This window comes from Rattus norvegicus, chromosome 5 (assembly GCF_021556685.1).
Source record: "Rattus norvegicus strain SHRSP/BbbUtx chromosome 5, alternate assembly SHRSP_T2T, whole genome shotgun sequence".
Taxonomy (NCBI): domain Eukaryota; kingdom Metazoa; phylum Chordata; class Mammalia; order Rodentia; family Muridae; genus Rattus; species Rattus norvegicus.
The window spans coordinates 126,439,889-126,511,977 of NC_141538.1; the positions used below are offsets into that span (position 1 = coordinate 126,439,889).

Genomic DNA, 72,089 nt, shown 5'->3' on the forward strand with positions numbered 1-72,089 from the left:
AAAATAGACACAGTGTGAATATTACTGAGGGAGCAGTGGAAAACCTACTTGTCCTCAATCAACGAGAAGTAGTCTACAAACCACAACGACAAAGGAGGCCAGGAATACCTCAGTCACGGCATAGACCCATCCTAGAAAAGGTTTGTCCTTGGGGAAGGGAGGTCTCTGCAGCTGACATGATGCCTGAGAAAATTCCTTGCTGATTCCAGTCTCCTGGAAACATCTTTGACAGCGGTGACAACACTTTTCCTGATGAGGAATCTGGGCAACTCCCTGTTGTGTGGAGTGGAAGTTTACAGCCAGAGGAGTCACAATTGTATAGACTTAATACTGAACACCACCGCCTATATTTTCTAAAAGTTGGAGCTAAAAAAAAAATCTGCAAATTTGATTGCCTTTAAGGTAGCACTTTTATTAGGGTCTATTGTTACCTGTCAGTAAGGTGACACCATGCCAAGAATTGAGCACAGTACCCAAGGCTTTATGTAACCATTTGTAAACCAATGTTCAACAGTTAAAGCAATGCACTAACCATGACTCATATTGGCCACATTACTTCTTCTCTTACTTTTTCTTCTCATTTCTTTCTGAACAATGTTTCCAAGTCCCTGTGTGGCTTTATTTTGATGGATGGTTGGCCCTGAGGAGAAAGGTAAGACTGGCGGAGGATTAGGAAGGGAAAATTCTTTGCTGTGTTTGCTCACTGTGCCAGTAGCCCTGGCAACAAACTACAGGCTGGCTCCGTGGACATCCCAGTCCCACCTAGATTTATGCTGCCCGGGTTCCAGACCTGTATCAGAATGGATTCTCCAGGTGTCTTCTGATCCCAACACTCTTCTGGGACACCTTAATCTTCTGATCAAAGAAAGACTTCCACTTACAGTAGACAGAGAGCATGATTTGACCAAGTCTAATTTTCCATGGATATGGGTGTGTTTTTATTTCCCCCTTCATAAAGGAGAAAAAGAAAAAGAAAAAAAGAGAAAGAAAACGGGAGGAAGGAGCATGTGCCTTTTTTTTTTTTTTTTTTTTTTTTGCTGCCATCTGAAACAGCCAAATGGAGAGTCAATTTATTCAGCTTAATTCGTTCCAGATTTCCCAAGGAATAAACAGTATTCTCAAGAGTTCTCAGATGTGTGGCCAATAGAGATCCAGTTGCCAGAGAGAGCTAATATCAAACATTCAGGTAGCCTTCAGTTAGAGCACAGGGCACTAGAGATGGAGACCAGACCCCAATATGCTTTCTGGGAAGCCCTGGAGGATCGGGAGTTGTGAGATGTGACAATGGCTTTGCATGCTCTAAGCACAACCAAATAGGTTCTGGAAGCAATATTGTGTTTCATCACTCCAAATTAAAATCAACTCTGCAGAAAGAGAGAAAGGGTTCCTTTCTCAGAATAAGAAGAGCAAAGGGAAGTTTATTGGAACCCTTCTGAGGCCTACACAGACTTCAAGAACCTGCAAGACCCTAGCATTTCTGTAAAGTCATCTAAAATGATTCTAGTTTATACTAATAATGGACATCATGTCCCATTTCTCGTGTGAGGAAATAGAGATTCCTCATTTGCTGGACACAGAACTCACTGACTTTTTTATAATGGTTGGCATGCACAGAAGACAGATCATGCCTTGGAGGCAAGTTGTTGTTGTAAAACTATAAAAATTAAAAAAAAAAAGTAGGGTTGTCTTTTATCCCCACTAGGTTCGGCACTGCAGTGCCCCAAGATGCCTGCTGGATATCTTGCCAGAAGCACACATTCCAATTCTGTGGCAGCCCAGACCAGCCGCCCCACACTCCATTACACTTAAATCTACATATGAAAGAACACACAACACAATAACAGTTGACCCAATTGATAAGGTATACTTTCCTACCTAAACATACAAAGCCCAGTACCATCCATCCCTTAAGAACATTAATAACAACCTGTAAATACACAAAGCGGAATCTCAATGTCAGCCTCCACTGTTGTCCCTCGGCCCCTCCATCTCCCCCTCCTGTCTCTTCTCCTCTTCGGTCAAGTCTCCTCCTCTTCCTCCAAACTTCTCTCCCACCCATCCTTCCTTCTCCTCCAATAACAGGCCTCTTCCTATCCTGTACCTGCCTCTCACCTGTATTTTACAAATTTAATGGAGTGAAGGTTCTGGTGAAGTCACCTGAGTCCCAGTACGTGACTGTCCTTGGGGCAGTGGAATTAGCATCAAAATGCAGATAACTCCAGGGCAAACCACAATAGCAAGTGGCTGGGGTTCCAGTTCGAACTCACCTTTACTTGCTATGTGAATTTGAACAAACTGGGCCTCAGATACTGTTTGTTCATTGAGAAATCCAACTATGAAAGAATGCAACATGCAGGCCCATGCAAGAAGCATTTCTATAAGAGCTCACAGACTTCATGGTACTGAGGACAGGTATTTCTCTTTATACAGTGATGTTTCCTAATGGACAGCTGATGCTCTGTAAACAAATGTTCAAAATGCTCCAGCTGTTCATGGCAAACCTCTTGAAGAAATGGAGAAACAGCATCTTCGACTTACGTTTAAAATATCGGCATTAAAATCTGGCATTAATTTTCCTTGCTCATGCTCTAGAAGATAAATGTTAGATAGTTTACCAAAAAAGAATTATTATCTATTGGGCTCATTTCGTTTGAGGGCACTAAAGACAACAAGGTTGCAAATGACTTGTTCAAAGTCCGGTCCTGGTCTGGACCTAAGCAGATCATTTGATTGCAAAGTGAACAGTGTTCCAATTTCACTGTCCTGTGTTCCCTATCTAACGTCTGGAGCAGAGAGAACATCTGGAAACTATCACGTATTTAGCCATAATGACAGCATTAACAAGTTGGAAATATCCTTCTTGAACTGGATACTCACAGCCCCAGGGAGCTCACAGGGGTATCCTGGGGCTACTTGAAGCCAAAGAATAAGCCCCCTGGATCCTCCTGAGCAGGCAATTTGCTTGAAGACTTGAGTGACCATGTAAGTGCTTTAAATAAAAGATCAGTTCCTGTTAAAGCTAGCATGAATATATTATGAGCAAGAATGCAATCCTCACGATCTTTATTGTAAAGTATATAAAAGACGTAAAATAATTTCTGGCTTCATTGTTTAAACTTTAACAAATGCCTACACTTGGGATGGGGTGTGTGTCCTCAGTCCCACTACAGAGGTATTTGGTAAGACCTTATGCTATATATTTTAAGTACTAGGCCATTTTTAAAAACTCAAAGTAACACATGCACATAATTAGCAAATAAAATAGCATGGAGATTATAATGGAGTCCAACATTTCCCTATCCTTTCCTACCCATCCCCAGCTCCAGTCTCTTTACTCAAAATAGTGGTTCACTGGCTGCCCCTGTGTTTTACAATCATTAAATACTATTTGTGTTATTATGTCTTGGTGAATCAACTTTTAATATTAGCCATTAATTTCGACCTACAATAATAAAGATTTACCTTTCTTTGACATTGCTGAAACTATCACTTACCCTATATGGACCTGGTTTTTCATCCTCTTAATGGTGGTTTGAGACAGATTTTTGAGACTATTTTTTTACACATAGTCAAACATACTCTCCTTAAAGATTATGAAATGTTCGACTATATAATCTTTCAGTTGCTACATGGTTTTTCATTTAGACCCTTAGTATGCCTGAAACTGTGTTTTTAGTTGTAAGTATAAGAAATAAGATTACATTTTATAGGATTAAAAAATACGTATTTACAAAAATATTCATATTCAACATATAACCAACAAAGGGTTTATTTCATAACATATGAAGAATATCTTCCAATTTGTTTTTTTTTAAAGCTTGAATGTCCATACAGGCATGTATTTTATGTTAAAACGAAGATTCTAGAAAGGCTGTTCTAATAACTCACAAATATCTGAAAAAAATTTAATTTTCAGAAATGCAAACTAAAACAATAGTGAGAAATCATGTTATATCTTTGAATGACAAAATATTAAAACTTTGACCGTAACAAATGTTGACAAAATTGTCGAGCAATTGGGTGACTTTTGAGTACTCATGAGAACATAATTTGTTAAACCAGCTCGGAAAACGTTGTGGTTTGAGTCTAGAGTCACCTTGTAGTGTCATGCTTTAAACGCTTGGTCCCCAACTTGTGGCACACTTTCAAGCTGTTCTGAAAACTTTGGGAGATGGGACCTAGATGGATAAAATTTGTCACTAGGGGAAGATCCCTGGAGCTCTATGATCCTTGACTCCTTCCCACTGTGCATTCTGATCTTCTACACTGTGAACATTATCTGCACATGCTCCCACGACCACTGTCTGAGCTCAACTACCATGCCTTCCCTGTCAGGATGACCAAAATCCTCTGAATGCTTGAGCCAAAACATTCTTGTGGGTTCTTTCTGTTGAGTATCTTGGTCATAGAAATTCACAATAATAAATATAGGAAAGTGGTACCAGAGAAGGGGGGGGGGGTCATTCCCATGACTAAATCTAGTCGTGTGGCTCTCAAGCCTTTGGAACTAGTTTGTATCAGGAATTTGAAAACATATGGAGATGAAGACTTAGGAAACCCTAGGATACTGTAATCAGGGCTCGGTGGGCCATTCTGGTAGGACTTGAGATAACCAGAGTGTCTATAGGCAAACATACAGTTTTAGATGAAAATAAGGATGCTATTTGGAACTGGGTTATTTTCCATTCATGTTGCATTCTGACAATAAATTTATCTGCACTTGCTCACGTCTTGGAAAAGTGAGTGAGGCTGAATTAAAATGCCGTAATTGGCAGAGGAAACCATGTTTTCAGGCTGTGGGATGGTTATTACTCACTACTTTCAGCTAGGTTTATGGGAAGAATCAGCAGCAAAAGAATCAAGTGCAAAGATTTGAAAGACACATAGTTTGTCCAGAAAAGGAGTTTGTGGAAAGCTGTTGACAAAGAGGTCATCATTGTCAGACAGACTGGACTCATTAAAGGAAAACCATCTGTTTTGCAGGTGGACATGGGGATGGTGCTGGAGGACATTTCACAAACTGACTAGCCCTTGCTTAAGGAAGTCTCTGGAATATAGACTGTAACCCATTTGAAAAGCCTTTCTTTGCAAAGAACTGCTGGAATGTTCTATTTTCAAAAGGCCACCTATTTTTCCAAGTTCAGCTATCAAGGCATTTAAGGGCCACTATGGCTGAGGTCCAAGAGTGCCTAGCGACATCTCCAACTGGACACAGCCAAGTGACATTATCTGAGCAATGATGATTTGTCAAGAATGCTAAATACAAGAGTTATGAGACCATAGACACTTCCACCAAGATGTTGAAGAAAGACTAAGAAGCTGGGTAATGTGGACCAGAATCCTGCAGAAAGCCTGACAGGATAAGACATGAAGCTGTTATGGTGAAACCTAAACTACAATAGAGGCTCAAAGATGTTGAGCCATTAGGTACATGTGATATTTGCCATAACAAAGCTCCAGGTACCAAGGGAAACATCCCCTGGGAGAGGCTCTGTGGCCTGCATATGTGCAAGGCCTAAGGGTAGAACCAGCCAAGTCCACTGGAGAGCACTTCATGCCATGATGCGCCCCAGACGCTGGACCTTGAATCTACAGAATTTGATATCTGTACTGCTGAACGTCATTTCTGCTTTGGTCTCATCTATCCTTTTTATCTTCCTCCTTCCCTTTTGTGATGGGGATGCTTGCTCTATGCATTCTTTGTATGTTGGAAGCATATAACTTTCTTTTTTATTTTACAGAGGCTCACAACTAAATGATTGTCTGGAGCCTCGATACAGTCTTTAGACTTAGGCTTCTGAACAATCTTGAAACTATAGCAACCTTTAAAGGGGATTTAACATATTTGTATTATGTAGTGGCTATGAGCCTTTTGTAGCCAGAGGTAGAATGTCCCCCACAGGGTCAGGTTTTGAACTCTTGGCTTCCACCTAGGAGCACTACTTTATGAGATTTTGGAAACTTTGGGAGGCATGGTATAGATGAAGGAAGCAGGTTACAAAGGCTAAGCCCTCGAGGTTATATCATCTCTGACTCCTTCCTTTTATCCTCTTTCTCAGTCTACTATGATTTGACCAACCTCTGCCACACATTGCCACCATGTGATCTGAGCTGTCCCACAATGTCTTCTCCATTCTGATGGTCTAAAAGCCTCAGAAGCTATGTCCCAAAACAAAACTGCTCTCCCTTAACTTGTTTCTGTGAGGTATTTTTGCCAAAGTGATGCAACTTAATTAATGCAGAAAATTATTGAACATAACTGCTAAAGCTTAATAAACATTCTTTATAATCCTACAGGTCTACTCTTTCATACCAACAAAATATGTACATAAACACAAAGATGTTTATGATAATTTAATGCATATTATTCATAATAAATCCAGAATGAAAACAATCCAGAAGTCTAAAAAAACAGACTAATGCACTGTAAAATATTATTATATAAAAGAGTGATGATCCATAAATATAATACAGACAAACTGATACACACACATGCACAGACACAAATGAGCACACACATGCACACATACATATGCATACACATATATGAACACACGCACAATCACACACACATACAGACATACATACATTACATAATTCATTTGAGGACTGGAAACCAAGCTGACAGCTTGGAAGAAAGCAGATTAGTAGTAGGAAGCTAGTAGATAGAGAGGAACTCACCATATTGAGTGTATTATGTTGTTATGATTGCCCATAGCATGGTGCCCCACAATCTGTGGCCCAAATGACATAATGCGATTGTCTCTCAATTCCCAATCTATAATTTTTGGTGAGACCTAAAGAGCTTGACAGTGTTGAGAGTTGAATTCTTTGTGGGCCACTCTCCTTATCTTGTAGATGGCTATCTCCTTCCTATGCCTTCACAGGCTCTTTTGTCTCTGTGTGTCTGTTTCCTAAAAGAATGTCAATTAAATTGGACAAAGGCTCGCCTTAATGATCTCATTTTAAATTAGTGGAACTTTTAAAGACCTTCTGCCCACACATAGCCACATCTTGAGTTGATAAAATATGGAGACTTTGATGGGACACAATGCAGCTCTTGAGATATGATTTGAATGAGAATGGCCCCCATAGGCTCATACATGTGAATACTTGGTCTCCAGTTGGAGGAACGGTTTCAGAAGGATTAGGGAGCATCGCCTTGCTAGAAGATGCATGTCATAGGTTTGAGCTTTCAAAGATCCATGCCATTCCAAGTGTTTCTCTCTGCCTTGTGGTCATGTCTCAAAAAATGCAAGCTCTCAGCTACTGCTGCACTGCCATGCCTGCCTGCCTGCTGCCACTCTCCATGGCATAGCTGTCATGTTCTCTTTCCCTTTGCTACCCTGGGAACCAAATAAACACCTTCTTTATCAGTTGCCTTGGTTGTGGAGTCTTATCACAACAATCAAAAAGTAACTCAGACAGCAATGGGAAAAGGGCCCAGTGCCATTACTGAAGGTGGAAACATTTTAGTTCCTGACCTGCCACATGGTATTTGGAATTGTCACATGGGATCTAACTGAGAGATAATCCATGGTAGAGAACATTTATGTCCTTTTTTGGATGTGTATTACGTTTCATTATTTGCAAGATAAACAGATATGATTAATAACATGATCTAGTCATCTCTAAAGTAACAAACAACTAAATTCTCAGGGGTTTATAACAGTAAATATTTATTTCCAATTCTCATTCCTTCTTGATGGTTATGAAGTGGGTCTGTTGAATCTAGGGGAAAGGCAAAGCCATTACTGGAACACGACATTCTTATGCCAAAGAGAGAAGAAGAACAAGAGAATTGTTAGAAACTCATGATGCCCCTTAAAGCACAAACTAAATGTGTAATATACTGCCACCCTTTAAAGCCACTAGTAATTAATGGCCAAGCATGCACCATAGACAAGAAATATTGAGCCCTTCCTCTTTGTGAGACAATGCAGGTCATACAAGCAAAATTGCAAAATTGAAAAAAAAAACTTTTAGAAATTGTGACAACAAATAACATAGTTAGAAAGTTCAATGGAAAATGATTGGGCTTTGGAGCTGGGCTGGCCACACCACTTGGCGGGAAAGTACCTGCTTAGCCTGCAGAAGGCTGTGGGTTCAGGTCTCACTTAAGGAAGGAAGGAAGAAGGGAGGATGAAAAGGCAAGAGGAGAGAGGAAAGGCTGGGTAGAGGAGAGAAAGGTATAGAGCTGAGGAAGATTTGAGCTGCTGCTTGGGAGAAACATTTCTGCGTTTCTGACATAACTTAGAATAGGAAAACATTCTACTATACTTTTAGAACTCCAAGGCAGCTAAAGTCCAATTTTAACATAAAAATTTGAAGCTACATTTAATAATAAAAAGTTAAGAAACTTTGAATTCAAAGTGCACAATGTAAATGAAAACCTATGCTTATTTGAAACTCAAAATACAAGCAAAGGGCATTTTTCAGAGAATATGGTATGCTTCACTGAGTTAATAAGAAAAGGTCTGAAAACTAGACATGAAAACATACCCACATACCCTAGAGCCAGGACACCATGAGAAGAAATAGAAATAGTTTACACACGAGAAAATGATAGTAGCGTTTCAGTTAAATCCAAATTAAATGCATTGTGCACTCTTAGTTAATAAGACGGGCAAAAGTTGTAAACATAGATCGTTAACCATGTGGGCTAGCCTGCAACCTTATCTATTTCTGGGGAACTTAGATAAAACCATGTGGGATAACCTGTAACTTTATCTATTTCTGGGGGTGGTGTAAACTATTTTCTCAATAGCCATGAAGAACAATTTGACTGTGTCTCCAAATAGTGTATCCATGTACATAACTTTTGAACAAATGATTTAATCCTTAAACCTACCTATCCACAACCACACATGCACAGAAAATAAAAGCATGTAAGATATTTGTTACAGTATTGTTTGTAAAAAGAAAAATGACCCAATGGAAAATGAGTATTCTCCCATAAAGTACTGAAAACATAAATGTTTTCATGAATGTGAAGCCAGGACACAGAGGAGACACCCCTTTGAGTCCCCAGTTAGAAGGTCTGGCATACAGTAAGTGCAAGAAAGGAAATTCAGAAAAAGATTAAACTAGAAGTCTACCCGTGTGGAAAGGAAAGATGGACAGACTGAAAACTACTGGCTGATTTGCTATGGTGGAGCGACTGAGGCAGGCAGCAATGGGAGATAAGGCTTTACCTTCCTTTAGCTCCTACTGTACCATTATTCCCCTGATTTGTCTGATTGAAAACACCCAGTCCAGCAACAGGCAAAGTAATGTATGGGCACAGACAATGGTCCAAAAACCCTCACAGAAGCAGTATAATACGCTGCAGGATTTGTTTTTTCAATCTCTCTCTCTCTCTCTCTCTCTCTCTCTCTCTCTCTCTCTCTCTCTCTCTCTCTTTGTGTGTGTGTGTGTGTGTGTGTGTGTGTGTGTGTGTGCATTCATGTGTGTGAATATAGGTGCACACTTGCCGTTGTGTGCATACAGAAGTCAGAGCACAACATCAGATGCAAGTCCTCACCTTACACCTTGTTTGAGACAAGGTCTCTGTCATCATCTCTGCCTTCCATTTTCCCCATCGTAGTGCTGGGATCCCACACATTTCTGCTCTGAGTCTGGCTTTTCCATGGGTTCTGGGGCTTCAAACTCAGGTCCTCTTTCCTTGTACTGGTATTCTCTGAGCCAATTCCTCAGCCCCAGGTCCAGGATTTATAACCAAATGAATCTGAGTTCAAATCCTAAGGTCTATCTGTGGCATCCCCATTTCTCTAAGTTCCATAAAATTTAAGTCAGTGAAATAAAAACCACAGGACTGAGCTAGTGGCACTGTCAGTTGAAAGAGGCAGGAACACGAAGTTCTTGACTCAGAGGACAACAGCCACTATTGTGTCACTCTTCTGGTCACTTCACATTTGGGGAAATCCATGCCCATGGAGAATATGGAATGCATTGTAAATCATCACACATGTGTGTTCGCCTAATAAAGAGTTCTTCCTCTGTGGCAGCCTCGGTCTCGGCAGCACTGGCTAAGCTTCACTGAGATGAGGGTAGTGGTCTTGAGGGCAGGGCAGCGCTTCTGTTTGATGGCTCAGTTTCAGGTGCTGTAGACTAGCGGCATCATCCTTCCCAGGCCATCTTATCTCATGGATGCACAGTTGCTTCCTTGTTTCCTTATACACTGTTGGGTCAGCAGCAGACACAGTGGGAAACCTGCTATGTTAGCTGCTTCCAAACTCCAAGAAGGCCCAGTACTTTCTTCCATTTTGAGGTTGATTTTATCTTAGTTTATGTGAATGAGTCTTTTGCCTATATGCATGTCTGTGCATGGTGTGCATGCCTGGGGCCCGCTGGGGCCAGAAAAAGGCATTGGATCTTATGGGAAGAGAGTTACAGGTTGCTGTGAGTCACTACATAGGTGCTGGCAAACTAAAATTGATGACCTTAACTATTGAACCATCTCTCTACGTCCAAGGCCCATTTCTGGTGCATGCTCCCCGAGTCCTTCTCCGGAACAACCTGTGCTTCCTGACGGAGCTGTCATGGCAACTGACAATTTAATCTCTGCAATCACAAGGAAGGTGAAGTCACCTTCTTTTAGAACAAGTGGCCACTGAAGCGTTGCCCTTGCCGCCATCTTGAAAGAACACTGAAGCATGACCATGCTCGGGAAGGCTGCTTTTAACTGCATGGATCTGTATGCTACAGTTCTCCTCCCTCCATTGGGATGCTTCAAGGGTAACTCATGGTTAACACTGGCATAGAGTTAGGCACCTCTCTCTGGAGCACCATTTTCCTGTGGCATAAGATATTCCAAATATGAAGCAAGTGAAGTTCACAGAATATTAGGAACCATTACACATCGGGAGCTCAACTATGTAGGCTGAAATCTTTGCCAGACAAAATGCCAGGTTCCTGTTAGTGCTCACTAGAACCCATTGGCCTCCTTTTTTTTTTTTTCTTTTTTTTCGGGTCTGGGGATCGAACCCAGGACCTTGCGCTTCCTAGGCAAGCGCTTTACCACTGAGCCAAATCCCCAACCCCCATTGGCCGCCATCATAGCCAGCTTCCGGCAGATCGGATGGGAGCAGAAGAAGGTTCCCTTGGCCGATGCTTCCTGGTGCAGAAAGGAAAATAGCTGGGCACTCTGGAGACAAGCCAGATGATATTTCTCAGTTTTACAGATAAAGATGCTCATAAATGAACCTGACATGACAACATCCAGGTATGCTAAAGTCAGGTATGATGGTATCTACTCGTGATCCTAGCCCGCGGAAGGCCCAGGCAGGAGGATTGTGAGTTCCAGATCAGTCTGGTATACAGATGGACTGTATCTTAAAACAAACAAATTAACCAATAAATAAATAAATAAATAAATAAATAAATAAATAAATAAATACTAAACAACCAAAAACCTCGTATCGCGTAGCATGATCAAGTGATCAGCCATGTTTAATTTATATATTATGAGTTCAGCACAAATGGTGAGCCCTGAACAGCAAGTCAGTCATCAACATTGAATAAGCACTCGGTGCTGGGTGGCTCTCTCTGAACTCTCCACTTATGAGAGTGGCATCCATATGGAGCACGTACTTTTCAATTTACCGATCATCCTCAACTCCACTGCCCTAAGTGTTTCAGTTCTGAAAGCTTAGGAATGTTATAATAAGGCAATGGTCGCTCTTTCCAGTCAACAGCTCCCTCTCAGATCAAAGGACTTCTCCTTGGAACTTGTGCCACACTCACTTTCTGGTCATCTCTTCAGTGGGAGGGCTACGAAGTGACTTCATCTTGAGCTGACTCCAGGCAGGTGCTCTGCCTAATTGAAATATTTCAAGGCCTTCAGGCTCAGGCCTTCAGCTTGCTCAAGGATGTCTCTTAAAGTGCCCGAAGAGCAGTAGTTTATGAATCTGCCAACGAACAGAATTTAGGGGGATAAACCTTCCGAATGTCTTGATGTCTGGTGTCAGAAAGTTCTTAGGGATATTGACTTTTGCTTTTCTAATTCTGCCTTCCCTCTTTTTGTACGCTCAGGTTTCCACAGAGATGTGGCCATGTGCTCTTCCAGTCCAGTGATTTATTTCTGCCAGGCAAAGTTAGGACGAGCAGCTGGTAAAAGCATTTGAGAAAGACTGAATGGATTCTCGGGACATGAGGTGTCGTAAGACTTATAAGAAGTTTATGGACCTCCATGGAAATCTGACTCATTTTTCTTATCACCCATATAAAGGTTTTAAGGCAAACAGATGAATCATACAGAGGTGCTTATTTGACGAATAGGGGACATCTGGGCTAGAGTCACAGTAGGTAAATATTAGCTGGTGAGGGTTGGGGGAGGGGAGGCCTCAACGCATCTGGGAAGATTTCGAAAGACAAATGTTGAGGTTAACTTATCTTTTCAGTCGGTTCATAGTGGCTAAATATTCAAGCTTTACTCTTTGATGAGAGATTCCCCAAAATTTTAATCTAGAATAATGATATACACTTTTAATTCTTGACTGGATTGAAGATCAAATCCAGGACCTTATACTTGCTAGGCAGGCAAGCACTCTATCACCGAGCCATACACAGCTCCCCGCCCCCAGTCCAGCTGAACATTTTTACACACCCAGTCTTGATATTCTCCAGAGTTTTTCCTGTAATAAGCATGTCAAGTCCCTTGTCAAGGACAAAGGAGTCCATGACCTTTATGTTCCATGTGTTGACTCTTGAAAGAATCTGAGAAAAAGGTTTTGCTTCAATATGTTTTCAGGGAAGCAAGCTTCCATTGATCCTGGAGCCTGGGTAAAAATTACCCCATGCCAATCAGCAGGGGTGTAGAAGAAATGAGGTGTGGGAATGAGGCTGGGGTGTGCGGAGCAATCTTGCAGCCAAGTTTAAAAATCCATGCTTAAAGAGAGCCTTTGCCTCCTGGTAGGGAGGTGCTTTTATCTCTGATTTTCCAGCCTTGAGTCCCCTTCATTTCCACTGCAGTTCTTTCTAGCCTCAGCGATCGCCAGGATGCCCTGAGTATGCCAGAAGCCCTAAGTGGCAAATCCTGAGCCTCAGGTCAAGCTGTTACCCCTGTTTGCAAAGCTTTCTCTGTCCCTGGCATCTGCTGGGCACTTGACTTTTAGTTAATACTTATTCAGACTTCCTGTGGTCCCTGGGATACTCCAAGATCAATGGAAGCTTGCTTCTCTGAAAGCATATTGAAGCAGAACCTTTTTTCATTATTTTATATAGTCAAGGATCTAATAAGCCCAAGCTGGGAAGAAGGTCTTAGCAAATAGCCAAGCCTTATCAGCAAAGCTAGGTTCTTTCTGTGGGGCGAACAAATGACCAAATGACACTTTGAGGACTGAACTTTTTAGGAATTCCAGAAAAACCAGAGGATGTGAGAGATGATAGAAGATAGGTAGGTAGGTAGGTAGGTAGATAGATAGATAGAAAGATAGATAGATAGATAGATAGATAGATAGATAGATAGATAGATAGTTGGATAGATAGATAGATAGATAGATAGATAGATAGATAGATAGATAGATAGATAGATAGATGATGGATAGATAGATGACAGATGGATGAATAGATGGATAGATAGATTAATAGACAAGCTAACTGATAGCTTGTTGAGTATAAATGATAGATAGATGGTAGATCACATATTATAGAAATAGAAAACTAAGATGTGTAATTGACAACTGGGATACAGGAAAACTGCCAATAGGCTTCAAAACTCTGAGAACCAAGAACTGAAAGTTCAGTGTCTAGTTCAAGAGCAATAAATAGACTTAAGGCCTAACATGAGTCCGGGTCTAAATGGATGAGACAGATTTCCAGCTCAAGCACTAAGGAGTTTGCCAAACTCTAAAGAGGGGAGTCTACATTTTCCTCTCCTCAAGTAATTGGATGAGGCCTGTCACCTGGGAGAGGGCATTCTGGGACACTATCTGCCAACTTAATAAATGTTAATGTTAGGCAAAGCACCATCTAAGACACAACCAAAATTATTTGACCACCTCTGGATACTCTGTGGCCAAGACAAGTTAATGCGTAAGATTAACTTTGATATTAGTTATTTTGAATGTCTATAAAGCAACTCTTCATGTCTTCCGTCACTATTACAACTGACAGTTCCTGTCAATGAGATGGGAAGTCAGATGAGAAGGAAATTCCTTGCCTTTTTTCTGTGGCAACTTTGTATTAGTGAGCCCTCAACTTCAGTTATCTATTCATTTTAGTTGTTTTGATATCAAACATGAATCATTTCAGGGCTGGCAATGTACTCAATGAGTAGAGTGCTTGCCTTGCAAACATGAGGCTCTGGGTTCAATGATTAACATTCCACAAATAGCATGGTGACAGATCCTTGCAATCCCACTATCCAGGGAGCAAAGACAGAAGAATCAGGCATTCAAGAACCTTGGCTATGTAGTGAATCTGAGACTAATAGGCTCCAGGGGAACTTCATTTCTAAATGAATAAATAAAGTGTGTAGCAGAGTACAAGATGCCTAATATTTAAAAGTAGATCCTAGAGTTTGTGTGTGGGACATTGATGGCTGCAAGGGGGGCACACAGGCTCTGAAGGCACAAAGCAGATCTTAAGGACAGTGTGGTAGTCACAGGTAAATTGCCAGTGATAGGGTTAGGTGTACATTGACTTCTCACCCTGCCCAGGCCACACAAAGGAAAAAAACTCTCAAATAGCAGGCCCTATACTTGGTCATGTCTGCTTCTGCTCACCCATCAAAGATGCTCTACTGAGCTAACTCTGCAAATCCACCCAAGAACCCCCTTTCTCTTGCTCAGTTGCCACAGTCAAGTAACAGGTTCATTGAGATTTTGAGGATCCACTCTTGTTTTCCAGTTGTCCTAGCCATAACGATGGCAATATCATAGCACCAATGCTCAGCCCTAAGGTCCCCACAGAAGGGGACTTCCCAGAAGGAAACTCAGTCCTCTTGCATTGGCTCAGCAGATACCAAATATTGTAAGACCACTCAATCCCAGGAAAATGTGGAGTCTAAGCTCTCCTCCTCACCTCCCTTCTCCCCTTCGCCAGAAGCTGTCAGATCATTTTCTCTGCCTCAGATGTTCTCAGAAGAATTTCTCTACTGGTACTTAAGCACAAGTTGCCTAAATGAAATCAAGAGGATGGTGCCAATAGTCAAACACCAAGTGCATCTGATCAAGGCTATTCTCTTGTCCAAGGCCATCCAGCCATCTCTTCCCTTTGAGAAACTATAATTACAGCCAATGCTACTAGACTGACTTTTGTCCCCATTCTTAGAATTTATAGTGCCTTGGGGGTATGAAGGAAGTTGGTTTGTTTTTGTTGTTTCCTAACCAAAATGGTTAGCTTATTTTCAGAAGGTAGATCATCCCAGAGCAGGAGTTCAAGGTGAGTTGAAGTCAGTCTGATTCCAAGGACAGAGAACGGCATGTACCAACCCATCTCAGTGGAAGATTAGTTCTGAAAAATTAGCCTGTCCATGCCAAGCCTTGACTGTTTTTGAGTAAGTTGTCCTTTCTAATGAATGGAAACATGGTCTAAAAGGCTGATCAGGTGAGGGATTCTGATTTGGGATCCAACATGCAAGGTGTATAGAACTGGCACCTCCTATCCACACAAGTAAGAACAATCGGAGTAAACTGGCAGCCCCGCCTCTCCGTCAGATCTATCAGAGACCCAGGGTTACATGACAGACACCTCCCCAACCAGAAAGACATAGAAGCAGTTACAGAGAGCAACAGTTTAGCAGGATAGTAACCTGTTAGCAGGACTTACTGAGCAGAAGACTCAGGTAGAAAGCTGCTATACCGTGACTACACACTGTTGGCGACTTACCGTGGTGTTCTGGGGAAGATGTGGCTATGCTTTGGAGAGTTTTACCTCTGGGGGTATTAACAGATTCTCAGAGTGAAGATGGGAGAAAAGATCGTTGGGCTCCTGGAGGAGGTGAAGAGATGGAGAAGCCATTGTGAAACAGGACACAAAGTTCTGCTCAATTTAAGTATCCCACACAGAGGGGCTGGTAGTCAAAGCCTCCAGCACACCACCAGGGCAGAGGGCAAAGAACTTGAAAAGCAAAGGAGTGGCTCAGCTCACACACAGTGTGTCTCACACACAGTGTGTCGTCTTCCTGTCTCAGCTTAGCAGAAGGAGAAAGTCCAACAGTGTGAAGCCCATGGCGGGGGCCAAAGGCTAAGCAAGAACTAAGTGTCATAGAGGAGGAAGGACAGACTTTCCTTCAGAAATGGTGCAAGCAAGAAGAGATCAAGGAATTTCAGATATTGAGATGCAATGAACAAGCAAACCTACCAGCCCAGAATACTGTGCCCCAGATCTATCCTGAGAAAGAAGGCGTAGTGGGTAAAGGTGCTTGCCACCAAGCTTGGCAACCTTGAGTTCAATTACCAGGACACAGGACAAGGTAGAAGGAAGGAACCTACTCCTAGAAGCTGTTGTCTGACTTCCACATGCATTTAGTGGCATGCATATATGCATATATATATACATACACTCATACACTATACGTTTGCACATCGTACACATGCATACATAATCCAATGAATAAATGTCAATAAACTTTTAAACATACATGCTCTGAAACTGCCAATTAAAAATCAGAATGTCAAAGTAGATAAAACACTGCCACCACCACCACCAAAGACCCAACTACTGTGTACAAATCCACTTTAAATATAAATACTCAGACTGCAAACAGAGATGGAGAAAGATTAGTCAACCCAGTACTCTCTAGTTATGGCCAGGTTTGTCCCTAGATTCTCTGTTCCTGTTAAGTGAACTGTTGCCAAACCTGTCTCATTTATGGGGAAATTGGAGAAATCCTACAGAACAGAGCTTGCCCTGGGCGGTGAGAAATCCATGGTCACTACTCAGCAGCAAGTTAAACAACTCTTTGAAAGGAGACCACTCTCTCTCATGGGAAACTAGACTGCCTATATTTTCATTTCAATAAATAAAACTTAAATTCATTCATTCTGTCTGTCTGTCTGTCTGTCTGTCTCTCTCTCTCTCTCTCTCTCTCTCTCTCTCTCTCTCGTGTGTGTGTGTGTGTGTGTGTGTGTGTGTGTTTTATCTGATCATACTTAGCTACTACTTGCATATGTCTTACATGAAATGATAGGTTTAAAGTTATGGATTTGGGATTTTGATTCATAATCACAAGGCTCAATGAAAGAGATAAATTTAGAGTGTATAGTGCAGCCAAAGGTGACCTTGCCAGTGATATTCAATCAAGATAAACAGGTACATTTGGACCACTGCTGTTAAAATGATGGGCAATTGGTTTAATATCTATCATGTTCTATTTCACTGTTTACTTCCTTCCTTCCTTCCTTCCTTCCTTCCTTCCTTTCTTTCTTTCTTTCTCTCTTTCTTTCTTTCTTTCTGCCTCCCTCCCCCACCCTCCCTTCCTTCCTTCCTTTGTTTCGTTTTGTCTTTCTACTTTCACTGGTTTTAATAGAGCATATGTTTAATTGAGCATACCTCTCTCCTAGTATATGGGTTGTGCTTCTTTCCTCCTGTTGTTAAGTGAATTTTTGAAATTCTGTTGCTGATTGATTGGTGAGGCATCCTCTCTTAGGGCCATCATTTGGATTAGTCTTGCACAAATACCACTAACAAGCCAGGACTGGAGCATGGGCTCTATGCAAAGGTATAATGAATGATGCTGAGAATAGCAAATAGCCCATTAAATCTGGAAAGCCACAGAGGCTTGAGTGCTAAGAGAATAGTCTCTTTTGTTCTGGGTCAAGTTCTGCCCTCCTGGGGAAGGAGAGAGGATATTTACATGAAGTGTGATGGAATCTGTCTTAAAGCTCTAATCCTATTTGCACCTTGAGTTTTTGGCCCATCAGTGAGAAGGATGGAAAGTATTACCCACTGTTTTTATGCGTAGAAGGCAGATTATTGCGGGATACCAAATTCTTGAAACTCCCCAAATGGAAATGGAAGGCCCCTCATAGGATATGAGGCATTGTCTGACATGAAGTTCATGTAAACATGGACAGAGCAGCTGACTAATCAGTTGCTCACACACAAATTGTCCCCTCAGGACCAACAGTGATCGCAATCGGTGCTCTTATGGTTCTGGGAAGTGAAGATCATGAACGTTTTCCTCAGATATTTATACCACAATAGAAATCCCAGTCAAAGACTTGGAGGCACAAAGGATGATGGAAAACAGCTGCCTTCACCTTAGGAGCTTCACTCAGGTCTGGTCGGGATGAGATGATGTTAAACTTACTGGGACAGACATGCACACATATGTTCAAGTCTTCTCTTCATGAGTACTAAGACGTCAAAAAAGAACAAAGCAAAGTACTGAGTAGTCATAACAAAGGCACTACTTAGAAATATGGAGCCTTACGAATACGAAGCAAGGAGACTGCCCCAAAACCCTTCCACATGTTTAAAACAATGAGCACACATCTACAGTTCCCCTTCGCACGCACCCTGGCTGGAGTCTATAAATCTAGATTGAGCCCCCTCTCCAGCCCCTACACACACACACACACACACACACACACACACACACACACACACTCCGATCAGTGAAACTTGAGTTCCACGTGGTGTGACATGTTGAACGTCGTTTTTATCTTCCTAATAGAGAAATTCCTAACTTAGTAGCCCACAGAGAATTTAATGGTGAAAACTTCCATGGTCATCCACCAAGCCCTGTTAAGTTGCTCTGTACAGCCAACCCACAATCCCATGGGGCACTTTTTAGCAACATACATACTTAGCAGACAGAGAAGTTGAAATATAATATGGAGCAAACCTGTGCATTGAAGAGACATAAGTCTACATCCTCTGACCCCAAAGTCTTTTGATTGACCTCCTACACATTAAAGGCATAGTGACCTCTAGAAGTTACCGTCCATTAACTGAGTCACAAGTCATGTTGTTACTCCTGACGTAGTCTGACCACAGAGTGACCACAAGAAACCTATTGCCACTGTATGCCAGCATTAATAGTGGCCTTTTGGTCCTTCCATGGTGAACCTTAGCATCATGAACTCAACAGTGGGCACTAGGAAATAGAAAATCCAGCAGCGACAATCTCGACACCTCTCTCTGGATATTTGGAACCCTTTCAGGGTATTGTGAAACTAGGTAGTGTATTTGTCAAAATTAATAAGGTTCTAGGGGCAGAATACAACCACTGCTTAGTGGGCAAACATTCCAGGATCTTCCGTCCCAGAAATTACTGACAGCCAGTACAGTACATAATTTATATACAACAATTAACGAAAAGGAACTGTGAATTGAAAGGTGGGCAAGGAGAGGAATATGGAAGAGGTTGGAAGGAGAAAAGGGAAGGGGGAATGATACAATCATAATTTTAAAAAGTAGAAGGAAAAATGCTTTTTAAAGAATCTTTTTTTTAAAAAAGTTCCTAAAGATTTTACCTGAAAACTCAGCTTTGAAAAAGAAAAGTTTGCTGTTTGCAATCCTTGAGTAAATCTAGAAGAAATAAAGTTGTGGGGATTCCTGCAAGGTCTGTGGCCAGCAGGGAAGCAAACCGTGAGAGGGAAGAAGAAAATCCAGCTCAGCCTGGCTTAGTCTGCTCTGGTACAAACCCCTGGAGTCTGGCATCAGGTAGTTTATTGCGAGCATATTGAAACACAGCACAATTTTGGGGAAAATGTTTCTTAGTGTAACACAATCCCTGGCACACGAGGAGACTTAATTGTGCCTCAATGCAACTGACAAAGTACTTGTCATTTCATTCAAGAAGACAGGTTTTAGAGACAGGTTATACATATTATCTGAAGGACCTAGGGAAGGTTCTGGTGTGGTCTTGGTCATACAGATATGGTTGAGATCATTTGAGCTATTAGCTCCCTCTAGTCCTGGTTATGGGAGTATGGGGGTGCCACTGGCTCAACAGATAATGTAAGGGTCATCTAGACTATTTTATCACCAGTCTGGTTGTAGGAACTTGATATGTCCTGGCCTTTCAGATAACACAGGTCACGAGGCTATTAACCACCTCCAATTCCCAGCTTTCTGGGTGGAAAAAATACATTTTTTTTTCTCCTGAAACTACTACCCTTTATATTTAAGCTTCCTGTTTCCCCTGGTAATTGGTGGGTACAAAGACCTTTGTGATTTCAGCATAAAGCAAAGTGAAATAAACTAGGTGCAGGAAAACAGCCCATATTCTCACTTATATAGAATCTTACAGCGTTTGTCTCACAGAGTGAAAGCACAGCGATGCTTACCTCAGGCTGAGACAGGTGGTGAGGGGGAGGTTGAGGAGGAGGAGATGTGATCAGGGATTCCATTTAGACAAGGGAATGATGCCTGGCTATCTACTGAACAATGCTATTGCTACAGTGGCTACAGAAATAACAGCACAGGTAAATTATATCCTGTATTTCAAAATTATTATAAGAATGGATCTTAAATGTCCCTACCACAAATAGGTGAAATGAGAGGTGACAGACAGGTTCATGAGCCTAACTGACCATTTTGTAACATATATATGTGTTGAAATATCACAATTTATAGAATAAATATATGTAACTATATGCTAAGTATAAGTACAAATTTAAGAAACTAAATTTTGTTTTTAAAAAGTAGCCAAAGAATCCATAAAAATAAGTAGTCAAGATAGAGACACTAATAACGGAAGTCTGCATTATATAAGAGTTTTCAGTTTTTGAAGTTGCAAGTATTATGTATTTTTATATGCATTTTTTGGCTAAAACTATAAATAAATGCTGACCTCTGACAACTTACAGATGTCCTCATAGGCAAATTGACTGATTCAGTCAATTCAAATTGACCAATTAACAAGTTAAATATCTCTCTCTCTCTCTCTCTCTCTCTCTCTCTCTCTCTCTCTCTCTCTCCCGATATATATATTTGTCTCTCTCTCCCTTCTGTTTCTACAAGCAGTCCTCTCTCTTTTTCTCTTCCCCCTCACCCCCCCCAGCCCCATGTCGACTTCCTGGCTTCAGTTCTTGGGGCCACTGTACAGCTTCCCAATAAACCTGCCCTTAATAGATAGATAGATAGATAGATAGATAGATAGATAGATAGATGATAGATAGATAGACAGATAGATAGACAGACAGATAGACAGACAGATAGATAGACAGACAGATAGATAGATAGAAGATAGATAGACAGAAGATAGATAGATAGACAGATGATAGATAGATAGATAGATAGATAGATAGATAGATAGATAGACAGACAGATGATAGATAGATAGATAGATAGATAGATAGACAGATGATAGATAGATGATAGATAGATAGACAGATGATAAGTAGATAGACAGATGATAGACAAACAGATGATAGATAGATAGACAGATGATAGATAGATAGACAGATGATAGATAGATAGACAGATGATAGATAGATAGATAGACAGACAGACAGAGCTAGAGAATTTAAACAGTGCATGAATGATAACTGATGGAAAGTATCAGTTACACAACTTGGATTGTGTGAGCAGGAAGATTTGCTACATGCTCAGCAATGTCGTAATGAACCATGCATGGGTATGGAAATACAAGTAAAAGCTAGGCTTGTTCGTGCGACTGCTCAGATGCATTTAGCTTCTCTTGCCTTCTCCTATTTCATTCCTCTCAAGACTGAAAATGAGAGTTGTATTCCACAGCCCTTTATTAGATTGGGCTCAGCTAAAAACCACTCCATTGGCCTGATCTGCTGACCTATGGATAAAGTCCAGCCATGCCTTCCTTGTCTTTAACTTTGCTCGAGGTTAAAACCCTTTCACTCACAGACATGGGCTGACATTCTGCCAGGCCTTCATCTCTCTTCCTGGAGTAGAGAGTTCTGAACAGCACCATGACCCAGATCTGACTTTATCGTGATGGCAGATGACCTAAACAACAGGAGAGAATTATCCAATTCTGGGAATGTGGGAGAGTTCACACCTCCAAGGTCCTGGAATAGCTGGGGAAAGGATTATGGGTACTTCACCAGATTCAGTGTACCTTTCCCGGGGATTCTCCTGTGTTTAAGAGACCAGTTTTAAAGTTCTAGGAACTATGACCAAGTAAGTCATGCCTGTCTTTAATTCTTCCTTCTTTGTTCCCTACTTCTCATCCCATTCTTGTTTCCTTTGGACTGGATATCATGTCCCATATTGTGTGAGTATATGGTCTCAAAAATGATAAAACATTCAATTCTTGCACTTAGAAGTCATTGCTGCCTAAGTTCTCTAAGCAACCTTGCATAACCTAGAACCTGGTACAGCCTTCAATCACATGCCCTGCGACTGCTCTGAAATCTCCAGTATAGGGCTTCCCCAGTGGTCTAGAACTTTCTGTGGACCTCTGTTAGCCTTTCTTCCCATTGGAAACAGGCCTAAGCCTGGTTTGCTCAAACTTTCTTTCCTCCTTGATTTTAAGCAATAAGATACTCTATGAAAACAAGACACCAATGAGATTATGTAAGCTAAGAGGCTGTCTTCCTGAGCTTGCTGATTCATTCCCAGAACAAACTGAGAGTGAGCCTGGTGAGCTGGCCAGCATCCTTGTGAATTTCCTCAGGCAATGACTATGCAATCACCTAAACTACGTGATGCTTATCTTTTAGCAAAGGACGATATCTGCTCTGCCCACACCTAATTAAAAGGCCCGATTTCATTATAACACTGTGTGGCTTGGCTGTTCTCCTGGCCCCTTCTTCTTTGAGTAAGCTGAAAAGAAATGTCCCAGGGTGTGCTTTATTTCATCTCTCACGTTCCCATGAAATGGCAGCAGGGCAAAAGCAGCTGTCACATCCCTGAAATGACAGCCGTTCGATTTTGTGTTTGATAAGTTAGAAAGCACTGGACAGAAGGCACACGATGAGGCCACAACACACACAAACTATCATTGTGTGCACTGGGGGGACATGGGTTGTCTGTGTGTACCTTACAAATTGCATTTTTCAGCATAAACAGTAACCCAGCCAAACCACCACAATGTTTACAGAATCTGACGCAACCCATCTGTCGAAGAGGCTTTTCTGTGTTTAGGCTGATAAAATTTAAAACAGTTGGGGAAGTCTTAACAAAGCCCATGGATCTTGATTTGAAGAGTGTGTCTGTCATGTTCTTTCTGGGTTATATGATGACAAGATGACAATTCTTGCAGAGGTCTGTGGAGCTTGACAAACTCTGCTGGATAGACAGTCAAGACTTAGTCTAAGGTTCAGCTGTCTTCCCATGCACATGGCCTCCCTTGAAATACAAGGTATACAAAGCACCTAGGCTCTCCTCCATGCTACCGTCTTCCCTTACAGGTACACTAGGCATAGCATGAACAGGAACAGTATAGTTCAAATCACCTTAACTGAGTGGTCTTCCTGCCATTGGATGCTGATTCTTATTTCCATGGTAAGCTAGAAGACAGAGATCTAGACACTTTTCAAACAATGCCTTCTCTGAGACTTGGTGCCTTAATTTGGTTTTCTATTGCTGTGCAAGAATACCATGACCATAAGCAACCTAGAGATGAAAGTGTTTCTTTTGTCTTATGGTTTCAAAGAGATAAAGAGTCCATCATGGCAGGCAGGCATGGCAGCAAGTGGGAGGAGCCCGAAGCCAGGAGATCCCATCACAATCACACACAGAGAGCAGAGTATGCAAATTGGAAATGAGACAAACTCTAAACTGTCAAAACCCACTTCCAAAGACCCACTTCCTCCGAACATGTCTCACATCTCCAAAGATCCATAACCCCCCAAACAATGCAACCACCTGGCGACCAAGTGACCAAGTGTTCAATGTGTTCAAACCACCACAGAGATGCAGGTCCTGAGTCTAAGATTCGGTTTTGTCTCAAGTAGCTTGTACAAGAAATATAGGCAGGAGGAGAATGGAATTTGGGCAGTAAGTACATTACTAAGATGGCTGCCTCATGGTGACTGGAGCTTAATCTTAGAAGACACGATACAGTACATAGCACTTGGGGCAACCCTGATTGTGCGGAAGAGGACCTGAGCCCCTATCCTGGGTTCCATCGTTCTTTGCTGAGAACTACTGTTCAGAGGAGGGTGTTCTCAGTATTGCAGCCTACCATGCATGTGCCTGCAGAGCAGGATTTTGAACATTGCAAGAGTGGAATTTTCAAGAACACAATACACCAGCCAATTCTGAGGGAGGAAAGTGGCCACCCACTTAAAGGGACATCAGCCCTATAATACCTAGTAATCCTAATAGGGTCTCGTGGGCAATAATTTAACAAAAAGGTGGTTGAGATTGAAAAGAAGCTTACCTGACCAGTTTTGCAGAGCAGACATTCTTTCTCCCTTGAAAGAAGCATGTTCATCTGTTATCTCTACAAGAACTTCCTTCATGGAAGGTTCATCTTCCCTCCTTGAGTCCTCCCGTCTCTCAGGATTATTATAAAGATTTCGGGATTAATTTTTTTCCTTAATGTTAGACATCCAATAAATGATGATATCAGAATTCGGATCCAAGTCTACCTGTAGGTCATATACAACTACTGCTTATGAATTACTGTGAGGCTACGTGGCTTCCTTCTGAAGGCCTGTTCTAGCTGTGTGGAAGTTCATTGAGTTGCCTAAACTTTGAGTCTGCTTAACTTAGGAATGTTTTTGTTTATTTACAAGGGGTTTATAATCAAATTGTTTTTAAAAATTAAAAAATGACAAGGGTTTTTGATCTCAGTCACATTTCAATTAGATTTCCCAGGAGACCCTCATATCTTACTGAGTAAGATAGGGCCGATGCCCCTTTAAGTGGGCGGTCATCGTCCTTCCTCAGAATCAGCTGTTACCCTGTGTCCTTGTAAATTTCAGTGGTGCATGGTTCAGAAGCCTGCTTTGCTGGCACGTGCATGACAGGCTCCGAATTCTGAGAACATGCCCCTCCAAACAGTAGTTCTCAGCAGAGGAGAAAACTTCAAAAGTAATTAAAAGTTAAAGTGGCACACACCTTTAAATCCCAGCACTTGAGAGACAGAGGCAGATGGATGTCTAGGGGTTCAAGGCCAGTCTGGTCTTGAAACACCCAGAGTGAATTCCAGGACAGCCAAGGCTACACAAAGAAACCTTGTCTCCAAAAAACAAACAAACAAAGAAGTAAAATAAAAAGATAAATATACTCTAGTACGAGAAGCTTTTAGCCACGGTGGAGGCAGCCATGATGATCCTGCTCCCTAAGGGTTATTTGGCAATGACCAGAGATAGGTTTTGTTGCCACAAATTACAAAGGTATTAGTGACACTATTGAGTAGTGGCTAGGGACACTACCAAACATCCAATGCCCAAGATGACCTTTCTATTACTAAGAATTCTCTGATCCAAAATATCAACAGTGTGAGGTTGGGAAAAACCTTTCCTACAGATTAATGCTGCAGGCCCTGACCCTGCTGCCTATTAACTGCTTAGGGAACCCAAAAGCCACTTTCTGATCAGTCATGAAGAAATGAAGCATACATGATCTATTTTTTTTTAGCAATCAACTCTCATGTTTGCTGGGCATAATTTCAGGAGTGCCTAAAAATGCAGATTCTTAAGCCATAAAAGCCATAAAGATTCTGACTCCATAATTCTGGAAAAGGACCCAAAAATCTGCTTTTAAAAGTACTACCAGGTATGTGAAACAGCCAGTCTTCACAAGTTACTTCCTATGTTAAAATTATATTGAACAATTTAAGTATTTAAAGTACTTAAAATGTTCCCAAATGTAAGTTGTCCTTATGACCACGTTTAAAGTTGACATTGTCAGCACAAAAGCTTTGGCAGAGAGGTCAGAACCATCCAGAAAAACCAGAGAGGCCAGGAAGCAGACAGAGTCAGGTGCTATTAGCAGGGATATGATATGAGAGTATCTGGTGGCTACAAGAGACTTAACATCCTTCTCTGATGAATAGTCTCACGGCAAAGTAGGCTAGGGAACTTGTGTTGCTACATAAAAGTCTTGTCCAAGCCTGTCTATAAAATGCTGAAAATATACTGCTTCTAAGAACAAGATTATTTATTTCCACATCCCCAAAATATTGCTAATATCAGTCACAGTAATGATCTATCAAACACATTTACTAGATGGGGTGATGGTGCAGAGAAAAAGCCAGCATTCTTGTCCAAAAGCTGGCTTAGTTTCCTAGTTCTGTAAATTAGGACCTGGCACCTCCCATTAGAATAATCCCAGCCCTCATGTTACAAGGCATCCCAGAGTCCATGCCCCCCACCCAGCCAAGCGTGAGCTGGCAGTGATTGACATATACACTGCTCCTGAAATTTGCCAAAACATAGTGGGAGCCACCACATCTGGGGATGCTGTCCCCTGGAATGGATAGGTATGTAAGGCTGATGTCCAGATACAAAGGTAAGCCCCCTGTCCCAGTTGGGGTGATTCAAAGGTACAATTTATGTTCCATAGCTCAGGGGCAATTTGTAAATAGACCACATCTGAAAGCATAACATTTATTTGTTCCTCTGCCAAGCTCCACCCCTTAGTCCCACCCCCAATCCACCCTTCATACCCCCACCCTACCCCCACCCCTAACTTAAAGCTTTCTCCTTAAAATTCTGCTTCAATGCTGCACAGAAACCTGACCTGGGGGCACTTGATATGGGAGTGAAGGTTAAATCCACATGACTACAGAACCCATCAATCTTCCCATATAACATACCACACAGAAGCTGCTGATCTGATGGAAGAGAGAAACTACTTCCTAAGAACTGAGGGAATGGTCAACCAATGACTGGTTCAACTTGAGACCCACCCCAGGGGCAAGAGCTAATCCTTGACACTATCAATGATACTGTGTTATGCTTGCAGACAGGAGCCTAGCACAGTTGTCATCTGAAAGGCTCTACCCAGCAGCATACTGAAACAGATGCTGAAACCCAAAGTCAAACAGTGGAGCTCAGGGACTCTTGTGGAAGAGTTGAGGGAAGGATTGAGGGATGCAGAGGGGGTAGGAACTCCACAGGAAGACCAACAGAGTCAACTAACCTGGACCCTTGAGGGTCTTAAGATACTGAACCACCAACCAAAAAGCATGTGGGCTGGTACTAGTCCTGTCCCCATGTGTAGAAGTGCAGTTTGGTCTTCATTGTGGGTCTCCCAACAACTGGAGCAGGGGAATGTTCTTGATTCTGTTGCCTGCCTGTGGATCCTGTTCTCCTAACTGAGCTGCTTTTTCTGACTTCAATGGGAGAGGATGTGCCCGATCCTGCAGTGACTTTTTAATGCCAGGGTGGGTAGTACCCATGGGTGGCCTCCCTGAAGTGGAAATTTATGGTTTCTTTGGAAACTCAGTTGTGTCACGTGATATTTTTCTGGAGGCTATTTTGTGAGAGGATGTTTTGTTGAAGCTGATACATGAGAGGGCATCTGGAGCAGACACTTGACAGGGCCTGTGATATTTAGAAAGAATATAACTATAACCCCACAAGCAGTGAGAGGATGCTTTCACATTGCTACACCTTGCAACGCTTCACTGGTCTTCACTAGTCATACACTACGATGGTCTTCGTTGATCTTCACCTCTTCCACTGACTCTATGTCAATTCAGTGGAGCTTTGCAGGTTCTGCTGGATTGAGCTGCTACTACTAATTTGTGTTTCGTATCTGCTATTGGACTGCTGATATCCTGACAGGGAATATTGGAATTGCCCTAAAGAACTACTTCCAAACAGGTCCATAACCCCTTTTTACTATTAACCTTTTTTTCTTTTTTCTTTTTTTTTTTCCTTTTTTTCGGAGCTGGGGACCGAACCCAGGGCCTTGCGCTTGCTAGGCAAGCGCTCTACCACTGAGCTAAATCCCCAACCCCTACTATTAACCTTTTTTCTCTGCTATCTCTGGTTGGTGAGCTAGAATGGAGGTTGAAGTGTTTAGGAACGCTAATTACAATACATTTTGGAAAATCTTCTAAAAGGAGAAGGGGAGGGGGAATGGAAAGAGGGGCTGTGTGAGGGGGAACTGGGAGGATACAGGGGCTGTGATAGGGATATACAGTAAATAAATAAATAAATAAATAAATAAATAAATAAATGGGGGAAAGAAGTGACTAATCTGTAAATTTAAGACTTACACACAGGCAGGGGACACTGCCTTTATGGATGCCATATTCATCTAGAACCAACAGCCACTATATGGTGCTGTGTTCTCCATAGTTCAACATCTGGGTTTAGGAACCAAGAGGGAGAAATAGAGGTGAACCCTCTCTGTCGTCCCAAGGGCCTACTTGGGAGTCTAAGATACTCTATAACATGAAGTTTTGAGGATCAGGGATCCTGACTCCTGTGTGAGATACCTCCCCTAGGAAGCACATTAAGAGCCCTGCTTATCTTAACACTACAATTGATCACTTTGGGCTCCTGGTACCCATATGGCAGCAGGCAAGGGGAGAATACCATTCTAGAAACTACTTCTACTATTAATCATGCTCATCATGATATGTTTCCTGACAAGATGCTAATGGAATATATTGGAGCCTAAGAATTAAGGTACAGCATCTTGGTTACTGCTGCTATCAAAATTACCGCATGTGTTTAAACCCAGCAAGGGTTACCCAGCAAGGGCATAGGAACCAGGCAGGGCCCAAGACTCTTCCCAGGCAGCAGGTCATCATTCACACCCACAGAGCAGAAGTGTTTAGCCAAGGTGAATGTCAACACAAAGAAACACCGCTCTCACCTCAAAGGGAATTAGATAGTTTATTTTGGAGCAGATATAAGTGACCATGATCCAGAAACATAGATTTAGATTGCCCCAGATACCATACGCCAATGTTCTAACAGTTTTGTGAAGTTTTTATAACAAAGACTATCATAAATCAAGATGTTCTGAAATACATTAGTGGAAGCGTCAGGTGGGTGGGTTACAGTAAGGACGGGAAAGTTCCATGCTGGCCATTAGGAACTATCAAATGATGTCCTTAGCCTTGGAGTTGGAGGGAGTCGGGGGTCTGTCATACATTCCAAGAGGGTTTACCTAAGAGTCACTAAGAAGTTAGGTCAAGAACAGAAGTGGGTAATAAATGACCATTCCAGGGGCTAATATAGCTTCCAGATAATTTAGCTGTGGCCCTGCAATGTTACCAGTCACCTCAGCCATAGGTGTATTCTGAGTTTCTCCGCAAGTGTGATTAAGCAGGGACAAGAGAACCTATGCCTGGACTGTGTCAAATGGCAAAACTATGGACCAAGCTCCCAACACATGACCTTTCAGGAGACGTACTTAAATCAAATCCAAACAAGAACTACTGCCAGGAGGGTGAGTTTGATCTTCTGGGAATTTCTGAATCCTCAGCTAAGCTCTCACCACCTAGAAGAAGCTGTGCTTTAGAGAGGGTCTGACTGGGCAACACTCACCATTTGCCTGCATTGTTCTCTATAAAATTCTATTTCCGAGGACCTGTCCCAACATTCCAGTATTAATCTCTGCTAAGGGCAGTGTCCCAAGGGCAGTGTCCCAATGATCCACTTACCTCCTGGGGGACCCTGCCTCTTAAATGCTTTACCACATGACACATGGCCACACTATGGACCACGCTTCCAACACATGACGTTTCAGGGGACACACTCAAACCAAATGTGCCTTTCTCAGCCCTCTGGGTTCCTGTGACATTATTAATCAGTTCTTTCCTTGTTCTCTGCTTCTTTGTAGCTCAGCTGAGGGTGCCGTACTCAGTGGCTACAGGAGAGAGGCTGCCTGATGTTGGGATTTCTCTCTCTTAATGTGAGCTAAATAAACCTCTTTCTTTAAGAAATATCACTCGGGAAGTCTATGATAGCAACAGAACATGGACTGAGACAGCAGCCAACATCACAAGATAGAATGAGATGAAAGCACAACTCCCTTGTCCCGTAATGGACAGACGCAGTCACAGCATCCATACCCTGTGATGGACAGACACAGTCACAGCATCCATACCCTGTGATGGACAGACACAGTCACAGCATCCATACTCCATGATGGACAGATGCAGTCACAGCATCCACACCCTGTGGTGAACAGATGTAATCATAGAATTCATACTCCAGTGCTCTGGCTGCAATGCAGGTTAAGATTTTGACATCTGACATCACACCTTTCACAAGAACTCTCCCTGTGCTTCTGATTAGAGACATAGAATAAGAGCAGACATGCCAATGAGATCAAAACAGAGACTGGGTGTTTTGCCCTTCAACAAGTGTGGAAGAAGAATCTGCCGTTTCATTTGTCAAGTCTTGAAATTGAGATCTCAAGAAGCTGAGTGACCCAATATTAATTTTATCACTACATTTCAGTGAGAAACAAAGCTGACCTTGACTGAGGACCAGATTTCAAAGGCCCCTTTACTTTCCACATCGGTCTTCTTGCTGGGTACCTACTGAAGCTGTTACCTGCCTGGACTCAAAGCACTATCCTGCAGGATCTCACCATCCTCTCTTCTGTCCTGGTCTAGTCAGGAAGGATGCATAAGACAGTGACTAGTTGTGATGGTTGGTCTCGAATGGTCACCGTAAGTAGACATATGCCATCTATGTATCCCTGGGTTATCTTATCCACAAGTCTGACCTGGCATTTTCTCTTACAACTAGGCCTGCCAGCCTGGTGCTTGGCTATTGCTAGTTGTCTCCTATTTCCAAAGATGACATGAGGTAGATTTTATCAAAAATACCCACCATTTCCTTAGGAAGGGGTTTGGATCTACTTTACCAAAGCCATCGTTCCCTTCCCAGTGGTGCTTGTGGAGCTAGCCAGGGTGCCATGTTTACTTGGATCTACTCTGCTCTTCTCTTAAATGACTTCAAGGAGTAAGAAATAGTCAGAGGATGGAGAGTAGGAGATAGAACATGACACTGCTGGAAGGGTCATGACCCACTTGATGGGAAGCATGGATTCTTACCACAGATACAGCTGGTGGACAGGCTCAGGGTGTGAACAGTAGGTCTTCAAACCAGAGACGCATGAGCTGTTGTTGGGCTGTAGGATCCGTATGTAGTTTCAGGAAGGAGACGTTCTAAAATCACTTTAGTAATCAATGCAAATAAATGTCCAGGATTTATAGGTTTCTCTTGTGGTCCAGCCTCAGAAATTATATTAACGTCTATTTCTTGAATGCATAAAACCTTGTACTCCTCAGCTCAGGGAAAAATTTAGGCCAACCAATCACTTGCCTTAAGAAAGACAAGGCCACAGCCTCACAACAAGATGACCAGCTACACACACAGCATTTATTTAGCTGGTAAGTAGAGTCTTGGTTCCAATTTCACTCCTCAGGGACTAAGTTCTGGCAGCTCAAGGTGATACTCCCACAATTTACCCTGCCTCCTGAATGATTGCTCACACTAAGAGATCTGCCTTCTTGTGAATTCTTTTGTGAGTCTCCGCCAGCTCAGATTAAACACGACTGTGATAGACTTTCCTTCCATACACTCAGCCTCTGTATCCATGGCTATGTAACCCTGGAGTCTGCCAACCGAAACCCAAAAATGTTAATTTTAATTATGGGAAGTCCCAAATGCTAAACTGGAATTTGCTATATGTCAAGTATTCTTCTGCATTTCTCTACCCAAGTGAAGTAATGTACGCCATCGAGTTTGATAGTGTATGTAATCCAGAGGTAAATTAAAGTGCAGTGGTCTCTTGGAATCATGGGGGGATGAATTCCAGAACCCCTAGGATACCAAAATCTGCAGGTGCTCAAGTCCCTTACAATGGTGGCATATTTGCATATAACCCCCAAACATTCTTTTACATACTTGAAATCCCTCTAGATTATTCCTGGTAATAGTGCAGTGTGCACACTGCTTAGAGAACACTGGCAATAGAAAGCTTGCTGTCATAAGTTGGCTAACTCCATGAATGTGTAATCCACGGAAACAGAGCTGTCTGCATATAGGAGGATGTGCGTAAGTTACGTGCTAAGGTGCACCATATTATATTAGAACCTTAGACAGCTTTGGATCTTGGTATTCATAGGGGACTTGAGAATGATACCGAGATATGTGTGTATATGTGTGTGCGTGTGTGCGTGTGTGCGTGCGCCGCACGCGCATGCACGTGTCTTTGTGTGTGTGATCTTCCCCTTTTGTCAATCTTTAAGTTCCATGACAGCAAGGGATCTTTCCCACTGTGTCACACTCCTAGCAAGTGCCAGATGGCTTGATGGACGAGTGAGATTCTGCTCTGCTTTATACCTCCTGGCTTCAAGGTGAGGACTGGAGATGTTTAGGAAACTCCCTGGCACAAATTCGAGGGCTGTTCTGACTACAGAGGAGAATTCATGTGCTCCACAGCATATCAACTCTATTGCTAAAAGATATTTTAGCAACTTGGAGTTTATATAATAAGGCTAACACAAACTCTGTACTTTAATTTCTCATGAGAGAGATTCAAACACCACTCTTCCTTGCATCATAGATTCCGTAATTGACCTCTTGGGGATACTTTGGTAGTGTGGGCTCGTTCACACCATATCAGCTCTAACACACGATTGTGAAGGATGCTCCATGGATACTGATAGGAAATCGGACTGCTGTTCTGATGTCTTAACACCCAAACACGTTCAAACGAGCTTCGGATTAGAATCTCTCAAAGGGCTGTTTTCTTGGTTTCTTTAAACCCGTTTTCCTTCTGGCATGTCAGTGACTCATAAATTACAGCAAAGCTGGAGTTTATACTAACTCATAGGTGATTACACTGGACAAGTAGTTTTCCCAAACCCTGGGGCCCCTTGGAAAATGAAATAACTCACAAATGGAAGGAATCAATGGGTCGAGGGGCCCCTACCTATCTGCATTCTCGAGCTTCTGAAACCCTGTTTTGATAAGATAAGAGGAAGCAGGGTGAGGAGGAATGTATAGAGTTGTAGAAACTGGAAACCAAAGCCCCCACTGCTGTAAAGGCTGCTTTAAACAGGCAAAACCACTCCACTGAAGAAATGCTGACCTTCCCCTAACGCTAAGCATGCACTCTCCAGCCTAAACTGGCATTTAACAACCCTCTAGGAACTATGCGTTTCCTGAGCGCTAGGGGAATACTAGTTTTCAATGATTGTTGATGTTGTCGCCTTCACCTACATGGTCACAAAGCCACGTGTCTTAGGTTTTGCTTTTGGCAGAGTAGTCCCCAGAATCACACTGAGGATGGAAGGAATTTCAGCTCACTGAAATAGCTGTGGCTAGCCCAGGGTAGCAGGATGATCCTCCCTGCACCCCAGCTAATGTTGCCAGGGGCCTATCGGGCCAAACTTTTAGATCTTGCTGTGGCTTGAAGATGATTTGCCTGCACCATGACATATGCTCACACCAGATTGATCAGTGCAGCAGATGAGCGATATGATCTTTATGGGCTAATAGATCAGAACAGTCCGTCCCAGGAATAGTGACTGTGGTACTGTGAGAATTAGTTATCTAGAGAGCAGGTCAGTACCATGGATCAGGCATTCACTCTCCAGTGCCACTCCCACAAATGCTCTGGCACCTTGCACTCTCTGTCCCTTCCCAAGTGATGCCCTGAAACACCCAGGGCCAGAATTAAACCTGTCACCGTCTGGGAATCCTGGGCTTTGGATCAGAACCATTAACCAGATTAAAGCTCTTTTATTTGTAAGTCACCCAGTCTTGTCCCATTTTCAACTTGAGGATAAGAGGTTCAGACATTGCTAACTTGCCCACAGTTATACAGTTCAGGCAGAAGAGTCCAACTTTGGAATCTGTTTGAATTAGTTGTTCTTCTGTCGTGATAAATACCCTACCACAAAGCAAGGGAAGATAAGGTTGGCTTTGACTGACAGTTCCAGAGGGGTATAGTCCATCATGGTGGGGAAGGCATGGCAGCAGAAGTGTGAATCCTGCCTGGCAGTGATCACATTTCAACTGTACACTAGAAAGGGGGGAGAGAGAGACAGAGACAGAGACAGAGACAGAGACAGAGAGAGACAGAGAGAGACAAAGAACAGGAAGTGGGGGGGGCCAGGCAATAAAACATCAAAGGCTACCCCTAGAAACATACTTCCTCCAGCAAGGTTGCAGCTCCTAAAGCTTCCATAACTTTCCCAAACAACAGAACCAACTGTAGGCCAGGTGTTCAAACACATGAGCCATTGGGGAACATTTCATTTTCAATCCACGACATCATTCTTTCTGATCTGCCTCACTCTGTTCCTTGGCTTCTTGGACCAATCCAACCAATTCAAGTAACAAAGAATTTCTCTGTTTTCCCAAGAAGCAAAAGTAATGGGACAGAAGGTGACAATTTGATAAGAAGAAAATGAAATAGCACTTTAAGATAGAGAAATTTAGCAAGAATAGACATTTGGAGACAAACCACAGTAAGACTTCAACTCAAGGGAAAAGAAAGTAAAAGATAAATTCGACAGCCATAAATCCTTAGTGATTAAAAGTCTATAAGACTTAAGGATATATAAACACAGTCATGTACCACTTGGCCATGTTTCATCAGTGGGTCATAGGTAAGACAATGGCCTTCCTTTAGTGACTCCATAGCTGCTGCTGTGGGTGCACATACATTACCAGTGTGTCTATGGTGGTGCTGTTGTTAGCCAGTTTTCAGAGCTACCTACTGGTCCTATAAAATGCTAGTATATTCTAGTATATACACTACACAATACCTGATAAGAATAATAAATACTATGGTGTTGATTTACTACTTCTGTAGTATTTTCTTGTTTTATAACATACTCCTTCTATGCATCCCCTAAAACTAAGTTTTCTGAAAAAAATCCTGCACATAACCCCAACAGCACATCTTGGAGTTACCTAGTCTCCTCATCACATCATGTTCCCGAATGCTCAATGCAATTTCATGTTTTGTTCATCATGGCCCCAGAGCAACAGGCTATGCTCTCTCTATATATACCACACCCTCTAGCTTACAGTAAGTTATGCCATTTAGGCTTGTGTATGTATCCTCCATGGTGCTCACACCACAAAACTTCATTTTAAACATGCCTCAATCCTTCAGTGCTGCTTAACTATACTCGAGTTAATGTTGTGGCCAATGCTATGCTGTGAGACGGGTTCATTATCTGACTATTTGGCCAAAGTGTCCTCTGACGCAGCTGCTGTCAGGTGTACTAGGACATAAAACATGGGGTAGACTTCAGTGTGGGAATGATGCAATGTGGGAAAATGTGTCAAGTGTTAAAGCCAGGTGATGGGTAAAATGGTCTAATTCATTATACTACTTGGAAACCCATAGGCTTCGAATCAGGAAAAAATAACCTCCCCCAAACACTTCTAGCCAAGAATCCTAGGGAAATTAGAAGGCTGGTGAGTGTCTCATCTTCTGAGAGAGGTATTCAGGATAAATATATTCACATCTATTGTTATAACCTGGAAACACACACACATGCATGCACACACATGCACTCACACATGTATATACACACACTGAAATGTTTCCATCACCCCTACTACTCTATATGTTCCTACTGAATGCTACTGCATGCATTATATCACATGTAATCCTGGTGGGAGGAAGACAGGGCATCTTCATCAACAAGTCTCTAACACGTTCATAGATTCTCATATATACCTATGAGCATCTACAATATATACATACAAGCATCTATGATATCATAATACATATTAAATGGGCCCGCATGTTCAGATTGATATCTGTTTCCCTCATGTCTGTTTTCATCAATTCTATTTACACTCGGTCTCATTTTGTAACTCCGGATTTAATTTCTAAGAAAGGACTAATTTTGTGGCTTTGAAGGCAGCCAATTATTTTTCCGTTCATATGACATTTGATGTGTGTCAATTTTCCCTTTCTGTGAACAAGTAGTTAGGATACACATTTGATAAGTTACAACCAAATTAATTTGCACAGTTTTGCTTGACTGGGTTTCCTCTCCAAAGACATGCTTCATGAAAAAGCCTAACCAGGTGAGTCCTGGAAAGGCAGCTGCTTGTCCCACAGAGGAGAAGGGTGGATGGTCAAGGCATGATCTAAGAGCAACCAAGTGAACGCCTTGCCTTTGGGGCCTCATCTAATACTGACTTTAATTATGGAGTGTTTGTTTTCTTGAGGTATCCATTTCTGCCCTTTGGTTATTGACAGAGTTGGAATATGAAGCATGTTTACTTGTTTTAATGGGGATGGATGAGTAAGTTTATATTACAGTAATGCATTACGAGCACCAACTCTTCAAGCCCAGACCCTGACTTGTGTGAGCTTCTAACTAAATGTCCCACATGTGCTGATCAATATATATAGGTGTCTAGTAGCATTTTTAGACTCACTTGAACTATGTTACAGACATATGTCCTGTTCTGGTAAATACACTACAAATAGGTTGTAACGGTGCCTTTTCATATTTAAGCACTCCGACTGATACATAGAAGAGACTTCATTAATTTGTTAATTACTAAAGATACTGGGAAGAATGGAAGGTCCCTACCCTGAGGACTTTTATCTTGGGAAAGGGTAACCTCTGCCTCACAGTGAAGGTGGGAAGTGCTGTAGTCGTCAGAGTCAGGGAGTATTTTTACTCAGAAACTAGTCTAAGGAAATGCAGACACAGTTTACAAAGATCGGGCACACGGTGAACACATGGCCAACCCGGTTCATGCTAGATAGTGCATTCTTTAACATAAGAAAAGTTGAAGAAATTATAATTAGTCTGTTTTTATTGTCACTGTGAAAAATAACAGAAAATACAATGAAGTATTATCAGTGCTGTTGCCTGGAAAAGTACACAGCATTTACATCTGTAGAACATTAATTATCTTGCTGACATAGCTTATTACCATATCACTATTTTATATGTAAGAAAACTGACAACCAAAAGTAGAATAACTTATCTGATATTACATAACAGGTTCTCATTTGACAGGCAGTGTCTGTCTTATTCTACCATCATTAAAAATGTATGTATGGTTTACGATGGACAGAGAGGCTCATGATAGTTATAGGGAGATAGGCGTATAGTTTTTCTTAGCCTGGGCTCCCCTCAAAGCACAGGTGATGATAAGGGCCAGCTATTTCAGGAAATGGAGACTGGGGAAAATGAGGGAGAAAATAAGGAGTTATAAGACAATAACTGTAATTATATGAGTATAAAGTTTACTGATACTGTGAGTAACAGGTCTCGGTCCCACAGGCACCTCTGAGGAGCTGTACAGTGCAGCCAGTGCCTATTTAATGGGTGAAAGAGGAGAATCCTTATGTCCACAGACTCTACTCCCCAATGCTGCGGGGGTTCTCCATCATGTCACCTCTCTGTGACTCTGAGTCAGCACATACTGAACTATACTGAGTACCCGCAGAGCCCTGAACTTTTGGGAGCACCTGCAGGCCCCCTGCACTTCCTTTAGTACCCACAGATCCCCTGACTGCACTGACTACCCACAGACCTCCCTGTCCCTACACCACTCTGAGGTCTTTGAAAACCTGAGGCAGAGAGCAACAAGGAAGTGCTGAGATCTTAGAGCCATGTGAAGCTGGTGCCTCGGTGCTGTGAGCACGAAGGTGAATTAAATGCTCCACTTGTTGACTGCAATGTGCCAATTACCGAAGCCACGAGTCCTACAAGAGATAAACTTCTCAGGCTGGCCAAAGCAAAATAAACAGACTGACTTAAGGCCTGAAGGAAGGTGGCTGGGGGGGGGGGCGGAATATTCAGTGGTCTACACAGACACAACCACCGTGGCTTTTCCTGGATTTGTGGCAAGAAAATGCTGCTGTCGGCATGAGCCAAGAGTGGAGAAATTGGCATTTGAGGGTAAAAATATCACCCACTAGAAATCCGCACACATCGCGAGAAGTCAGTGGTTTCAAACAAAAAAAACAAAACAAAAAAAAAAAAACTCTTCAAGTCTCAGGAAGGTCATGTAGAAAGGTATGGGTATTCTCACCATAACCCCTGAACCCGTGTGTGGTAGAGGTGTTACCACAGCAGAGCTAGGTGAACACTGCTAATACTTAGTTTAGTTGTACGCCATCCAGAGTTGGTGACGCTTACCCAGAGAAGCCTTGGGTCTCACGGTGCGTCTCAGGAAGCTCCCACCTGTCAGTGCTACTTTGCTGACATCCTCATGCTGTGGTTGTTGGTGCCGGAGTTATGCAGCTAAAGTGGACATTGCATCCCCAAAGAGATGTGCTCCATTGACGGGGCAAAGGTGGTATATGCCTTAAAACTTAACTCTTTAAAATAGTTAGAATGAGCCAGGGATAGTGACACACACTTTCTATGGCAGTGCTCAGAAGGCTAAGGCAGAAGAGTCGCTGATTTAAGGTTAACTTAAACTTCACTGAAAAATTCTGCCTCAAAAAAAAAAATCAAGGGATGGAGTTGGGAAAGGAGACACAGTTCTACAGTTAAGTGCACTGACTGCTCTTCCACAGGATCCAGGCTTCATGATCAGCACCTACACAGCAGCTCACAGCCATTTGTAACTCCAGTACCAACTGGAAGACTCCTCTGATCACCTCAAGCACGAGGCACATCTAAGTCACACAGACACACACTGAGATACACACACACACACACACACACACACACACACACACACGTATTAATTTATACAACATATATTATGTGATATATAATATGATTCTATAACATAATAATATATTGATGTTATTAGTATATTATTAACATATGATAAAATATATAAACTTATTTTTTATTTTAAATCTTTTAAATAGTTAAAATGGCCAACTTTATGGGTCATGCATTTTATCACAATAAAAAGTACTAAAAAGAATATAAAAGGTAACTGGTATAATATGTGTATGTGGTTTTCATTCCTTTTGTGGTTAACATTTGTATAATATTTTCCACTAATATTTATATGCACAACCATAAATATTATCAATATTTATTTCTAGGTATCTCTCAGCTTGGCCCGTGCACTTCTTCTCTGTGAAGTATTTTCTTAATTCCTAATTGACACAGGAGGGTCCAGCTCACTGTGGGCAGCACCATCCCTAGTCAGGGATGAGCTGATCAAACCAGAGGGATCAAGTCAGTAAGAAGAGTTTCTCCATGATTCTTCTCAAAGCTCCTGACTCAGGTTCCTGCCTCTCTTCCCTTGGTGATGGACTATAGCTGTAAGCTAAAATAGACCCTTTGCTCTTCAGAGAGGTTGTATGGAAGAAATTGTTCACAGTCTCCCACTGGCCAAAAATAGGTGTAGGAATTCACTTGAGCTTCTAGGCTGTTTCTCTGAAGTGGTTGTTCTGGTAGAAACCAGTGGCTTGGTTCTGGCAATGTCACAGTACGGTGAGCCCTCCTCTACCAATTAGTAAGTAAGACAGTTTTTCAAGGTGAGGTTCATTTTTCCCAGGTTTGCATCAAGTTGAAAGCTGTAATTATGATACCAAGTTATAGAAGGTCAGCAATAGGGGTACAGTGATTTCTCCCTGTCTGAAGCTTCCCCCTTACAACTGCTTCTCTGGGACTAGTGGTCTCAAGTGCCTAGTGACATTGGGTCAAAACTCAGCCAATACACCGTGTCATCCAGTGTGTACCTTAAGCAAATCAGATAAACCTCAGAGTTACCTTTCATGCAAAACAAAGCTAACAGAATTTAATACTGATCGAGATGGTTGTATCAAGTGATAGTTTAATGTTTGTGTAACATAAATAGCACCCAGCATGTTTCCTTACATAAACAATACTCAAAACCAAAGCCTTTAATTGCCTTTGGCTGTCCCTTAAGTTTTCGCTAAGCTACTGCCTGTGTGGCTGTAACCTGTGATGGAGGACAGGATTTAATAACACGAATCAAAGTGAAAATAGTCAGAAGAGAAGAGAGTAGTTGGTGCCTCAGTCTCTTATGACTCAAGGAAGCAACCACATAACCCACTACAGAACACACTTGGCCACATGAATCAGGCCCCCAACAAGCAGAAGTCGGTCTGCTCTGGCTTTCTGAGAGTGCGCTGCGTCAGCATTTTCCTGTTTTTCTTCATGGAGTCAGATGAGAGCAAGGTTTCTTCTTTCATCAACGCTGCTTCCCACATCTCAGCTCATCTCAGCCTTCTCTGTTTCAAGTAAGCTCACCCTCTGGGTTTTTGGAAAAGCCAGATTTGCGTGGGTTACACTTTGCTGAGGTCTCCTGTTATAGTAGAGCTACTACGGGTTCCTCAGACAGAGTCACTTAAGTCAGAATTGGCCACTGTTCCGCTACGGTGCCTGGAGCCTCTTCATCTACCAAGTGTGGATAAAAAAGGCTGGTACCTGGCACCAATAGTGGAGAGAATGCTAACCTATAGGAATCTCTATTTAACATAATGTCTGGCTTCTAAAGGACACAGACAAAATCCTCAGGAAATGTTTTGCATTCTTCTTTTGGGGCCATTAAATGGTGGGTATGACTACCACAAACCAGATTTTCATTTGAAGTACTTCTAGTTGTCAGTGGGCATTTTCTCCTGACCATCCTGCTATTGTACAAGATGGCTCCCGTGGCTCTTTCAGATTTGTTCTCTAGCCTTCCTGTTTTGCTGTGTCTAAGAGGTGACATCTATGAACCACATCCATGAGCTCTCCTGTAGACCAACATCTCATTGAACCCGGTCACTGAGGGATTAGAAAGAATGAAAGGGAAGATAGTAATGTTCAGGACCCTTACTCTTAGCTCCTTCCCTCTGGTGGGGCCTTGGGCTACCTATGGCCCTCCTGTCTGCAAGATCTTAAAGCCTGTAATGGAGCTTGGGGATGACAGGCTTCCAGCTAACTCAAGTCCCATGAGCCCCACACATTTTGCTTCTTAAAGTAGTCATTTGTGAGTCAGCCATTGTAAAGGCATCTTCAATGCTTTATCTATTATGACGATGTGTGTAATCTACTATGACACACACACACACACACACACACACACACACACACACACATATAAGAAATTAGTGTTCCTGTTCATCTGATGAAGTAACCAGTGGAGTCATAGGGTCATAGGTTAAGTTGCTCCCAGGAAAACACTGAGGTAGTTTCTCCAAGAGTAGAAAACACTCCAAGAGTAGAGTCTCACTCTTCACCAGCAGTAGTGACAATATCACAAGATTGTCTAGCCACCGGTCATACTAGTATGTGGCAGCCTCAGCAGAGAGCTACCTAAAAAGAGTACAGAAAGTGAGTGTTCTTGGTCTAAGGGGTGGGTCCCTGGAAAGTTGCTAAGCAGAGCAGAAATGGGCTACAGACAGGATCAGAAGATATTCAGTATCCAGAAGTCCAGTGGTGGCTTTGAGAGCAAAGTGGATGTGCCTGGTTCTGGAACAAAGACTTTTGTGCTTTACTGATTGTTGTGGTTTGCCCTGAAGTTATCTGCACTTTGATGCTAATTCCACTGCCCCAAGGACAGCTACCCTGTCACATACTCAGGAATCAGGTGACTTCACCAGAACCTTCTCCCCATTGAATTTGTAAAGTACAGGTGAGGGGCAGGTACAGGATAGAAGGAGGCCTGTCATTGGAGGAGAAGGAAGGATGAGCGGGTGGGAGAGAAGTTTGAAGGAAGAGGAGGAGACCGGAAGAGAAGGAGAGAGGGGAGAAGCCATGGCAGGTGATGTTAAGATTCTGCTCTGTGTATTTACAGGTTGTTATCAATGTTCTTAAGGGGTGGATGGTACTGGGCTTTGTATGTTTAAGTGGGCAATTATATCTTACCAATTGGATCTAAGATTATTGTGTTGTGTGTTCTTTTATGTGAGGGTTTGAGTATAGGAAAGTGTGCGACTGGGCTGTGTTTCCACCAAGATATCTAGCAGATATCTTGGGCACCGAGGTGCAGGACCCAGCAGGGTAAAAGACACCAATACCATTTTATTTTTATATTTTTACAACAACAACTGATCTGTATTCTCTTGTGCTTCTGACCATACAAATGCCTAAACCCATAACTATGAACACACTGCAGGGACTTTGATACAATATGGCAATTTTCTAAGCTGCCTCTGGCTACTGGGACTTTTTAACTGCTGGGGATGGCAGTGGGTCATGGAGAGGAGATAAAGGGTCAGAAAAAAGCAAATAAGGAAGAAGGGGTTTGTTTGGCCCACAGTTTAAGGGACCACCATCACATGCTGTCCACATCTGGGGAGCTCTTTACCTCAGCCCGAACTAGAAACTCCCTCACAGGCATGACTGTGTTTGTTTCTTAAATGAGTCTAGAGTCTGTCAGGCTGGCCAGCACCATTAACCACTGCACCCTGCTTTCTTCGCCAACTCTCTGATCTCTTCTGACTTTATAAGTCAGAATATCCAGAGACTTGTTATTTCCAAAATATTTATAAAAGCCAAATGGTAAAAGATATTCTGGCATTTCCCCTGTAAAGTAAGGAAAAGACATTGCCACTGACATCTCCTGCCATAAGGGAAGGAATTAAGGAGGTAAACTGCTCTATATACAAGGAGTCTACCCTAGACTGAATAATAAGTAATGTAAAACTGTTCGTTTTTGACGGTGCCCCAGCAGAGCAATGTTGGACTATTTAGAAGTTTAAGTATAGGGGTGTTTTTAGGTGGATCCATCAAGAGATTTTGATCTCCTGACCCACTTACAGAAGTGACTCTTCATGGTTCAAATCTCACACCCAGAGGCTGGGGAGATGAGTCAGTGGGTAAACTGTTTGCTGTGCAAGTGTGGAGACCTAGTGTAGATCCCAGCACCCATGTAAAGTTCAAGGTTGTCTGCATGAGCTTACAGCCCCGGTGCTGAGGAGGAAGGGATGGGGATCCTAAGTATCTCACTGGCCAACCCAGTCCAGGTTCAGGGAGATGCTCTGTCTCAAAACAACAAAACAAAACAAAAAACAAAAGCAAAGCAAAGCAAAACAAAACAAACAAACAACAACAAAACCAAGGTGGGAAGCAGTAAAGAAAACGTTGACCTTTGACCAACACACACACACACACACACACACACACACACACACACGTAGAGCGTGTGGGAAATGTCACTAGATGGACAGGAGGCTGGGGAGGTGGAGGGTGTTCTAACCTCAGGAATCTCAGAGACCTGAGACAGCAGGAATAGCACTGTTCCCTCCCTGCCTCTATGCACGTAATCATGACCCTTAACTAAGGTGACTAAGGGGACCTCTTGCACTCAGTCACGTAGCACAGCACCTGGAACACCCCCTCCACGCTAATGAGCCAATGATCTTCCTGGATATTCTTCCCCGGAGTATAGGGCCCTTACGTGCTAAAATGGCAAGTGGACTTGCTGAGTACCCTGAGTCCTGGCCACAGTGGTGTAACAGCTCTTGACTGGAGTTGTGTCCTGAAGATGATGCACTCCTCATGGAGTGACTGGACCACAGGATCTCCCAGAGACTGAAAGAGCTCAGCATGTGCTCCTTCCAACAGCTCCAGTAAATGAGGACTAATGAGAGAATATCTTTTCAAACTTTGTTTAAAGGCTCATATAAAGATGTTTATCTTTCCTTCATGTTTGTGTACGTAAAAATAAGCTCAGACGGGGCTTCTTCAGTAAAACACTGCACCGAGAGTGGCTAAAACATAAACACCAAAGCTTCATCCACATTGGAAAAAACAATAGCAGATGGAGCTCACTATGAGCAAGAGCTGACTCTGGGGCTGGGGGCTTCTCCAGGGCCAGAGAGTCTTCCAGGGCCAGAGAGTCCTCCAGGGCCAGAGAGTCTTCCAGGGCCAGAGAGTCCTCCAGGGCCAGAGAGCCTTCCAGGGCCAGAGAGTCCTCCAGGGCCAGAGAGTCCTCTAGAGCCAGAGAGTCCTCCAGGGCCAGAGAGTCCTCTAGAGCCAGAGAGTCCTCCAGGGCCAGAGAGTCCTCTAAGGCCAGAGAGTCCTCCAGGGCCAGAGAGTCCTCTAGGGCCAGGGGGGCCTCCAGGACCAGGGGAACCTCCAGAGCTAGAGAGTCCTCTAGAGCTAGAGTCCTCCAGGGCCAGGAGGTCCTCCACGAGTAGGGAGTCCTCCAGGAGTAAGGGGTCATCCAGGAGCAGGGAGCCCCTATTACTGAAATTAGTAGTATTGAGAGGTTAAAGAACAGTCAATCTCCTTCACCTTCCTTGGAATCTCATCCCAGGACCATTTCCCCAACCAGCCTTGTCAGTTCTTTGGTTTGTTGAGCACAGAGTGTTCAATGTGTGCTACACCATGCACCAAGTACTGGGGTAGAAATGATAGAAAGTAGCTTCTTCTTGGTGTAATAGAAAAGTCACAAGCGAGCACATGCAGGCCAAAAACTCTACATAAGTGCCATTGGGGAAAACGTTTGCCTTAGGAGCAAAGAAAGGAATCTCCTCAAACTCACACACACACACACACACACACACACACACACACACACACACACACACACGCAGCATAGATTTAAGGCTTATCCTTCAGTTTGTCACTAATTCTGGAAATGGCTCCCCCACCCATACAACGCTCAGATTCTCTTTCTCTCTGTGCTCTGCAGACAGTATGGACAACTGGGCACACACATTGCCTACTATATCCTAGGCCTGGGGCTTTCCTGTGACTGGCCTCTCAGCTGTGCTAGATTCAGGTTTGATCACTCTCAATGCACTATTGACAAACAGGAAGCGCTACCTTCTCCATCCCAGCAGAGACACACTGTCAGAAAAAAAAACTGGGTTAGTTAGCATATGCCTGTCACCCCAGCACTTGGGAGACAGAAGCAGGATGTCTGTGAGTTTGAAGATGATCTCATCTGCATTATAAGTTCAAGGCCAGCCTAAGCTATACAATGAGACCCTGACTCACAACCCCCAAAGCCTGTGGTGTAGCACAGTGGTAGAGTGCTTGCCGTGTGCTAGTGTGTGTGAAGCCCTGGGTTCTATCCCCAATTGATAGATTCAAAACAAACTCTGAACCGGTATTCGAAGTGGTTTCAGTTTGAACTAGTGAAGTTCAGTGTTCCGTCTCCTAAGAATGTACCTGAAGTGGAGGAATAAACGCTTGTCTGCTCCCTGATTATTCTTCTCCGACTCTGTGCTTCTGCATGAGGCAGGAAAATAGCTGAGGGCTGGTGGCCTACTGAGGGCAGATGGCCTAAACCAGAGCGTGAGCGGAGCCCTACAGTGCCACGTGCACCCAGTCCCCCTACCACAAGTGCTGTCCCGGCGTCTTTCCCTCATCACTTCCATCCCATTTGTCATTTCTTCCACTAAGGTTGTGTTTTTCTTTCTTTCTTTGTGAAAACAGCCGTGCCTTTCTCTGAGCCCAAAACCCTAGTTACTTTAGACTTTTCCTCTCGCTTAGCCTGACTAAATTCACCTTTTACTTCTAATTTCTCCTCGTTGCTGGGATTTCTCAGCTCAGCTCAAGATACTCCAAAATGGTTTGTGGCAGATATCACCAAGCTGAGGTTAATTCTAATAAGCGCCATGGAGAGCTGAAGATTCTGAAGGAACCCCCTGAGCTAGGCTAAGGACTCCACGCTCCTGTTCATTTCCTGCTCTCATTTTGGACCGAGGACCATTATGAGACCTGCTTTCTGTATGCTTATGTGATCCAAACCTGAGCACATGCTGTGCCTTCCGTCCAGGGTACCCTTCGCCACTCAAGCTCCACTTTGCCTGCTGTGGGTGTCCTTTCATTTCTTCTTTTCTTGTGTCGCTTTAGTGGAGACATACGGTGTTTCTCAGGCTCCGTGCTCCATTACATTATCTAATACAGAGCACCCTTTGAACCGGTCAGCATCATTGAGAAGACCATGGTCATCTGTATTTGTCTCTGAACACCTGTTATATTAGTTGATATGCAGCTAATACAGGATACAGGGATGTAAACTGAAATTCATAAAACATAGATCAATGAGTCTGACCCAACCACCTTTACCCTGGTTTCCTCTTATTGCCATGACGTCTTCAAACAACATGCAAAGGTGTTATGGCCCTTGATGTCTCTACAATTATAAAAATGTCAAGATAATAATGTCTTTCTCACAGCCATATTTCACATAACAGATATTAAAGGAAATTCAGAGAATCAATTCCAGGACCCTCAGACTCCAGGGGAGGTAAAGGGATGGGTTTCTAGTTAGGTCTTAACAACATCACACAAGACAGAGTCATCCTGGAAGAGGGAAACTCAACTGAGAAAAGGCCTCCCTCCGGTTGGCCTGCATCCAAGCCTGGGGGTCATTGTCTTGATTTATGATTGATGTTGGAGGACCCAGCCATCCATGAGAGGCACCACACCTGCATAGATGGTCTTCAGTTGTATAGCAAAGCAAGCTGAGCAAGCTATAGAGAGCAAGTCCTCTTCGGCCCCTGCATCAGTTCCTGTCCCTAGGTCCCTGCTTTGTATTCCTTCCCTTATTTCTCTTCATACTGGACTACAAGTTGTCAACTGAAATAATAAATGATAAATGAGCTGATAAACTATTTCTTCCCTAAGCTGTTCTGGTGAAGGTCTTTATCACAGCAATAGAACGCAAATTTGAATAACCAGGGACATACAGAGAATCAAAGATTTGTGAAAAGGGCAAGGTAACTGCCATATTCTATTTTTATCCAGAATGGGCAGAGAAATGTTTATTTCTTTATTTTCTACTCATGGGCCCACTGGAAAGAGCTATATAAACTTTTCCTTGACTTTTAGAGACAAAATTAGTGTGGACCTTTCTCTTAGTTCGTGTTTTATTGCTGTGCAGAGACAACACGACAACGGCAGCTCTTATAAAGGAAAACATCTAATTGAGGCTGGCTTTAAAGTTTCAGAGGTTTAGCCCATTATTGTCAAGGCATGAACCATGGCAGTGGGGAGGTAGACATGGTTGGTGCTGGAGTTGCAGAGAGTTCTATATGTTGATCTGCAGGATCTACAGAAGGAGACTGTCAGACACACTGGGCATAGCTTGAACATATAAGACCTCAAAGCCTACCTCCACAGTGACACACTTCCTCCAGCAAGGCCACACCTCCTAATAGTGCCACTCTTATGGGCCTATCAGGGTCAATTACATTCAAACTATCACAGCTTCTTTATGATGCTAACACTGCCCATGCCCGCATCAGGGTCTATTCTGAAAGCAGCGGGTAGCCTAGACTTTAAGGAGGAAGGAGACAGAGGAGGGGGTTGCTGGCTTAGATGCTATGAAGCCTCCTTAGGAAAGTTTTTTCTAGAGATCTAAAGGACCTAAGTGTGTGAATACAAATCCCAGAACTGAGGCAGAGGCTTAACAACAAGTAAAGACAACTTGTCTAGTGCCTGTCACACAGACAGTGCTAGGAAAGGAACTCAAAGCCACATGGGAAAACCTATTAGGGAAAAGCATCTACTGCAAACCACTGGCATGGTTGAAGAGTACACAGTCAGCTGTAGAAAGAAGTAACATGGCGTGTTTCTACCATGCCTTCTAGTCATACAGAAGGCTGGCTTCTGTGTAAACACGCCCAAATTGAGAAAACAGGAAGTCGGAGATCACTGTAACATTTGGAGTTAAGATGAATACACATGTGTGTGTGTGTGTGTGTGTGTGTGTGTGTGTGTGTGTGTGTGTGTGTGTGTGTATTTAAAATCTACTTTGTCATGGGTAAGCAATAGTCAGTCTCCTAGCACATAGGTCCTGGTGATTGAACTCGGGTCATCAGGCTTGTCAGCAGGCACCTTTACCTGCTGAGCCATTTCACCAGCCCTAAATTAAATGTGTGTTTTAACCCAAGGTGAGCAATGGCTTGATAGTTATTTACCGTGAATGGAAAGCCATGGATCTATTGAAATTGTCTGATGGGTGCAATGAGAGGCATCCTACTAGTTACATTCTAACAAGTAGTGAGAAAATGAAACAAAGCCGAGTGTGGCTGAGAGAAGTTCATTTTCTGAGAATCCACAGCTTTTATCAGATTTCCAGAGGGATCAGTACAGAAAAAAAGATGAAAAGCCTAACTCTTTTTGCTTCATAGGGCTGGGAAATGAGCTAAAGCATGCTTGAGAATATAGCAGACCTGAATAAATGTCTCTTGGTCCCAGCCCAGGGCTCAGAGTCCAAAGCCTTCAAGTTTTAAACATTGAGTGTAAACCCAGGATTCTGCATCAAGGATCGGATTTGGTGTGCTTTCATGTTTCTCTGCTAATGAGCGATCCCAGGGCTAGAGACCAATTTGAAGCACAGGCGAATGGCAAAAGGTCTGGATCTCTCTTAAGCAACACACACAAGGATCCTGTGTCACCATAATGAGACTTCAGCAGTATCTAAGCCATGGCCACATTCGTTGTCATCCAGGTCAGTCTGGGAAACTGAGGGACTGCAAAGTTCTGTTCTCCAGGCCTCCGTGGAACCAAGAACAGAGAGATTCTCAAGCTCAGGCAATGGGGCGGTCCTGAAGGGTGAGCCATGCCGGGGTCTCTGGGTCCTGTGCTTCAGCGGCCTTTTAGTAGCCTTTTGAAGATAAAGATGCACTGTTTCTTCATAAGGAAACAGAAAAGACGTCTAGAGTCTCTGGTAGTGGCCTCTTCCTCAAGGTGGGAGAGAGACGGGGAGGTGGGGGCTGATAAGGACGCTGAGGCAGCTAGGGTAAGAAGCTGGCTCCACACTTCGTACCGTCTTCTTCCACTTAGTAGCTAGGAGCGGAGAGGGAATTAGGATAACTGACATTAGAAAGAATGGCGGTCATCTTTTTAAAAAAATACTATGGTTTGGATGTGAAGTGCCCCTTCCAAAGGCACTTACGTTTAAAATTTGCCTGCTCCTGGATAAACTTGACAGAAGGGTTTGGATCAGGTGGGCTCTGGCTTCCTCAATAGGTTGGTTCACTGATGGAGTCATAATCTGATGGCATTGTTGGTATGTAGTAGAGCTTAGGGGGAGGTCTTGGCTGGAGGGGGTAAGAGAGTGGGACCGTACCTCTGAAGAGCTTATCTTGTTTGCAGCCCTCTTGCATCTCTCTCAGCCACAGTTCTTCAGGTGCTATGATATTCAGCCTTGCCTCAGGCCTAAAGCAAGGCTACCTGGGCCATGAGCTGAAATCTCTAAAACCATGCAGCGATATAAGCTTCCTTCCATGGCATTTGATTCAAGATGAATGAATGATGGACTCAGGAAATAACTGACCATTCGGATGTTATCATGCTCTCCTCTTGTTAATATATCCACACCCTTCAATCCCAGCCACCTAGTCTCTATTTTGCTATGGATTTACTTGTTTACATCCCTTAGCCACCCATTAACTTCTGAAAAGTAGAGACCATCTTTGAGCACAAAACACAAGTAATAACATCATGGTGTCTAATTGGATAAAAGTGTCCGGTAGATTTTTCTAGGCTCTCCTGCAGAGTTCAGATAACTGGTCATACCTTGCTTTGCACCAGGTAGGTATATGAAGAGCTTTTACAGGGCAGCATTACTAAAGCCAATGACAAAGTAAAACTGTGCAAACATCACCAACAAATGATCCCCATTGGTGGATCCCAATACAAGCCAGAGGACAAAGAAAGTCGGCCTTCTGGGGCACAGCTTGGACAGGAACAAGGTAAAAAGTCAACTCCGAAGAAATGAATGGGCAATGCCCAGAACATATTGTTATGCATTCTGAGAAATAATGCCTTCATCCAACTTGCCTGACTGCCACTTTGTATGCCAGGACACTAAAAAGTATGACAAATACAAACTCTTGATAAAATGAGACTGTCTGGGACCCACTTTTTTATGTATGTGACTTTATAATTTTAATCCTAATGTTTAAAATACACAGAAGATAAAACTCACCATTGTATTCATTTCCAACATCTAGTTCTGAGGCATTAGGTACTTTCCTATCATGAGCTACACTCACCATAATTTATCTTTAGGAGTCTGTTCATCTCAGACAACTGAAACTGTCTATTGAAAAGATTCCCTCTGACTCCCTCTCCCACTGGCCCAGTCTTCTACTATTTGGTTTTTGTAGACAGTCTCATTAGTCCCCACCCCCACCGCTCTGGTTTTCTTTGTTTCCTTTGGCTCTTTGAGCATATTTTACGACAGTTATTTTGAAGCCCCTGTCAAGCAAGTTTAACCCTGTGTTTCTTTGGATCTGCTTCCGTTAGATTATTTTTCCTTTAAGAATGTCTTTATATCTGTTGGAAGCATCCATTTGAAAATTGAGCATTTGAAGGAAAAGAAGCCCCCATTCGGGCTTTGTGTGGAAAAGCCGCACTAGCAAAGCTGGGGTAGGAATTACAATATTTACTAAACTGTTTGCATTTCAAGCTGTACCAGAGTCCCAGTGGGCCTCCAAGGCAGGTGAACTGACTTTTAGAACCGTGTACAGCCTTCCTATACAACCCTAGATGTTTCAGTGAAGTTTCATTCATTCTTCTCCTATACCAGGGAGGGACCTGGGCTTGTAATGCCCTCCCTCTGAGTTCACCACACACTAGGGAGGTGCTAAGGCTAGGGTAAGCAAAATTCCACAACATTTCTGTACTGGTTTGAGTAAGGGAGTGCACCATTTGGCAAGATTAAAAGAATTAGGACTTATGGTTTTGGAGGAAGTGTGCCACTGGGGGCGATTTTGAGGTTTCAAAATTGTCTGCTCTACTTGTGGATCAGGATGTAGCTCTCAACTACTTTTCCAGCACCAATCTGCCAGGCTCCCCACCACGATGAGAATGAAGCCTCTGACGCTGTAAGCCAGCCCCAATGAAATGTTTTCTCAGAGTCGGCCTGGTCCCGGTACCTCTTCATAGCAATAGAACTCTTAGACAATTTCTGCCCAATTTTGTGGGACTGTTTCTTGTTTGGGTAGATATATGGTTGCCCCAGCCCCTTAACTGGTTTCTGAAGCTTCCACAAGCCTGTCTTACCTAGTCCACTGGACAGATGGTATTTCTGTGGGAGAACAGGGCCAGAACTCTCTAGTCTGCCACCCGCTGATGGAATAATTGTTGTGTAAACAACTTCACAAAGATCTTTCTGGTTTCTAAAATGAATTATTTTAGTGGATACATTTCTAATATATGATACATCGTTGTTTGTATGACCCTGATTGAGGATTGAAGTGCTGTGACAGTTTACTATAGAGTGGAAGGAACGCTTTCTGTGACACTGAATAGACCAGAGCTACATTCTGTTTGAGGTAACATACTAATAACAGGCAAGATAATGGTGCCTGACACACTTGTTTCAAAAGTGCAAGTGTGTGTATGAGTATACTATTTAGTATTCAGTTGCATGTAGGAGATGTGTATGCATGCATGTGTGAAGTCCAGCCTCTGATGGATCTTTCAGTATCATAAGCTTTTTGGTTTTAGATGGGGTCTTTGATTACCCTGCAGTTTGTCCATTAGGCTGAGCTGACTGGCCAAAGCATCCCAGAGATCTGCCCATCCCTGACTCCTCAGTGCTGCAATTAAAATCAGACACCACTATGCCTGGGGTTTTATGTGGGTTCTGGGGATCAGACTCAGATCTCACTTTTGCAAGGCAAACACTTAACCACATGATCTACCATCGTAGCCTGTAATTAAATAAAAGTGTCTTGCGATGCGATTTTGCCTATCTTGTTGTATACTGACTTTATACAATTCATGCATTCCTGTGAGTTTATTTGCATTTTTGCATATTTCAGTTTGTATAGACAATTGATGTTCTGAATGGATGTAAGGTGAGAGTGACTCTTAAAGGACTTTGTCTCAAGGGCACCTGACTGCATAGCAGTAAGTTTTGATACAATGTTTCAGGTCATTTTGTGTTTATGTAGTTTATGTGAAGCTGAGGTAATCTATGATTCTCACCGGAATAGTGTCATAAACACAAGAAATGAAATTAGCATCTGAAAACAATTTAAAAAGTATTCTAAATCCCCATTGCAGCCTCTTAATGCCAAGTATGAATCCCATTCAGAGCACACAGCGAGTCATCGTAAATAAAACTTGTTCGTCCCTGAGTCAGCTCATCTCTGCACTCTTTCCCATGACCTAACACGGGAAGGGGGGGCAGAGACAGAGACACACAGAGAGAGCCAATCTTCCTCCCCTACCTAGCTTTTCTCAAACCCAGCCTGTGCCTTCACTCTGCCACTGCTGTCTGCCCCACTCCCACCTGTTTGCCCTCCTCTTACCTCCCAGATCGTTGTTTCCTGGGCCCAGGAGCACCTGCCAAATGTTATTCTTCCTGTTCTCACAGTTTGAGAAGAACACAAGAGAACACGGGTGAAAGGTTCCTGGAAGTTGGACAATGCTACGAAAGTTACTTGCAATGTATTGTGTTTCATGGTATTAGAATGTGTGAAGTTGCCTGTTCCAAGTTTTTAAAAATAGGACAAGGAAGAAAATATAATACCATCCAAATCTGAGCTAACTCAGTTAGGAAAATATAGTCCAAAAACACACAAAAATCTCCCTGGGACTGCTCCTCTTCCAACCAAGGGTCCTGGATGGGTTCCTATCTCCAGACTTGAGAGATTTGCCTCCTTCCTTGGGGTAGAAGGAGGGGTATACCTTGGAGAAAGAGAGAACATCTCCAAAACTCTGAACCCCTTGAAGACAATAATTAGGGCTTTGGTTTACAGACAAGAGAAAAGCATGTCCTTGTCTCACACAGTGTTTGAAACATTGAACAAAGCCAATGTTCTCCAGAAGACCCAATTTGAAAATGGGGCTACCAGAGAGAAATTAAGGAAACCCAAATTAATTCTTACAGTACAAGAGTAGTATCTATACTTATTTTTAAAAACATTTAATAATTCAGTAGCCAGGAAGGCCGCTTGGCTGGTAAACACGCATGCCTGCACATACTGCACAGCCTGAGTTCAGTCCCTGGAACCCAAATCCAAAACCAAATGTGGAGGCTCACATGTCTAGTGCTCCTGCAGAAGGATGGGTGCACAGACAGAAGAACTGGCTGAAAGTATGCGGCTGGCTAGCCTGAAGTACCCAGTGCAGCAGAAATATGAACCCTACCTCAACGTGGTGAAAGGAGAAAACCAATTTCTGAAAGATTTTCTTCAACCTCCAAACATGATGCAGCATGCTCTAGCAGCCATTCATACCACACACACACACACACACACACACACACACACACACACACACACACACACATACACACAATAGATGATGGATAGATGGATAGATATAGATAGATACATAGATAGATAATAGATGATTGATAGATGATAGATTAAATAGATGATAGATGGAGTTGGGGATTTAGCTCAGTGGTAGAGCGCTTGCCTAGCAAGCACAAGCACAAGCAAGCCCTGGGTTTGGTCCCCAGCTCTGGAAAAAAAATAGATGATAGATGATGGATGGATGGATAGATAGATGACAGATGAGAAATTGATAATTAAATAAAAGCTTTAAAGCAAATACAATTATGAGAAGAGAAAAATACACCATTAATCTAAATATTACATAGGTGGAAGAAACTATAACTATTTGTTTTAGTAAAGTTACTAACCAGGTGGTAACCCCTCAGTCCAGAACTTAACATACCGTAGGTGCTTACTACAGATGAACTGAACTGGCATTTTATTCAAGTACCAATAACAAAATATTCCAAACTTAAGAATATGAAAGAGTAGATATGCTAGGCATTAAAGGTCGTGGTAGGTGCAAGCTTCACTGCTTTGCCACATCTCTTTCTTCCCCTTTTCACTTTTGTCACTCCAGCCTAAACCTCAACTTGTTTCAGCCATATTCCTTCATGTCTCTTAACACTCCCCTTGTTCCATTCTTGCCCCTCCTAGAATGAGGTTCAGCAGTCACATGCCATGGCGACTGCCCTGATCCCTGTGCCTCGATATGGCCACTTTGCATAGACTCTATTTACTTTGAGTCAAAGTTAGTTTCTGTCACCAATAAACTATAGGTGGCAATGTATGACTTCCTCATCAGGTCATACGGCCACTGTTGTGTCTGCCTCTTCCTCCTTCGGCTCTTGTGTAGCTTACATTGTGGACAGTGGTGTGAAGAATGGAGGAGAGACTCTGTTTAATGGAACAGAACCTCCTGTGAATAGCCATCAGCAATTGCCCAGACATGTGACTAACCAAGGTGATCTGCCATTTCCATTTCCCTGGACTTCTCCATACTCAATACCAGAAGTTCTACTTCCTGGGAAATCCAACAGTCCATCCAAGTAGAATCCACTTGGGTATGGATCTTCTAGTCTAGGTCAGGTTTCGGGGACCTGCATCCCTGTATTCTGTGAGTTGAATGATCTCACCTCAAAATTCTTATGTTGAACTGGTCCCCAGGGTGATAGTACATGGAGATGAGGCTTTTGGGGTTTGGGGTAGAATTGGCTTCATGTAAAATCACGTTTCATGTGGGAAGAGTCATTATGAGATCTCTTTGCTTTTGAGAAGATATTTTAAACTTTTGTTTATAGGTGTATACTACATGTATGTCTATGTACATGTACATGCCTGATACCTATGGAGGCCAGAAGAGGGTATTGGATCTTCTGGAACCGGAGTTAAAAACTGTTCTAAGCTGCCACGTGGATGCTAGGAACCAAGCCCAGGTCTTCTGAAAATGCGTAGTGCTCTTAACCATAGAGCCATCTCCCCTAACCCAAGACCTGCAGACTCAGAAAAGGAGAAGGGATGCGCCCTGGATCGTGTTCTATCACTCTTTCCTCTCTCCTTTTCTCTACCCTTCTCTTACTTTCTTACCCCTTCTTTCATTGTCTCTCCCCTACACTTCCACAGGGGTGCAAGCACAGCGCAATGTAAGGAAGAAAGGGGAGGAGGAGGAGGAAGAGGATGAGAAGGAAAAGAATGAGGAAGAGGAGGAGAAGGAAAAGGAGGAGGATGAAGGAGAAAAAAGAGTAGAAGGAGGAGGGGGAAGAGGAAAAGGAAGAGGGGGAAGGAGGAGGGGGAGGAAGAAGAGGGGGAGGAAGAAGAGGGGGAAGAAATGTCTTTATCCACCAGAAACTTCAGTGAACAGCACCTTGATATTGGATGTCCCAGTTCACTCAATCACAAAAAAATTTATTTGCTATTTAATCCACCAAATGTAATATAATAATTAGTTATTGCATCCTGATCTGGTGAATATGCTAGCCAACATCTGTTGAATTTCATTCACAAAGCCTGAGCCAGGACTGCCTAACCATGCCTGTGGTAGGGGTCTATTTGCCCAGATCAGGAGCCTTTGCTAATTTGCAAAGAAGCTGCACAGACCTCTCTACAGCCTGTCGTGTGCCAGCATCTCTCCCTTCTCCTTTTTTTACAACACTTTCCCTAGCAGGCCTAGGAACAGGAGAAAAGAAACTAACCTTATTCAGTACCCCAAAAGTTAACCTCAAAAGTTAAACATCTTCAGGCCTGAGGACATTCAAAAGGATTAGTTCTTCTGGATGGAAGAAATTTGATTTCTTTCCCACCAACCCACATCTTCATCTATCTGCTAATTTCAGCTCTTCTCTCATGTTTCTATTTATATGATTTTCTCTCAAGAGGCTCCCACTAATTTCTTGACCTGTGTTAGGTGTCCTGCCACATTCTTCCACAGCCAGACATCCAGATTTATACAATTAGAGGTACACATTTATGTAATTGCACTCGTTTCTCTAACAGTGGGAGCTGTGTAAGTCGAGGGGAGCCTTTCCCTTTCCCTGTTGTATATGTGGCCCAGCCTAGACCCGGTCCTGAGAGATATGCTGTAAATATCCACACAAGTGAGTCTGCCAAGTCCTATGCAGAGAAGGATAAGGTATCAGGACTTGTCATATTGGTTTTTGGAAATCTGTGACACCAAGTAAAGTCTATATAAATGAAGTCTATCAATGAAGTCTATCTTAATTTCATTTCCTGTTTACAAAAATACCCTAATAGGGAAAGGGTTTATTTATCTCACAGTTCCAGATAAGACAGAGGAGGAGTCGAAGTGGCAGGACTTGAAGCAGAAGTCAGAAGACAGCAGTGACATCCTCGTGACTGGTGGAACTCGGGTTGCCTCCTCTATTCTTATACGTCCTGGATCATCTACCTACAGGAGGCAAACATGCCTTCCCCAACAGGCTTACCTGATCCAGACAGTCCCTTACTGAGACTCTCTTCCCAAGGTATTCTAGATTGTGCCAAGTTAACAGAAGTAACTACCACAGATGGCGATGTGTGTGTGTGTGTGTGTGTGTGTGTGTGTGTGTGTGTGTGTGTGTGTGTGTGAGAGAGAGAGAGAGAGAGAGAGAGAGAGAGAGAGAGAGAGAGAGATCCTTACCATGTATTAGCATCATCTCGTCCACCTGAGTGGAATTAAAAGACAGATGACAAGCAATTTTCTCCTCTGAGAAGGAGGCATTTTCCTCTGTCCTCAGACACTGATGTTCTTACTTTTCCTCCAGACTTAATGACAGAAATTACAGCATCTACTCTATAACTCATACGCCTTTAAGCTTAGACTGAATGACACCATCAGTTCCCTCCTCTGCAGCTGGCAGATGGCAGATTATTGAACTCCTGGATTTACAGACTTCCTCCACGACTGTGTGAGGCAATCCATGCAATAAATCTCTTTCTCTATATACATTATTGGTTCTAGTTCTCACTTATAGATTACATTTAAATTTTAAATCTAAGTTGTGGTCAGTTAGAATATGTACTTTGACTCCTTAATCTTGAGGATGTTTTGCATGAGGGGCTGAGGGAGCATCGGGAAGGGTGTGATGGTTTAACTGCATGAGTCAGCTTCAGAAGACCATGAAGGACCCTATGTATATGGTGAAGCATGATTCTTGGGAGTGTCTACATCTGGATGCTTCTGGATAATATTAGCTTCTAACTCATCCGACTGAGTGAAATTGATTGTCCTGGGTGTGGATAGGCCAGTCCACTTAGGCCCTGAAGAGAATTGTAGGCAGAGGCAGAGAACATGGTCTTCTGACTCTGCTAGTGCTGGAGCATCAAGTATCTTGTGCCTGAGACAGGGACTCACAGTGGTGGCTGGCTTGTCTAATATCTCACTTGATCCCTAGCTGGCCAACTGTGGACTGGGAGGCCTACACAACTGCAAGAACCATTTCATTATAAAGAAATACTCCCCATCCCTCTTCCCATCTTCTCCTCACAACACTTCTAGTGCTTCTCTTAGAGCCCTTACTAACATGGCTGGAACAGTCTAACTCCAGATGAAACCCTTCTGGAGTAAGGGGTGTATATTTCACACAAAGGAAATATACAGGTGGCAGCCATGAAAGACTGAGGGCTTGTCCCGACACATTTTTTAAAATCAAACACAAAAATATCTTTCCCAGAGGAAGCTTTTTTTCTATGAATCTCTTTAGTTATAAATAGCTCCTTTACCTTAAAGCCACCCAGGCCTTGGCTTGCATACAAACTTTTATAGAGCAGAATAAGAACCAATGAGATTGATAATCATCTTCTCATCAAATGCTTTCTAACTAATCAACTGAGGCTGGTTTTTACATACATTTTTAAACTCAGATCTATTTTCAATTTCATACATATAATAGGCTTATGTAAAGTATTTCACTGTTATAAATAGACTTATGTAAAGTATTTGGTTGTTATCTGATTTATTAGAATGTCATATTGGACATATTTTTAAGTTTAACTTGATTTTATCATGCTTATAAAATTTCATTTGAAATGTATTAAGCATTTCATTTTGCTTAAACAATTTCATATTTAAACACTTATGAAGTACTATTATTAACATTCATAGTCAATACATTAAAATCCCTATTTTTAAATATTTATAATATGGCTCTTGCTTTGGGGGTATTTGATGTATGAAATTGCAGTCACTAATATGTCATTTCTATTGTCACTGACTCCTGCTGGAGGTCATCTAGAGGTCATCCAACTGCAACCAACTCCTGAAGGGAGCAGAGGTAGACAGGTGGTGTTCCAGGAAGAAGGACATCAGACATTGGAGCAGAGAAGCAGAAAAAGAACAGTGTGGGTGTTGGAGGGAAACCAGCAGCAGCAGGCTCCTCAGGTGTGGACAGTGACAAGAGAGTGGGCAGATCTGCACCCAGCTGCCACCAACACCAACCCAGACCTTCTCTATTCATTGTTTTTCCTTGAGCTGGTACAGAGACCAATTTACATCACATATGTGTATACGTGTGTGGTTCCCACACACATATGTAGCTTGTTTGAGTCCTGCCTAAGTAGCTGGCCCTCAGGCCTCTGTTTGATCATGAATTTTACATTGTACAGCAGCCCAGACAGCCCAGAGGTATGCTGGAGAGGCTGCAAAGACAAACATGGAGAGAAAAGAGAGATGCTTGGCTCGCAGGCCAAACTGGATTCCATAATGAGTATTGGAACCAGGTCCTCATCAAGGGGTCCACTCTTCAGGCCAGGTGATGAGATGCTAGCACATGCTCTGCCGCAGTCCAAATAAACAAATGAGCCTGCACTGTTTCTCAGAATGACCAACGTGAAGCGCTCGGAGTCGCTGCTTTCCCTCAACCCACGCCTGTGTAACTACCTACCACCCCCACCCCCAACACACACACACTACAGAGAGCTGAAGCTGACTGTCAACAAGTTTGTCCTAACGCTTCTGGAGCCCAGAAACTAAAGAAGGACAGGGTCGTGGAGTCGTCACCAACTGTTCTCAGGCAACTGCACCTCGTCTCTTGCCAGCCCCAATTTGAAGTGGAAGGAATACGGCCTAAATCTCCACCCTGTCACTAATGAACTGTGTGGCCTTGGAGGGGTGACTAGAGGAAACAGGAAGCAGCTTGCTTTGAGGTGAAAATGTAACACATGTAGGGTTGACACATGCACTTACTGCAGACCCAGGCTCCCGGTAGAATCAGGTTCTATTTATTTAGGTCTATGTCCAATGTCAGAGAGTTATAACCTTATAGCTCCCCCTACTACACAGATCCAGAAACCCCTGTTGTTTGTTAACCCAGCCATCTCCCCCAGCCAAAGGAAGGCCAAGAAATGCATTCTTTTAGCCAGAATTAAATCAGTACTCTGCTCATAAAGGAGGGCTAGAGGAAGCTGAATTGGGAGATGCATGTAGCAATTTCTATCACAGTCCTTGTAAGGAACTTTCAACCTCAGCAGTGCTTGTGTTTTAGGGGCATTACTGTCATTTTTCAGGAGTAAACAAAATGCCAAATGTTTAAAAATTGTTATTTCAGGTAGCAACCACATGTACAGTACGGGAAAATACGTACAGTGTTGTATTGGGTTTTGAGAATCTTAGCAATCTGATACAGTGTTTGAAGGAACAGGTCGGAGCTCATCTGCTGATGTCAGTTGATGTTTTTGTCCTTCCTACCATGCTTCCCTGGAATTCAGACCTTTTCTCCTTCATGGCCTTGGAGAGACAGTCAAACAAAGTCAGCCACACCAGTCATCTTCCAGATGATAGCACAATGCTATCAGAACATAGTGTGCCATCCATAATCACCCTGTAGCATATCTAACCTGAGAACCACTGAGCTCTCATCCCCAGGAATAGACATGGCTTTGTATATGCTGTTCTCGGGACTTGTTGACTTGAGTCCAGTCTGTATATGTCCTATGCCAAATCGCTTGTATCATCCAGCACGAATCCTAGCCTAGGCCAGACACATGGGGGAAGGGCCAAATGAAAGAACGAATGCCCAAATTCACCAGGGCTGAACCTAGAAACACAAGGAGGCAAAAAAAAAAAAAAGCCACACACTTTTTGTGCTGGGAGTATCCATTTCACAGATAATGACTGTCACAAACCAACCAGTGAGTGGGCTCCCCGGAGGAGCCTTGCAAGTGATGAGCTCTAACTTTAAATCTTAGAGTGACTGACTTTAACACTGTGTCTTTGACTCATTAGAAGGGTTTGGCCCTTCAAGAACACAAAACATGGATAATTCCAAAGGTACCTTTCTTTTCTGTGAAGCATTATCATAAATTTAAAACTCTCTTGAGTACCGGCCTGATGCTTGCTCCTTCTCTCCAAGCATCTGCCTTGGGAAGTTTTCCAGTCCCAAAAGAAGCTGAAGATTCTCTTGCAGAGTAAGGGTCTTTTCTTTAATATAGTCTAAAGATGCATTTTACAAACTGCCCACAGTGTTGTGGCTATTAAAGAGTTAAAAAACATGAGGTTCACCTTGTGCCCCTAAATAATTGCCCCAGCATGCCCCCCTCCTAAGAAATAACTGGTGCCATAATTACTGGGGTTCAAGGGTATATCCTTACTCTCTCTAGAGCCCAGAGGCAACAGAGCTATTTTCTATAAAAGCACAGATGATCTCTTTATACTTGTTCTGTGACCCAAGCAGACAGACCATTCACAATGTCAAATTCATGGGCCCCTCACAGTGACCTTTGAGAGTCAAGGTGAGCACGTGCTTATTCCTGGTAAATGCATATACTGTGGTGGGTGCTTCAACATGCCGTCTCTCGAAGGTCCGGGCTTCAATGTCTGCCACTGCCATCTTCAAGAATCATGGTCCTTCAACATCATTAATGATCCCGGGATAGCCAAAATATAATGGGTTGCTGGAAAGCTTAGACTGAGGCCATCTGGAATGAGTTTGGAGCCGGGACCCACCTGTGATACATTAGGCCACAACCCCAGACTGGCTCGGCAGAGCGAAGCTGCTGGGGCTTGCTAATCGAAGAACCTGGGGGAGTGTAATTGGAGAAGGGTGATTTTGGAGCACAGAGCCTGCCAGGATCTCTGTGCCTCCTGAGAGTGTGCAGGCAAGCTGTCTGCCGAAAGGTTTAAATTTTCCACATTGTGGAAAGAGAAAATGGTTGCACATAGAGATGGTTTGTCTTTTCCCAGACACCTCCAGTGATCCAACAGAATTTCCTTTCACACAATCACAGGGTGAGAGAGAGCCTGGCATGTTGAACAGGAGACTGGAGGTCGAGCAGGCTGAGTTCTAGTCTAGCGTGCGCTCTCTCTCCCCTGTTCTCTCTCTCTCTCTCTCTCTCTCTCTCTCTCTCTCTCTCTCTCTCTCTCTCTCTCTCTCTCTCTCTCTCTCTCTCTCTCTCATCTATCCCGTTCAGGCTGCTACAGTATATCCCACAGACTGAATGGCTTTAGCATACAGTTATTCTTCACAGTTATAAAGGCTGGCAATTTCAGTTTCCGATGAGGCTTTCTTAGTAGCTTAAAGATGGCTGCCTTCTATGCTGTTGCATGATGGGAAGCAAATATTCCCCCATCTTCTTTTATAAGAATGCTAGTCTTGGCTAGGCACCGTGGCCTACAATTCTAGGGCTGGAGAGGCTGAGACAAGACCATTGCTTGGAGTTGAGGCTAGTCTGGATTACAGAATGAAATCAAGACCAGAAGCAGTTATTCAGAGAAAGAGCAAGAAAAATAAAGTAACAACAGCAGTAGTGTCATGGTGGGGACCCACCGTCTTTATGCTATCTACTGAAGGCCCCACCTCCAGCTGTTAAAACAGCAGTCTCAGCATGTGAACTGAGGGAAGGGACATTATCATGCAGTTCACAGCTGCCATCCTGTAAGAACTTAACATGCAAGTATTTTATTTACCTTCATTCTGACCTTTGTAATCTATACCTGACATATTAACTTTGTTATTATGCAATTCAGATAATTAAAATTAATCTAGATGTGGTGACATGTCCCATAATCCCAGCACTTGGAAGACAAAGACTGGAGGGTACATGGCATGTTTGAGGCTCCCTGGGACGCGTGGGCCTTGCCTCACAAATTAGTTAATTAAAAGAATAAAAACAAAAGAAAGAAAGAAAAGTCCATGGAGGAAAGTTTGCCCAATTTCATGTAACTATAAAGAATTCAAACCCAAATCTTGCTCCAGTGCACCTGTCCTCTCGCTGTAATTGTTCTTTGTAGTTTTAAAAATATGTTAGCTTGCATAACTCTGCATTCTCAACCTTGAATATTTTGTAAAATAAAGTCTCGTTGTATTAAAATCAATTGCTCTGTATTTGCATCTTTAAAAAAAAATTAAGGATGACAGAAGCAGATTACCTGAAAGGAAACCCATATTAAAATTTGAGGTCATAACTTTTTCAAAAGACCCACAGTTAGCTGTCTCACCTCTGATAAAAAAATAGTCTATATAAATACAAGTCATATGGAATAGTATATTTATAAACGAATCCAAGAGTTCTTATACCATCTTTATCTCTCTTTCTTCAAGAACTATGTCTAGGGATTTAACCTCTCGAGAGATGTAATGTATATTTTATTATTGTTTAAATGTAAATACAGTCTTCCTAGTAGCTTAGAATATATGCAGCCTTTTTTTAATTTAGATTTAAGGATTTTAACAATAATTTCCACTTAATATTTTCTCACAACTCTAAGGTCATTATTCTAGATTCAATTTCCTACCCTAGATCCCCAATTCTCTTTCTATGCCCCCCCCCCAATTTGGGTAACTGTCAAATTATTTGGATAATAACTCTGCCCTTCTGATTCCACAGATGTTTAAGTTCATATGAAATTGTAGGTATAAATGCATTTTGCAAATCATAGAAATTGAGCAATTATTTCATTGTTAAGGATTATCAGTCCTTGGTCTGAGGTTTCCTAATAGTATCCTAGTAAAGTCAGTGTATGTAAGAGCCAAGAACCAACTTTCAGATAAATTATAAATTTGTAAAGATAGAATTTTCAAATCTCATAAAATTCAATGTTTTATATTAACAATCATGCCAACTTCAAATGGAGAGGCCTTTTATTTTAATTTTCTAGTATGTGTACTTTACTTCTTTTTCTTACTTTGTTATAATATCTAGTAACCCCAGAATAACGTTGAATAGAACTATTAAGAATTGCATCTTTACCTAATTCCTGACCATAGGGAAAGCCATTCAAAACTCATTATTACATTTTGTGTAGTTTACATGCTAAATATCCTCCATGGGCTCATGAGTTTGGATACTTGGTACCTAACCAGTAGTGCTGTTATGGAGAGTGGTGGAGAGACTGTGATAGGGTAGGGGATGCAGATAAAGAAGCTGTGTCCTTTGAGGTGGCTTTTCTGCTTCCTGATCCAGAAATGCATGAGAAAGTCAGACTGTGAGCTCTCAGAAGCCCAACTGAAGTCAATCTCTACTGCCATGCCCTTCACAATGGACTGTATCCCCTTAGACCATAAGCCAAAACAAGGCTTAGTCTCATATGTCACATGTGTTATATTTTAGGATAAATATTTCAGCAGATGTTAAAAATTGAAAATATATGTGTAATGAAAAAGTAAATATTAAATGGCCTTATCTCAGAAGAAGGGGTGGTGAAAATTCATGTTTCTATGAAGTTTTGCACCATTCATGCACCAGAGGAGCTTGGGTGTTATCAGTGACCACAGGAACCTTAGAGGGATCATGATAACATTATTAAATGTAGTTTTCTTTGAAGGAAGTATTTTTAAACTTCTGCCTGTGGTAGACATGGGCAACTATGGAAGCTTGGAAGCTGTGTTCCGGGAAGCATGGCATTTTGTTTAAATCAAGTGTCTCTTCTGGGAACTGAATTTAAGGTTCACTCGTGTTTGCATGAAAGGAAGGGACACTGTGGATGTCACCACCATGTGCATCAGTAAAAGGCAGGTTGTGTGAAAAATGGATCACCTCAAAGGATAGCGTTGTTTTTCATAAAATTCATAGGATCTGGGAAAATTTGGGGCAATGTTGTTCATGGGAAAATGGGTAAAATATCTAACATTCTCTTTTCTTTAATCCAAAAGTTAAATACTCGAGATATAAATTTTTCACAGTAGTAATATGAATTAAAATTTTATGGAGTATTTCATGGAGATAAAAGCAGTATCCTTATCGCATGCAGAAATCTATGTTAATATACAAATGTATGTGTGATTGATTGTGAGACACATGGTCTACATTTATCACTAACTCACTGACACGGTCTACAACTGAAATGGAATCTGCAGGTATTAAAAGTTATTGAGAATAGCAGTAGAGAGACACTTTAACATGGGGCGGGGGGCCGACTGCACACATGTCCATACTTACGCAGTGGCCTCCGCTCTGTTTGCTGCCTCTTGTCAAGAGCAGCTGAATTTTAGAAACAAGAGAGCCTGGAATAACAAAACTGTGTAAATCAACTGGGCCATTTGTGAGTTCTATATATTTTTATTGCATTTTGCTCATAATAATATAATTATCTTTCAATATAATAAGTCAAAGAAGAAACATTTAGGCTCAACTTTGGATACTTTTAGTGAATTGCAATGATAGAAAATAAAGCTTGCTGTCAGGCCTGGTGGTATATGCCTGGAGTCCTAGCAGTCAGTACAGTGAGGCAGGAAGACTTCAGTTCACTGCCAGAGAAGGCTATTAAAATGTCTCTCTATTGATCCTTTCAGTAAAGGTGGATTATAGCCATAGATCCTATTTAAATTGTAGAATAAAAGTTTTAGGCCAACTTATTCTAAAAGAGGAAGGAAAACAAGCAGAAAAAGTAGGAGCGGAGGGAGAGGAGGAAAGGAAGGGAAAAAAGTGGGGAGGGGAAGGGAAAAAGGGAGGAGAAGGGAGGCAGGGAGGGAGAGAGAGGAAGGACTAGATTATAGACACGCATTTCTGTGTGGGAAAAAGAGATGCTAAACAAATTAGACAGAGCACACTAACATTTTATGCTACTTCCTCTTGAAATTCTACAATTGTCATCAGGAAAATTTCATGGGCAAAGTGTCTCTTGATGAAACTGTTTCTAAGTGGATTGGTATGTACTTTGTACTGGAGAGTAGTGACCGAGTGTACACACACACACACACACACACACACACACACACAGAGAGAGAGAGAGAGAGAGAGAGAGAGAGGGGGGGGGGTTTGAAACATTCACTAGACTTCAGGATGTTGGGTTGGTTACTCAGAGCTCTGTGGCATCCATTGTGAAAGCTGCAGGTACCAAAGGGATCTGGATCAGGAAAGAGACTGTTTGAGCAACAAGCAGCAGAGGAGGAGTCCTAGAGCTAACCAAACCCTTTGTTGTTGAGATGATGCCAAAAGAGCCCTAGATGCTGACTATGAAACTTCAGGACTTGGTGTTTGCTCTGCTAGGTTTCACTTTGCTTTGGTCTGGGCTTTCTTATGCTCACCGTTAAGGCGTGGGTAGCTGTTGCCTGTCTAGCCAGCCATTTCATGCAGTTACTACTCTTACAAGGAAACATTCTCATGCCTGACTTGGTTGTATATTCTGTTATGGTCTGTGCTTCGGTGTTCTTGGAAGCCAACCACAATGGAGGTCAGTTAGAACTGCTTTGTAGAGTTAGCCACGATAAGCTTGAACCAGAGCCAAGCACTGGGCAGCACTTCCTGCACCTGTGGATGGTAAGCTGCCCCTGAGACGGACCTCAACACAAGAGAGACAAAAAGACACCTGCACCAGTATAAGAAGCCATTTGGAGTAACTTTCCATTTTGAGGAGGGGTTGAGTAAAGTTTCCAAGATCTCCCAGGGAATTGACATCCTACTTGACAGAAAAAGGCATGTACATGGGTAACTGGCATCCTGGTTGGAAGGTTAAGACATGAATGTTAGGCAAGGCAAGTCCACCACCACAGTTCAATACCTCAACCAATGGGAACAGGGTAAGTGTACAACAAAAACATGTTCCTAATGAAATCCCCTCACCCTAAATCCTGAAGTGTGTGGATTTCAGGCTTAAAACTCTGTAGGATTCTGACTGGGGGTCACAGTCAGCTCCTGAGTCCCTGGGTAAATGTTCAAAAATTTATTCCTGTCTGACTGAGATCAGTGTTCACGTAGTCTATGGGATGACTCTTGGACCACTCATCACTCTCTTTTCATTTTAGAAGAGGCACGCTTGTGCAGGATATTTGATAGCTGGGAATTGTGTTGTTCACTGGGAAACCCTATTTCTAGTTGTGGTTTGACTTGACCTTAATACAAACTTCTAATCCCTCCGGCTAGAATATAGACATGCCCTTAATCCCAAATCATGAAGGTAAAGTTAGTTTGTAGAAGGAAGCACCCACGTTTGAAAGTGATGTCTAATTGAGAAAAAGTGATGAATCAGAGAAAGATTTGATAAAATAGGACATGCCCAACTCTCACAAGAAGAGAGAGGAAAGGGAAGCTACTTAAGAGAGCAGGAAAAAGGGAGAAAGAAGGCAGTTTTACCAGGAGAATTTTACAGAAACAGGTCACAGAGAGAACAAACTGGACACAGGTGAAGACAGAAGGAGCCAGAGAATGAGAAGGAGTCAGAAGATTAGAACAGATTATGAAAGTTAATATGAGGCCAAGACCCATATTAGGAAAGAACGCCCACATATAGATGGAAGTTGAGCAATGTTCTACTCCATGATAACCTGGTCAAGGAAGAAATAAAGAAAGAAATTAAAGACTTCTTAGAATTTAATGAAAATGAAGGTACAACATACCCAAACTTATGGGACACAATGAAAGCTGTGCTAAGAGGAAAACTCATAGCTCTGAGTGCCTGCAGAAAGAGGAGAGAGCATATATCAGCAGCTTGACAGCACACCTAAAAGCTCTAGAACAAAAAGAAGCAAATACACCCAGGAGGAGTAGAAGGCAGGAAATAATCAAACTCAGAGCTGAAATCAACCAAGTAGAAACAAAAAGGACTATACAAAGAATCAACAGAAACAAAACCTGGTTCTTTGAGAAAATCAACAAGATAGATAAACCCTTAGCCAGACTAACCAGAGGACACAGAGAATGTGTCAAAATTAACAAAATCTGAAATGAAAAGAGAGACATAACAACAGAATCAAAGGAAATTGAAAAAATCATCAGATCCTACTACAAAAGCCTATATTCAACAAAACTTAAAAATCTGGAGAAAATGGACATTTTCCATTTAGACAGATAACAGGTAGCAAAGTTAAATCAGGAACAGATAAACCATTTAAACAAGCCCATAACTCCTAAAGAAATAAAAGCAGTCTTTAAAAGTCTCCCAACCGAAAAGAGCCCAGGTCCAGATGGGTTCAGTGCAGAATTCTATCAGACCTTCATAGAAGACCTCATACCAATACTATCCAAACTATACCACAAAATTGAAACAGACGGAGCACTACAGAATTCCTTCCATAAAGCCACAATTACTCTTATACCTAAACCAAACAAAGATCCAACAAAGAAAGAGAACTTCAGACCAATTTCCCTTATAAATATCAATGCAAAAATACTCAATAAAATTCTTGCAAACCAAATCCAAGAGCACATCAAAACAACCATCCATTATGGTCAAGTAGGCTTTATCCTAGGGATGCAGGAATGGTTTAATATACGGAAAACCAGCAACGTAATCCACTCTATAAACAAACTGAAAGATAAAAACCACATGATCATTTCATTAGATGCTGAGAAAACATTTGACAAAATTCAAGACCCCTTCATGATAAAAGTCCCTGGAAAGAACAGGAATTCAAGGCCCATACCTAAACATAGTAAAAGCCACATACAGCAAACCAGTAGCTAATATTAAACTAAATGGAGAAAAACTTGAAGCAATCTCACTAAAAATCAGGGACTACACAAGGCTGCCCATTCTCTCCCTACTTATTCAATATAGTTCTCGAAGCCCTAGCCAGAGCAATCAGACAACAAAAGAAGATCAAAGGGATACAGATTTGAAAGGAAAAAGTCAAAATATCACTATTTGCAGATGATATGATAGTATATTTAAGTGATCCCAAAAGTTCCACCAGAGAACTACTAAACCTGATAAACACCTTCAGCAAAGTGACTGTGTATAAAATTAACTCAAATAAATCAGTAGCTTTCCTCTATACAAACAAGAAACAAGCCAAGAAAGAAATTAGGGAAACGACACCCTTCATAAAAGTCCCAAATAATATAAAATACCTCGGTGTGACTTTAACCAAGCAAGTGAAAGATTTGTATGATAAGAACTTCAAGCCTCTGAAGAAAGAAATTGAAGAAGATCTCAGAAAATGGAAAAATCTCCCATGCTCATGGATTGGCAGGATTAATATAGTAAAAATGGCCATTTTACCAAAAGCAATCTACAGATTCAGTGCAATACCCATCAAAATACCAATCCAATTCTTCAGAGAGTTAGACAAAACAATTTCCAAATTCACCTGAAATAACAAAAAAATCCAGGATAGCTAAAACTATCCTCAACAATAAAATGACTTCTGGGGGAATCACTATCCCTGAACTCAAGCACTATTATAGAGCAATAGTGATAAAAACTGTATGGCATTGGTACAGAGACAGGCAGATAGACAAGTGGAATGGAATTGAAGACCCAGAAATGAACCCACACACCTATGGTCACTTGATTTTTGTCACAGGAGCCAAAACCATCCAATGGAAAGAAGATAGCCTTTTCAGCAAATGGTACTGGTTCAACTGGAGGTCAGCATGTAGAAGAATGCAGATCAATCCTTTCTTATCACCTTGTACAAAGCTTAAGTCCAAGTGGATCAAGGACTTCCACATCAAACCAGATACATTCAAACTAATCGAAGAAAAAGTGGGAAAGAATCTTGAACATGTGGGCACTGGAGAAAATTTCCTGAACAAAATACCAATGGCTTATGCTCTAAGATCAAGAATGGACAAATGGGATCTCATAAAACTACAAGCTTCTGTAAGGCAAAGGACACTGTTGTTAGGACAAAACAGCAGCCAACAGATTGGGAAAAGATCTTTACCAATCCTACAACTGATCGGGCTCATATCCAAAATATACAAAGAATTCACGAAGTTAGACTGCAGGGAGACAACCCTATTAAAAATGGGGTTCAGAGCTAAACAAAGAATTCACAGCTGAGGAATAGCGAATGGCTGAGAAGTACCTAAAGAAATGTTCAACATCTTTAGTCATAAGGTAAATACAAATCAAAACAACCCTGAGATTCCACCTCACACCAGTCAGAATGGCTAAGATCAAAAACTCTGGCGACAACAGATGCTGGTGAGGATGTGGAGAAAGAGGAACACTCCTCCATTGTTGGTGGGATTGCAGACTAGTACAACCATTCTGGAAATCATTCTGGAGGTTCCTCAGAAAATTGGACGTTGCACTACCTGAGGACCCAGCTATACCTCTCCTGGGCATACACCTAAAAGATGCTCCAACATACAACAAAGACACATGCTCCACTATGTTCGTAGCAGCCTTATTTATAATAGCCAGAAGCTGGAAAGAACCCAGATGCCCTTCAACAGAGGAATGGATACAGAAAATGTGGTACATCTATACAACGGAATACTACTCAGCTATTAAAAACAATGACTTCATGAAATTTATAGGCAAATGGATGGAACTGGAAAATATCATCCTAAATGAGGTAACCCAATCACAGAAAAACACACATGGTATGCACTCATTGATAAGTGGATATTAGCCCAAATGCTCGATGCACAGAACACATGAAACTCAAGAAGAGTGACCAAAATGCAAATGCTTCACTCCTTCTTTAAAAGGGGAATAAGAATATCCTTGGGAGGGAATAGGGAGGCAAAGTTTAGAATAGAGGCTGAAGGAACTCCCATTCAGAGCCTGCCCCACATGTGGCCCATACATATACAGCCATCAAACTAGATAAGATGGATGGAGCAAATAAGTGCAGGCTGACAGGAACAGGATGCAAATCTCTCCTGAGAGACATAGCCAGAATACAGCAAATACATAGGTGAATGCCAGCAGCAAACCACTGAGAACAGGATCCCCGTTGTAGGAATCAGAGAAAGGACTGAAAGAGCTTGAAGGGGCTTGAGCCCCCATATGAACAACAATGCCAAGCAACCAGAGCTTCCAGGGACTAAGCCACTACCTAAAGACTATACATGGACTGACCCTGGACTCTGACCTCATAGGTAGCAATGAATAGCCTAGTAAGAGCACCAGTGGAAGGGGAAGCCATTGGTCCTGCCAAGACTGAAGCCCCAGTGAACGTGATCATTGTGGGGAGGGCAGTAATGGGGGAAGGATGGGGAGAGGAGCACCCATATAGAAGGGGAGGGGCGGCTAGGGGGATATTTGCCTGGTAACCAGGAAAGTTAATAACAGTTGAAATGTAAATAAGAAATAACCAATTTAATAAAGATGGTGAAAAAACAATGACTACATGAAATTCTTAGTCAAATGGCTGGAAATAGAAAATACATCCTGACTGAGGTAACCAAGTCACAAAGGAACACACATTGTATGCACTCACCTATAAATGGTTATTTGCCCTAAAGCATGGAGTACCCAAGAAATAATTCACAGACCATATGAAGCTCAAGAAGATGGAAGAACCAAAAAAAAAATAATAACACAAAAAAACAAAAAAACAAGGCCAAGCAAAGCAATTCAGGAGCAGAGAAAAGCCAGATTGAATCAATCGTAGAGGAGAGGAGCTTGAGCCAAAACAGCTGAGTTGTTCAGCCATCAAGGCCTCATAAAGAACAAGGAAGGGGTGAGCTTATTCAGCAACAAATCTCAGAGGCTGAAAACATTCCGGGCCTAGATTAGATTGGTGGATCTAGAAGCTTCTTGGACTAGGCCTACATTAGCAGACAGAGGCAGAAAGCCTCAACATGACAATTACCACAGGAGAATACGTGCCATTGTATGTTGGTAGTATGTAACTTGGGTTTTCTTTCACATCTCACAAATAAAGGATTGCCCTGGGTCTCAGAAGAAACGTGGTACTCTACAGTTCTGAATGTATTGGAACAATTAAAGACTATAATTATTTACTCTTAGTGTTAGAATGAATAGATGTTGAGATGACGAGTCCGTGGGAACCAGAATGGAAAGTCATGGCCTGAATTTTAAATGTCTGCAATAGGTCTGTATGTTTAAACAATGGGTCAGTAGCTGGGGGTGCTTTGGAGGAAGTGTGTGCAAACATTAGGAAGTGGGTGGAGTCTCACTGGAGTAAGTAAAGAGGAAACCGAGTTGTAGCACACTTTCTCTGTGCTCTCTGCCTCCTGGCTCTAATAATGTAATTAGGGGTAGCATGCTACTCCTGTCATGCCTTTCCACCATGATGGACTGTGTCCTATGATGCTGGAAGCCACATAAACTCCTCTTTTCTAAAGAAAGTTGCAATCAAATCGTCATAAAAAAAGAAAACCTGCAGCATTGATTATGTGACTTGGTTGCCCACTTCTGGGTAATATCTGAAGGAAATAGCATTAATATATTAAAGAGATTTGTGCTATGTTGTTAGAGTATTATTTACAACATGACATCTATTCCACTTAGATTCTCATCAATGGATAAATAGCTTAAGAAAAGGTACCATATATGTACAACAGAATATTATTCAGAAAATGACAGCATGCAATTATCAGCAAAAATGTTTAGAGTAGGAGAATATTTACGTTCATTAAATAACTCATTTACAGTATGAGACAAGTACCACACATTCTTTCTCATCTATGACTCTAACATGCATGCGAATGTGAAACAGAGGTTACTAAAATCTGAGAAAGACAGGGAAGAGGGAGCACAGTGAGATGCTGGATAAGAGTTACTAAAGCAGTTAGACAGAAACAATACAGTCAGGTGATCTGAGCACGGAGGGGAGACTCTGTCATTAAAGAGTAGAGTAGAGACTTATTCAAAGATAAGGCAGTGGCAGAGGAGGAAATGTTTATTACTGTGAACTGACCCATATACAACATACAGTGTGTGCGTGTGTGTCTGTGTGTGTGTGTGTGTGTGTCTGTGTGTGTGTGTGTGCATATGTGCATGTGTGCATGTTTAAATACCACACCGAATCTTATAAATATGTATAGTTACTTGATCAAATAATCATGTGAGTCAAAAGTTTGAAAAAAGATGTTTGAGTTAGAAATTTTAACTGCCCTAATTTTCTTGTTACACACTATACAGACAGCAGTGATCACATTGTTCCCTCTAATTTGATAATTACGATGCTAATATAATAGTAATTAAAATTTTTAGAAGGAATGAACAATAAACAGCTTTGATCACTAAATCCTAGATATGCATTGAATTATCACTCTTGAACATATAAAATGTAAATTATCATGTGCCTTTAATATAAGAAACAGAACTTAAAACTTCACATGGAAAATGTCTAAATTAAGGCAAAGCGATGAATGATGTTGAGGAAAATGTTTGGGTCCCCTACAGTTTAATACAGAAAAGATTTTAACACATACAAATAGAGTAGTTTTGCAGAACTTCTCAGAAGCTTATGATTAGTGAAAAGCACATAGGAACAGCTTTCCCAATTAAAATATGAAGGGCTTTTTAAGATGTGAAATTAAATTTATTTTAAAAGTACAGCTTGGATAATATGGCTTGTTTTATA

At 42.2% G+C, this 72,089-nt stretch overlaps 1 long non-coding RNA gene across 1 annotated transcript; it reads right to left on the minus strand.

Annotated features, from left to right (window-relative positions):
- Positions 1-46,546: 46,546 nt before the first annotated feature.
- LOC148005954 (uncharacterized) lies at positions 46,547-52,080 on the minus strand. The gene is made up of 2 exons (XR_015621018.1): positions 51,958-52,080; positions 46,547-48,478 (listed from the first exon to the last, which is right to left on the minus strand). It is a non-coding gene; the product is annotated as an uncharacterized LOC148005954 (long non-coding RNA).
- Between the last annotated feature and the right edge of the window lie 20,009 nt (positions 52,081-72,089).